Here is a 69,855-nt window from a genome sequence, read left to right as displayed (position 1 = left end):
CTAGTGTTGGACTAATTAGCCTATACATTAACTTTCTCTGCTCCTTTAAAATTATCCACAAGGGTAATTTGGTTTCTAAATCCACTGTAATTAAACACTGTACTTTACTTTCACCTTTTTTTAAAAAAAAAAAATTAAAAAAAGTGTATTTTACTTAAAAAGTTCTTTATATTGGCTTTATTATTATTATTTGGTAAATATTGGTATATCATTATTTTAAGAGAATGTTATCATTATTATAATTTTTTCATTCAAAATGTTTTTAATTTTTCAAATATAAATAAAATGATAACATTATGTTTCTTTTTCTTTCAAATTATTTAGTATAATAATTAGTATATGATAATGGATTTTTTTCCAATTGATCCGAGTCTATATATATTTATTCAATTTTAATGGATTTTTTTTTATCTCATATGAAAGACGATGAGAATACAATTTAGTTTAGAAAAGAAAAATATGGAAGAAGGAAAGAGGAAGAAGTGGTCGGGAGAGAGAGAATTTCTCAATTTTTACTATTCAGTAATGGAAAAAACAGTACATAAATAGTAGGGTAAAGAGAAATCCTAAGTGTCACCAATGGTAAAAAAAGTAAAAAAAGTAAAAAAAAGAAAAAAACAAAATAATAAGGAAGATTAAAGTAGTAAAATAACTTAAAAAAGAAAAGAAAATTATAAATCATTAAAAAGGTTTTGAAGTAGTTCTCATTTGGAGCATCATGTGAACAAATCAAATAATTGCATCATATGCATGCAACCTAAAAAGAAAACCTACAATGAAAGTGTTTTGGAGCATGGAATTAAGTTGGTTTGGATTTGGATTTTATCAAGCCTGAATGGTTGTTTAGTCATCGAATTCACAATGTAAAGAACTATAAGTTATAAAATCAAACGTGACTTTCATTGATTCTTTAACGCTCAAATCAAGTGGTAAAACTAACTTCTTTCTCAAGTATTCTTATCCTTCTTTGTCAAACATGTATAGCAACATTTTTAAAAAATAAAATGCAAATATAGCAAAATATATCAAAAGTTTATCTTTAATAGACCATGTTTTGACAGATCATGAGAGTTTATTAACAATAGAAATTTATCATAGGCAGATTTTGCTATATTTACAATTTTTTTAAAAATGTTATTGCAGCCGTATACTTTTAATTATTATTTCTAAGATTGCTATATGTTGTAATTATTCAAGTACAAAAAAAAAAAGGCAAAATAATAAAATAACAAAATATCAAAACTATTTACACAATGTTGTTGTACTTCGGTCTTCATTGCAAAAAATTGTCCAAGTCTGGCAAATAATGATGAAAAAAAATGAGGCAGCAACTGAACGGATTGTTAAAGGAACAAATACTGCAAAACAGAAACTGGATTAGTGAAAGGCTGAGTCGCGGAACACGCTCTCTTTAAGACGTTTCGCGTCTCTACTCTGAATCGTGCAAACAGAATTATGTCTCGTCGTCCCCAAGATAAAACAGTCATTTTTCGTCAATTAGTTTTGCACATAAACTAATTGGAACCGAAACACTAAAAAAAGAACAGCTCGAAAAACTTTTAAGAGAATGAGAAATTGAGAGAAGATTGTTTTGTTGTGTGTTGTGAGAATGAGAGAGAGGGATCTCTTTATAGTGGTGGAGGATTAGTAGCGGTCAAATGAATTTAATTGTGAAACATTACAAATTTATTATAATAGAACTTTTAACGGTCAAAAAATTAATTTTGTAACGTTTAACGGTTAAAAAATTAATTTTGTAACGTTTAACGGTTAAAAAATTAATTTTGTAACGTTTAACGGTCAAAAAATTAATTTGTAATAAACGTTTCATAATTCTTTATAATTTTTCATCCAATAATACCCCACTTGAAAAGTTTTTACTATCAGTCCCCCACTTGAAAATTTTTTAAAAACATTTTCATCGAACAATGTCTGTCTCTATAATGTTGTGCTTAAGTAAAGGTGTCTAGTTAACTTGAACCTTTACGTAGTGACAATAGTTTAGAGTATTGTAAAGTAACTCGTAGTTTTGAACTTTACTTCTAACGCTATTGCACACACAACATTATTTGAGTGAAGTTCTAAAATAGCCCATGTTTTATGGCCTTGCACGTATATCCCAGTTTAGTGAATGCTCTAGGAATCTGCCCAAAATTCCATAAGAAGCGGCCCTCACTTCCACATTCACAAAGGCGAATCTATCCAGAGTACTTCTATAGCTAGGTACCCTACTTGATATCAAGTATAGATTTCATTAAGAACAAAGTTCAGCCTCATCATACGTTTCAGGATGTCATGCTAATCATTAAACCATAAGAATGAGACTTTTAAATATTTAGTATGATTCTTATCATATTACTTGTGATTAGTTATTACCCATTGAACTTGTTTCTTGGGATCTCCAGTCTTTCAAGTTGGGTTTACCTCACAGTAATTCAAGTTTAAATAGGCTTGAGTCTCATTTTTTCTGAGGTTTTAAAAACCTTTTCTCTAGCAAGTCCTTTCGTCAAAAGATCAGCCAAGTTATCATCAGACCGTACATAATCCACTATCACTGCACCAATAGTGAGCAATTCTCTAATGGTACTGTGCATACGACGTATCTGCCGTCTCTTACCATTATAGTAACGATTTTGAAATTTTGCGATAGCTGCAGTACTATCACAATGGATTAGTATGGCTGGTATTGGTCTTTCTCATGTGGGAATCTCTGATAACAAGCTTCGAAGCCAGCTTGCTTCTTCACTAGCAACAGCTAGTGCTATCATTTCTGACTCCATCGTTGACTGGGCTAAGATTGTCAGTTTCTTGGATTTCCAAGCCACAACTCCTCCTGTTATATTAAAAATATAGCTACTTGTAGCCTTTGAGTCATCTGAGAAGGAGTTCCAATCAGCATCGTTGTAACCTTCGAGTACAGCGGGAAACTTGTTATAATGTAATCCTAGGTTTTGGGTTTTCTTAAGGTATCTCGTTACTCTCTCTATCACATTCCAATGTTCTCGACTGGGTCTACTGGTAAACCTACATAGTAATCCTACGGCGTAAGCTATGTCTGGTCTAGTGCAATCAACAACATACCTCAAACTACCCATGATACTAGCGTACTCGGTTTGGTTAACACTGTCACCAGTGTTCTTGAACAATTTCACACTAGAGTCATAAGGTGTACAAGCCGGTTTACTATCGAAGTAGTTGTACTTCTTTAGAATCTTTTATATGTAATGAGATTGATCTAAGAAAATTCCATTTTCAGTTCTTGTAATTTTGATGCCTAAGATTACATCAGCTTCACCTAGGTCTTTCATGTCAAAATTTGCATTCAACATCGATTTTACATCATTTATGACGTGCAAGTTTGATCCAAAGATTAACATGTCATCTACGTATAGGCATATGATAACACATAGCCTATCTTCAGTCTTATAGTAGATACATTTGTCACTTTCACTTACTTTGAATCCTTTTGACATGAGTAAGTTGTCAAACTTTTCGTGCCATTGCTTGGGAGCTTGTTTTAGGCCATAGAGGGATTTATCTAGTTTGCAAACTTTGGATTCTTGGTCGTGAACTATGAAACCTTCAGGTTGTTCCATGTAAATCTCTTCTTCTAAATCACCATTTAGGAAAGTTGTTGTAACATCCATCTGATGGATTAAGAGATTGTTTAGGGCAACTATAGATATTAACACTCTATAGAGGTGATTCTAGTGACCGGGAAAAAAGTATCAAAGAAGTCTATGTTTTCTCTCTGCCTAAATCCTTTTGCTACTAATCTAGTCTTATACTTATCTTACTGATCCATCAAGTTTGAGTTTCTTCCTTAAAACCCATTTGCAGCCTATAGCTTTACATCCAGGGGGTAAGTCAACAAATTTAATTGTGAAACGTTACAAATTTATTATAATAAAACTTTTAACGGTCAAAAAATTAATTTTGTAACGTTTAACGGTTAAAAAAATTAATTTTATAACGTTTATCGATCAAAAAATTAATTTGTAATAAACTTTTCATAATTCCTTATAATTTTTCATCCAATACACAATATAGCAAAATTCATAGAATTCTCTATAATATAATTGGAAATTTTGCATACAATTTTCCTTTATTTAAGTAATAATGAAAATGATGTATTTTTGAGTTTTATCCATAAACTCTCTTTTTATAAAGTTTTGATGATTTGTAAGTTGAATTGGATTATGCGGTTTTTGTATTATGTATTGTGATCAGCCCTTTTGAAGTGCTCTCCTATCACCCCCACGAAGTCTCCCTTCTAATTTCCTTCTATAATTCCATCCTTCTAATTCTTTGTTCTTCTCTTTAATTTAAAAACACAGACACACACACACATATATATATACACATTATAGAATAGCAAATGAAACTATATCTTAAACTATAATATTCCATTTGACTATGTTTTATATACTCGATACCTTTTCTTTGAGTAGGATTTGTGATTGAGAAAGAGCGGAATTTGCGTGGGCAAAGAAGAAGAGGAAGAAGCTGCGCATGAGAATAAAAGGAAGGTGCAGTGCACGTCCAAAGCAAAGATGCCCCAAAATCGAATGATGCCTAATGGACAACCACTCCTTTCCCATCTTTCTCAACTTTAATCAATTACTTCTTTTTTCTATACAAAAACATTTCTTTTATTAACTTATTTCTACCTAATTCAACAATAGTTGACATTTATTAACTTTTTTTTCCTTTTTTTTTCTTGAATAAGAAGCTGTCAAGTCCTTAATAAATTCGACATTAAATTTCTCAGGGATCATTTGTTTTTATTTATTTTTTAAATATAGTTAAACTATAACTTTTATATGCTTCAAATAATATATAATACTCAAAGATTATTATATTTATATCCTTCAAGAAATATTTTATAAGAATGTCAATTAATTAATATGTTGACAATTGTATTTGTTTTGCATGATTTTTGTACAATAATATTGCACAAATTTTCATAAATATAACACGTTATTAAAATATTTACGGTCAATGTAACAAAGTTTATAAAGTTAGTTATTTTTTAAATATTTTAAGTTTACCCTTATGTCCTTCTTCTCTTCCTTCATTGCGATTTTTTTTAAAAAAATCGTTTAACCAAATCTAAACGATTATATAGCAAACAATCTTAAAAAAAAAATAAACGATAAAAAAAAGTTGTTTAGATTTGGGATAGCCAAATCTAAACGACCAAATTGAAAAAAAATAAATCGTTTAGATTTGACTATCCAAATCTAAACTACCAAATCTAAATGATCATGTACCAAACAATAGTCAAATCTAAACGATCGTGCACCAAATATATTACACACGTTGATGGGGTATTTTTGATATTTTTCAGACATTTTTTGTATTTTCTATTATGGACCTATAGGCTTTTTTCTGTTTTCAAAATTGTTAAATATTTTACCGTTTTGTTATATTTTTTAAAAGACGCTGTAACATTATGATTTAATATACTAATAATTCCCTTACTAATTTTTAGGTGATTTTTCATATTTATTTTAATCTTATTTAAATTTTATGATATTTTGGTATTTATTATTTGGACATTATATTTTTAAATATATTTAGTTTATCTATAGAGAGTTAACCAAAAAAGGAAAGAACTTGCTAAATGCATAAGATTAGGAAGCTATTAATATTAATTAAAAAGTTTAAAATAAATCAAGATATTATTCAAAGTGGATGAGATTATTGTTTATTATTAGTGCATGAATGCATAATTGATTATATACTAGAAATTAAAATGCATTATTTTATTCTAAGTTATAAAGTAACAATGTGAAATAAAGAAAATTGATGAAATGCAAAAGCAGAAAATATGAAAGTGTGTGAAGGACAAATATATAAAATACACAAATAAAATACATGACCATTTTACAAATCCATTGCAATAGAGGATAAATATAAATTAGACAAATGTTCGGCTCAACGGTGGATAGGTCGTTTACCCCATTTTTCAATTTATTTTTACTAAATTATAAAGTCAAGCTCTTGTCAACAAAATTTTTGCATCCACTACTGCACCTCAATGTTTAACATTTTCACAAAACAAATGACTTCATTTGTTAATCGATTTCTATTCATTCAACAAGTGATTCATCAGTGTTTAAAATTTATTATGTTGGTTTTTTTTTTTTTTTTTTTTTTTGCAATCTGTTCATCAACTTTAGAAACATTACCAAATAAATCCATAACATGTTATATATAACATTGAAAACCTTAGAGATTTGTTGTACATCTTTCTTTTATTTCAGTATCTTATTTTAATTTTATAAACTAGAAAGGGGGAGGGAAGATTATTTGAACTACAAACGTCATGGTTATAGGTTTAGTTTTCTCTTTAATAATAAATAATAGTTATCATTTTTGTCCACAAATGTTTGAATCAGATGTCAAATGCTTTATATCAATTGCTTTAGTAATAAATGGAAGATAATAACAACGCTCTAAATTTCTTTGTTATAGATGTTGAAAATACTTGATGGATGAGATTGAATTGGAAACGATGACTTTATTCATGTGTTGGTTTTTTTATATATGCTTTTTCAATAATTATTCGATAACATATGTTGTCAATTTGAACATTAATCAACTAGTTAAAAGATGTATCATCAATAAAGAAATAATTGAATCTCACATATTCAAGTAATTTTTTCAACTTAGTCTATATTGCTTATAAAAGTTTATCACATGTTGGTGAATGTCACAATCGACTAATGTGATATGTTTAATTACCATGTGAGTATGTATGTTTTCATAAATATAGATGAAAAATTAGGTCATTGAGAGAAAGAAGAAAACATATTTGAGTGTCAAACTTTTTGTTAAATATGAAATAGCAACTTTTCAATCACCTTATATTTTAAAATTCCAAATTCAATTTCTAAATTTTTAACAACTCCCTAACAATGGATTTGAGATACATTCTTATTCAAATTATTAGAAAATAACTTTTTTTTCTAAAAGTATTTAATTAATTTCTTTTTGTGTGGTTTTAATGCATGTTGTTTAGTTAGTGTACCTAAAAGTGATTCTACAAATTCTAGGTTATAAAGTGATTACAAAGCAATTGTTTATGGATCACTTTCAAATAATCAACTTGAACTATTTTTTTTTTTAAAAAAAATTCTTCACCAATTAATATGTCAAAATTGAATTTTGATTGTTTTCAAAGACTTTAGATTGTCTATTTATTTATTTATAATTAGGTCTAGTAAACCACCTAAAAAAATATTTGGATTGTCTCTCGTTAAAAGGGTCTGATTAAATTTTTGTATATTTAGATAGTTTAAAATTACTGTTTATTTGGTGCATTATCTCTAACAATGTGTTTGGCAATTTGAGTAATTTGAGAGAGTTTGATTGAATGGGTAAAAAAAAATTACTGTTTGGTTCACCAATAATTAAAGAGATTTATTTGATTCGTTATTCGCATCAACTCATATTTCTTACTTCGTTAGTCGTGTCAATTCCTCCAATGACTTAATTTCCCATAGTTATTACTAACTCAACTCAATTCTTTGTTTTCATTGCTAATGGTCAAATGCCTTTTAAAAGTGTGTATAGAGTAGAGTGATTATTATGTGATGACATATACGGATCAATTTATATATGTTTCTTTAAGAAAAAAAATTCTATACTTATTCTATTATTTGAAGATTTTTTTTTTGACAAAGGAGAACGTAAATATTATTAAGGAATGAGAAAACTCATGTTCGAATTATAAGAGTGAGCATCATGCTTGATTTCAAAATAAAGTCGTAATGGAGGATTTACATTCCAACGACCACATTTTCTATTTTTTGACACCCATTTGGCTAAACAATTGGACTACACTATTACACGCGCTAGAAAAAATTGCAATGCTCAGAGTGTTGGTCCGAGACATCCAACTTTTAATTTCATCTAAAATAGTGTCAGTTGGAGAGTTTTACTTACAATTATTATTTATGGCCTTCACTAAAATTTGAAAATCATATTCAAGCTCAAATACTAAGGTCGGGTCACGTAGTAAAGCCAAAGCTTCACTAGATAATTGTTATTTATACTATGAAGAAATAGTTATAAACTCTACAAAATCAATTAGGAAGTTAATCAAACACACATCCAAATATATATTAAGAATGTTTATCATTGGTAATTTTTACTTTCACATTACATTTAGCTTGAAATTAAATAAGCATAATTATTTAAATTAATGAACTGAATTTTGTATCTTAAACCTATTTTAAAAATCATATCTATTATTGTTTATAAAAGTGGTTTTGTATTTGTTTGCGAATGATTTTAATAAAAATATTCAAATCACTTCGAAACACGTTTTTAATAACTTAAAATTAATTTAATATTTACTTTTACGTCCAATTTTCATATTGTCAAGGTTAGTTTCAAATGATTGAAAATATGTATGTTTTACAATAATTTTAATCATTTCGTTATCTCTCAAATATGTTTGATCGCCTCAATATATGTAGAATGAACATATAACTTTATTGATTCATTGTTTCAGTGATCGAGTTGAATGCTAAAATTGAAAGACCTCCCTCCTTTAAATAGATTTATGGGTGGTTGGGGAAGTATGACTTTCATGGTTCGAACAATTTTTAGTTGAAATTAGGGCTACTAACTGAACAGAATGCAAAAGTCAAAACTTCCATAGTTAGATTCGAAATTTGCACGAGATCATATCCTACAAACTACAAAATTGCACAAGATTATCTCTTACCAGCATCATTTTAGCTCTAAGTAACATGAAAACAGCATATGGACAAAAATTAAGAGCCCACCCATTTGATAAAATAATGACCTAAAATCATGCATTTCATGCCATTGAATCACACCCTCAAAATTTAAACTTTTGTTGTCCTCAAGAAAATATTATGTTAAACACCAAAAACCCACATAATGCAGCCCAAAAAAAATTAGAAAAATAGAGAAATTTCAAAATCATTTTAAGTTTTTGTATTGGATGGTTCTTCAAAACTTGTCCTATTGATTTTTACAAATGAAATGTCATGTTTTGAAGTCACCACTTTTATGTGATTATTTTGGTTTTTTCTACTAATATTAATTTAAATCACTATTTTTAAAAAACCAATTATATTCTAAATTATTCTAACAACAAATACACACATTACATAAAGTTTAATCTTTAATATATCATTTTTTAAAAATTAATTATTTAAACTATGGTTTTATTTTTATAAAAATTTAATAAATATTCCAAATTTATTATTTTTTTTATTGATTCGAAACTTTATAGTTTTGTAATAAATAATATTAAATATAAGTATCATGACAGTATATTTTATATTTATATCGAGGGAAACTTTCGTAAATATAACCGAATACCAAACTATTTACGACCCGTGTAACAAAGTTCATGAAATTAGTCATTTTTTAAATATTTCAAGTTTGTGTTTCCATCTTTCTTCTCTTCCTCCTACGATTTCTTTCATCGTCTTTCTTCTTTCCTCTACTTTTTTTTGTGTCATTTTTTTCCATCATCTTTCTTATTTTTTAATTCTTTATTTACATCCTTTAATCTGTCTTCCTTATTTTTCTTATTTTCGATTTCTTTCCATCGTCTTTCTATTTTTCTTCTTCTTTTTTTTCGCTACGATTACTTTCCATTGTCTTTCATTCTTTCTTTTTTTACGTCATTTACATTTGGTTGACTGTGTACAAAAAAATAGCAAAATCTAAAAGATCGTGTATAAAGAAGAAAAAAATTATTTAGATTGGAGTAGCCAAATGTAAACAATCATGTAAAAAAATAAACAATCGTGTAAAAAAATTGTGTATAAAGAATCTTGAAAAAAAATTATTTAGATTAGAGTAGCAAAATGTAAACAATCGTAAAAAAAAATAAACGATCTTTAAAAAAAATAAAAGATCGTGATCTTGAAAAAATCATTTGAATTGGAGTAGCCAAATATAAACGATTGCGATCGTGTAACAAAAGAATTAAAAAGTTGTTTACCAAAATTTAAAAAAAAAAATAGATTTTGGTTTCAAAACTAAACGATCATGTGTAATCAAATTTAAACGTAAAAAAATAAAAGAATCGTGTATACAGAATTTTAAAAAAAATCATTTGGATTGGAGTAGCTAAATGTAAATGAAAAAATTCATTTGTATTTCTATCGTTTACCAAAAGAATTTAAAAAATGGTGTACCAAATTTTTTTTTTTAAAAATCATTTAGATTTGGGTCCCCAAATCTTAATGATAACCAAATTAACAAAATTAAACGATGGAATTGAAAACATAAATTGTAGCAATATCTAAACGATCGAGTACCAAACAATAACCAAATCTAAATGATCGCAAATATATTACGCGCGTTGTTGACGGCGTGGTTGACATACATTTTTTGTATTTTAGGCCTCTGGGTTTTTTCTGTTTTCGTAATTATTTTATAGATCGTAAATAATTTACCGCTTTTTTATATTTTTGAAAAGATTCCTTATATCAATGTTAAATTATAGGTTTTATCTCTAAAATTTTAAAATTGTGACAAACGAGACTGTAAAATTTAAATTTTGTGTCTATGAGTAAAAATGTCTAAGAAATCCATAAACTTTATATTTGGTTGACAAATAGGTTTCAATCATAGTAAAAAAAATTAAATTAAATATTTTATTGGACAAAAAATTAAGTTTGCATCTAATTTAGATTAAATTTCAATTTAATAAGTAACAATATAGTTTAGATTCTATCGATGATAGATACTAACATGAAACAAATTTTTAAAGCTTATATAAAACAAATTTTAGATATGTTATTGTTTGTATCTTAGTCCTTAGGCTTGTTTTAGCGATATTATGACTTGATATTATGAATTTATATAAACTTACCCCAAATGAAATCACGTGAATTCGCCACTGATGAGTTGTGCTCGCTTTGGTTCAAGAGCATACATTTCTACTAATAATGGGTGGATATGATTTTCCTACCATTATTAGCCAATCCACATGATCAGGCGGGTCGATATTCTTGGGTGGGTGGAGCATTACAAAAATTTAATAAACAATTTGTTCAATTTTTGTAATAACGGTCCAGACATATGGCAAATTATCAACCATCTCCTAAGTTTATTTTTCATAAGTGAGTGGATTATTCTGATAGAGGATAAAATAGTCTGATTTTAAACAAAATATCCCATCAGAATGCAATACTAAGTCACCCCGGCATAGCATTGACGATAAATATAGATTATTCAGGCAAGGCCACACATTTGGTAGTACAATGGTAATCTCTTAGAAGATTTATTGCGATGGGATCTTCAATTCAGCAATTCGATACGAACGTAAGTTAAGAATAAATCAACTGGTATAATAATATTACATCACTCGACCAGGGGAGTTGTGAGTCATCTGGTACGTATTTAAATATCTTATAATTACTTTAAATTATATACTACATTAAATATTTTCTATTTTTTTTAATTTACAGAGATTGAACAACAGTCAACTTCGTGATGTTGCATATGATCCACAACAGGTTCTTGATATATCCAATAATAATTAGAGGTACATGGAAGGAGTTACATTATATGTATGATGTTGAAAAGTACCCATTATACCTCCACTAGTTCATGGTGACACACTCGAGTGGAAGAAGTTGAGCTCAAGGTTTACCATAATTTGGATGAAGTGCCTCTTATGACAGAGACAAAGAGTCAGACTGGTTATGGTTATGATAGTCCGATGACAATAACATTTGGCCTAGGGTATTGTGATTCAAGGGTCGATATAAGATATTTTGATTCAGGAGTCACTACAAGAGACAGGGGTACTCTCGACGCACAAATACGTCGGCGAAAATGCAAAGTACGTCGGAAAAGGATATCCCGACGTACAAAACGGCGTCGGGAAGAACGTCGGGAGAAATGCGTCGCGAGAGGCTTTCCCGACGCCGAGTTGGTACAGCGTTGGGAAAGGTTTTCCCGACGCCGGGAGATGCGTCGGCATCGACGGCGTCGGGAAAACCTGAATTCCGACGTTTTTTTCCCGACGTTCATCACGTCGGGAAATCTTTTTTATATATTTTTTTAAATATTTTATTTTTACTTTTTTCCTTATAATATTTTGCTCAAACATTCACAATGATGTTTGGATTGCTCAAAAAAATTTCGCGACGTTTTGGATTAAATTAAAATAAATTAATAAATATACAAACACAAATTAAAAAAATAGAATTAAAATTAATAATACGAATAAGTTGACTACAACAAAATATAGTTCTCAATATAGAAAAAACATAAACATAATGAAAAATCTCCCAACGAGGTGCGTATGCACGTCATTCTACACCTTTGGTCCTAAAAATGGTATAAAAATAACTAAGTTTAATACATAATCATATATTGGAAAAACTTAAAAATAATAGAGACATATACGACCGCAGAGCTAGGGATCATGTGGTGGTCCCTGTTGGTCAATCCTTTTCATATAGGGAAGCAAGTCCATCAATTTCATACATGTATAGACACATACGGGTCATAGAGAACATAAATAATCCACAAGAGTACCAACAATAATCAGAGAATCAAGAAGAGCCAGAGTAACATAGAGTTCAAAATTGACGATGAAAATTAGCTTTACATTGACAACGTCCAAATTATGTAACACAACAAATTTCTTTCAATTTTTAAATTGATATAAAATATTGATAACACACATTTTAATTTGGATTTAATTTTTCCAATTACCAATCATTTAAAAGAAATGGTTCAAAAATAGTGTTTTTTTTAATTATTAAAAATTATAATCATAAATTTTTCATAAAATTTAAAAACAAAGGGAATGAGAAACTTCGCTAAGAATTTATAAATTACAAATTAAAAAATAGAAAATAAAAAAGATATAGTAAAAAATATGTACGTCGGGTTTTCAACCCATGATAGTTGTTGAAAATTACACTCCTTGAAAAAAAAATGGTGTGTAGCTCGGGTTTTCGACTCATGACATAGGAGAGAGTATAGGCCGTAATCTCTAAATATTTTTTTAATCTATCTTATTTCTCTTATTTTTTTTTTCAAAAATCTCGATATTCATCCAATTTTCTGGTTAATATTATATATATATATATTATTATTATTAAGAAAAAGTCCTAAATTTGAAAGTAGAATAAATTCATAATTAAAAAAAAAAGTTAAAATTTTAGTTTTTTCATAATATATAAAAGAAAAGAAAGAAAAAGAAAGAAGAAGGTGCTATCAGTATTTATTATGAATTTGTCAGGTTTGGGATACTTCTCTTTCTTTTCCGCTTCAACAATTGGTTCCTCCCAGATCTAACGGTCACCAACACCAACATCGGAAACACCGCTCCCACGTGGCGCCATATCTGCCCACCTCAACCTATTAATTTTTTGTTTATCCAACTCTTTTCCTATTCTTTTTCTTTTTATTCTTTTCCATCACGTGACCTTCTCAGCTTTTTAATCCCGAACAAAGAAAAAGACAAAAGTTAAATTACAATTTTGGTCAATAAACAAATCCCCCCATCTTCTAACTTTCAAAATCATTTTAATATTTAATTTGTACATTTTTAAACTATTAATTATTTAGTTTTACTCACTATACTTATAAACCTTTAATTTTGCTTTTAATAATAATTTTTTTAACTTATACGTCATTTTCTTTATTCATGAATCTTATCAACATCAAATATAATGTTTTATTGAAATCAAGCGTTGAAAAACTAAAAATAGAATAGATAATAACTATTGTTGTTATTTTACAATTTAGGTCCTAATTCAAATGTTTAGTAATGAAAATGAAAGTAATAAGAAAAATTATGTTTATCGTAAGAAAAAAATTATGAAGGATGAACAAACTGGTAAAAAATATACACTTTTTTAGAGCATAAAAGAAAGTTAGTTATCAACCAATAACTTATTCATTAAATTAGGGACTTGTATAAAATTTGTATAATGTAATAACTATCAATTTAGTTTGATTTTTCAATCTACACGCTGTAAAATGATTAAAAAAGAAAATAAGGAAAGCCAAAGTGATAAATTTTATTCCTACCGAGAAAACAAAAAAAGAAAACAAAAGTTAAAATACTATTTTGGTCTCTATATTTTAAAATATGTTTCATTTTAGTTAATCATTTTATTTATCAAATCTTGATGTTTGTAGATTAAGAAATTGGAGTAATGAATAAGAGGAGCAGACCAAACTTGTAATCTCGAGGTATATTATTATAATTATTATGATTTATATTATTATTATGTAAATTGAGGTAGACTCGTTTTAACATAATAATTAAAATCTAACTATTTAAACCAACAAAATATCATGTTTAAGAAATATATAGGGAGGGCATTATAGCCATTTCACTGCACTATATATATTTTTTTCTTTTTTCTCAGTGAGGTGCGGTTGGAGGAGAAATTTCAACATTGTTGACGCTCCATCATCGGGTTCTCATTTGCTTCCACCGGCCATTGCTTCATCTCAAAATTCTCTCCTCCCTAAGACTAACACGCATAGCGACGCCTCCCCCGTGAGTTACCGGAATCTTGGCCGCTACGGCCACCCGCATTCTCCTTCTGCTTCACGATTTACGGTCGCCGACCGCTGCTTCTTCGCCGTTGTCGTACGTCTTACTGTTTCATCTACGTCCGTTCTTCGGCATTCATTTCCATCTTTCTACGTTCGGTACGTTTACTTTCACATACTTGCTTTTTTTCTTTTTTGATAATTCTTTCCTCTCCCTCTTTAATCGTCACTTGGATGCTTTATTCCACTCGTAAAGCTCCATCATCTTCTCCAATTTATTCTGAACCTACGCCTTGTAAGTTGTATCCTTCTCTCTGTCATTGCGGTTTTAGATTGAAGTTCATGTAATCATGTTTGCGCAGCTGATTTTATCATCTCTGTGATCTTTCCTCTCGGAGGAATCTCGTAGAGTACCGTTTCAATCTCAATGATTTAATTGTCCAGTGAGGTTTTCGTTGGAAATTGTTGCATTTGAAGTTTGCTTTGAGTCGAAGTGAAACAACGAGTTCCAGTGAACAATTATTTTCGAGATGGGATTTTAATAATCTTTGCTTAACTGAGGATTTGATGGAGCTCAGCTAACCGTTAGAATTGTATATTAGTGCCGTTGCGTAGAACTTCTAACCGCGCAATATTTCGCGTCCATTTTGATACGCACATTGTGAATGGTATACATTTCGGGTTTTTTCTTTTCAGTTTTGGAACATTATTTAATATATTGTGGTCGTTTCCTTAAAGTGCACGAGGCTTGAAGACGACGAAAAGCGCAGCTGAGTAGCAGAGGCTTCGGATCAGACCGAACGGCAGAGAAAAGAAGAAGAAAGGGGAAAAGGGAAATTTTAGAAACGACGGCGTCTGGAGGACCGCATCAATTTCTCAAACAAGTAAGCCATTGCAATCGATATCTGGACCGCATCGCTCTACCGAATGGATGCCTTGTTTTCAGAAACGGGTTTCTGAAAGGACGGACGATTCGACAGTACGTTTTTTTCTTATTTCTTTCGTTCCTCGTCTTCTTTATTTTAATTTCAAAATTCACAGTACCAATAACGTCTGACCACAAATCTTATCGTGTAGAACGATAATGAGAATACATAGAAAACAATGTTCTGATGGTTGGATGACAATGCTTACCCTTTTGAAATTCCTGGAATTTGTCTGTAAGCTTTGTGGGTCTCCACTATGGGGAAGGTTGCTGTCTTACATGACATTTGTGATTTTTTTTTGGGAGGGGAAATAGCCCCCTCAAAAAGAGTGGGTTTAAAAGTGATGCTTAGAACTGAAGGTTAGGCTAAATTGTTAAAGGCTTAACCATGATATGGCAATTATCATTAATATGCTTTCTAACTTTTATCATTTTGCTGGTGGCGGGTAAATAGCCATGATTAGCTTGTAGTTGCGGTTATTAGTATTCTTTCTACTGTTGGTTGGGTGAGGGGGTTGGTCAGATCAGAAGACAGTCATGGCTTGCTGCATGGTTACGACATCAATTAGGATTTGTTTAGTATATTGTATTATTTAGTGATTAGTTGTATTTTATGCAGGCAATTCCAGTCATTAAGGGCTTATGAGCTTTCCTCTTCATGTTCAAGGAACTATTTCTTTTTTTTTTTTTTTTTTTTGTAAATCTCATCAGTGTCCTGTAAATGTGCGAAAAGCATGAGCACAATGACTTGTTCATCTTCGAGAGTACGCAGTTATGGATTGATATAGACTAAATCGAGGTGGGCTGTTGGGCTGGGAGAAGGTTTGGCATCATTGAGAAATGGGGGCGGTTGGAGAAGAGTTGATGAAGTTGGAGAAAATGCAGGGGATAAATGCTCGCGAAGAGAAAATTCTTGTTTTAGTAAGGTTGAGGCCCTTGAACGAGAAGGAGATTATGATGAATGAAGCAGCAGATTGGGAGTGCATCAATGACACTAGTATCTTGTATCGGAATACCTTACGGGAGGGGTCCACATTTCCAAGTGCCTATACTTTTGGTGAGCAGCTAATATCTCTTGGTTCTTAAAATCCTCTGTAAAATGTTTGTAAACATGTAACTTTTCGGGTTACTGTTGATGAGGATTGGACATTATCTTCCTTTCATACATTTTTTTTTTGAATGTTTTCATAGTTTCTTTTAATGATTATACCATTTAACCTGACAATGGGTTTGTATATTAAGTCCATGTTTCCAAATACCCCATGGAAGGATGTCATTGATATGAATGTAACTATTGACTTTGATGGTATTGTATAAGAGGTTTATTTAAATTTTTGCTCTCTTTTTTTTCGGCGATAGATAGAGTATTTCGAGGTGATTGCTCTACAAGGCAGGTGTACGAGGAAGGAGCCCGAGAAATTGCATTTTCTGTAGTCAGTGGAATCAACTGTAAGCACACAATTCTATTCCACTTTGATATGTAAGATGCAAGGTGCTAATGAACAAGTAAAAACCTTACTCCTATATATATGCTTCCATATTTCCAGCAAGTATTTTTGCATATGGTCAGACAAGCAGTGGAAAGACATACACCATGAATGGAATTCTTGAATATTCAGTAGCAGATATATTTGATTACATTAGAAGGGTGAGATGATTGTGGATATTGCACTACACTTTTTACCTTCACCGGAAGCAAGCTCTATTCTTATTGTCTTTGTTTGTTTTATTTTCCTTGAAACAAATTTCAGCATGAAGAAAGAGCATTCATTGTGAAGTTTTCAGCTATTGAGATATACAATGAAGCTGTTAGAGACCTCCTGAGCACAGATACTAGTCCTCTGAGGCTGCTAGATGACCAGGAGGTTGATATGTTGTTTTTTACGTGTAGGAAAAAGAACGTTGTCCTATTTTTAGTTTTTTTATACAGTTTTTGGTTGTCAACAGCGAGGGACTATTGTGGAGAAAGTCACTGAGGAAACTTTGAGGGACTGGAACCATTTAAGGGAGCTCATTTCAATTTGTGAAGGTGAAGCGTTTTGAAAAATCTTGCCAGTCCTTGATTATTTCATATTTTAATGAAATCTGGTTATACTGTGCAGCTCAACGACGGATTGGAGAGACCTCACTGAATGAGAAAAGCTCTAGATCTCATCAAATTATTAAACTAGTGTGGTTCACTTCTCTTTTTAATTAATCCCATCATCGATCGAATTTAAGGGTTCAATTTTAATTTGATCGATAAATTTTTCAACAACTTCCTTGTTGATTCATGCAGACAATTGAAAGTTCTGCTCGCGAGTTTTTAGGAAAAGACAATTCAACCACACTTGCTGCTAGTGTGGTAATGACCATCTAACTGTATGCATAACCATACAGCTAATATACTGATTACGTTTCCTCCTACTTTTAAGAGACTTCCATACTAACAGCACTTCAATGTGTATGTGTGGGAAACAAATTGTCTTCACTCCTCAATCTCCCGTCATTTCTGGCAGAGTTTTATTGATTTAGCTGGGAGTGAACGTGCAGCTCAAGCATTGTCAGCAGGGGCAAGACTGAAAGAAGGATGTCACATAAATCGCAGTTTACTGACTCTGGGTACTGTCATTCGAAAACTGAGGTACTTATAGTCCTCTTTCCTTCCTTTATGTTTTTGACATTTTTGTTATTCAAAGTTTTGTTGTATTTTACTTATACGATAATAAGATCTATCTTTCTGGTTTACTGTGTTGGGTGACGTGTCTGCCGATAGTTCAATTATGCTTCGCACCAGTTTTTGCATATTAAGTGTTTCGATGTTTCACTAATTTATATAACATCCTCCTCATAAAATTTTAGCTTGATGTTCAATGGACTTGCATCTTGGGAAAACTCATTTTTGGAAAATTTCACTTTAGCCATTGGATGCATTTGTGAATGGAAAAGAACAAAATATTCTACGATAACAAATTTTTTTAATTAACTTCTGTTACAATGACGTATTTTTGGTGTAAAAAGATCAGATTGGTTGACGACTAGATTTTATGCCCTCTCCCTCTCGCTCTTTTTAAGTTTCTTTTTGTAAATTTTGCACAGTAAGTGAGGCTCTTTGTATTTTTAAATCTCTTGGTTTTGTTATGTGGTGCAGCAAAGGAAGAAATGGTCATATCAACTACAGAGATTCTAAGCTGACACGAATATTGCAGCCCTGCTTAGGTGGCAATGCTAGAACAGCCATCATCTGCACATTGAGCCCTGCAAGAAGTCATGTTGAACAAACTAGAAACACTCTCTTGTTCGCTTGTTGTGCAAAAGAGGTGACAACAAAAGCACAAGTCAATGTGGTCATGTCTGATAAGGCTTTGGTTAAGCATTTGCAGAAAGAGTTAGCGAGATTGGAGAGTGAGTTGAGAACTCCTGCCCCTGTTTCGTCCAGTTCCGAATATGCAGCCCTACTTAAAAAGAAAGATCTTCAAATTGAGAAGGTTGTATATTCTACCGAAATTCATGCTCTTGTGACATGCTTAAATTAATTTGACGTTCTAAATTTTATTTTTCTGCTGCGGTTTGCCTTGATCTGAAATTCATTTGTGTCATAATAAGGAGAGGTAGCCATTTTGCGGAGCCTTTTCTTTCCTTCTTAAAATTCAAGAAAAATGTACATCTGGTCAGTTACATATTCATTTGATGTAGTTATTGTTCGGAAAATTCTGCTCATCATTTGTATGTTTGTGATTCTAATTTCTAAGAATATAATCATGTATGTTCTAATTTAAGTTCAGTGTTGAGAAAACTGCATAAGAGAAGTCCTTCCAATAGTTTTCTGTCTGTTATATATGGCCATAGACGTCCTGTGTTACGCATGATCAAAGGAAACCACAACCTAAAGTGGTCTGGTTGTCCCACACATCAATTGGTAGCCATGAGGAGGCAGAAAGATTGGATGATAAATGCTTTACATTGTGTTGCGTTGCAGATGGCGAAGGAGATTAGAGAACTCACTAAGCAGAGGGATCTTGCTCAATCCCGGGTTGAAGATTTACTTCGTATGGTTGGAAATGATGATGTCTCAGGAAAGGTAAAAATTTACTGATTGATGTTAACGTGATTTACTTGCATGCATATATAGTCAGTTTCCTTTGTATTCTTCATATTACTTTGTATTCTTCATATTACTTGCTTGCCATCTTTCCAGGATATCAAAACTAGTTATTCTAAATTGCAAGCAAGGGATGGTTTAGAGTATGAAGGTTCACCATCAGAAACTTCAAGTGTGGCTGATTTTCGTGGTAGAGATATTGGTGGAAAATCTTTTAACAATCCTCAGTATTATGACGGAGACAGTGATGATGGAAAGAGGTTCCTTGACTCTCAGTCGGGTCAAAGTGGAACAACAACCGCTCTTGCAATGGCAGAAGACTCCGATGACTGCAAGGAAGTTCAATGTATTGAAATGGGGGAGTCAGTCAGGGACAATGGCTTGTCACCGCTTGCTATTAATAATGGTGAATTTAGAGGAATCCCCTTTACCGTGTCAAACGATGGAAATATTGGTCATGGATTGATATCAACGCCTGTGTCTGGCAACAGAGAAGCACATCAGATTCAAAATAATTCAACAAATGGTCAACCAGAGCAAGGACTCCATGAAGTAAGGAGGACGAATGTTCATTCTACGAGTAGTCCTTACAGCAATGATGCATGTTCAAAGGTTACTGCAGACGTGTCCAGCTCCAGAAGCTTGCAGCTGCCCAGAAGCTGGAGTTGTAGAACTAATTTCCCGACTGAGTTATCACCTGATAGAGGAGAGGCAACCCCTCCTCATGCATTTGACAAAAGCTTTCCTGGAAGACCTGAAGGTCTTGGACGGAAACTCCCACAATTAGACTTCACAGGCGGCCTCGTGAGACTTGATTCTCAATCCTCTATAGGGAGTGCTCGGAGCACCAAGACCTCTGCAGATGAAGACATTACTCGCTTGGATGCCTTTGTTGCTGGATTGAAGAAAATGACAAACTCAGAGTATGGGAAAGAACTTCCCGAGGGTCAGGTGATGCCCTTTCTTTACTTTCTTGAAATAGATTGCATAGTTTCCTAGATAATCTAATTTCCTATAATTTCTTGTGGAGGGGCAATCCTGTGGTTCGTGGTTCAGAACTTGGAGTGAATTTATATCTTGGCATACATAATGTTTGCTATGATTGCTTTGTGAGTCTGACATGAAAAACAACTTGGTCTCTTTTTCTTAGCTTGAATAATGAATCTCCCTTGAAGTCTATTTTGTTATCAAGGGAAAGTCTGAGCACTTCTTTGGTTTGTGCAAAAAAATTAAATTATGCTCACTGCAAGTTTGCAACTAAATCAAATATCATACTCCGCAGCTTTTTAGATCAATGCTTTTTTGGCCAATGCCTATGGCCTTAATACCACAATTTGCTTGATGACATGATAGCAAATGATCAACTGACGATTTACTGTTCAGGTCTAAATATTTTCATTTTTCCTTATAACAAGAAGCATGTTCTTACTAGGTTCTGGAGGATGGACAAGGATTGGATTTCTTAAAGAACACAAATTATGTTGGAGGTGAGGCATTGCAGAATGGGTTAGTCACATCGGATTGGAAGGAAGAATTTCAGAGGCAGCAGAGGATGATAATTGAGCTTTGGCAAACTTGCAACGTCTCAATTGTCCACAGAACTTACTTTTTCTTGCTCTTCCAAGGTGATCCTGCTGATTCCATTTACATGGAAGTAGAACTTAGGAGACTGACTTTTCTAAAGCAAACATTTTATTACGGCAATTCAGCTATGGATGATGGCCGGAAAGTCTCCTTTTCTTCAAGGTCAGTCCTCGTTCTACCATGTTTTATCTTTGATTTCTAGCTTCATGCAATTTGTTCAGAAAAATAAGGTAGACTGCAACTGACTACCTAATTATAAAAATGCCTTTTCAACTAGTACAAATATTGCACAACTATGCCCACATAATTTACGCCAGTGAGAGCTACAAAATGGAGATTATCTCAAGAGGTCTTGCTGTCTTTGAAACTTCTTGAATTACCGATTTGACCCAAAAGTTTAAACTAATAAGTGAAGCAAATATAATATTATTTTATTTAACATTCTCCTTCACTTGGAAGATTCAACAAGTGGAAATTAATATAATCGGAGAGGAAATAACATTGTAGGGGTTTGAACATAGGACTTCTTGGACCACCTACTCTGATGCCATCTTAAATCACTCATTAACCTAAAAACTTCCGCTTACGGGTGAAATGGTCTCATCTAACAAAAAAATGGGTTGGGAAAAAGAAAAAGGAAAGAAAGTATTCTTTCTCTGGTGAGGACCTTTGAAATACGATTAGGGATAATTTCTCTCTGTGGACATCTATTGATTCGTTTTTGCCCTTTATCTAATTAATTTATTTTATTATGATTGAGGTGCTGGTTCTTCCGATACCCTTTGCATATCATTTCATCATAGTTCAAGAGTCTAGAATACCGTTGTCACTGGTCTTTCAAGATGCATAAAATAGGTTAGATTGATATTTTAGGATATCATCAATTCCATCGATTGATTAAAAATGACCGATTAATCCAAAAGCTTAAGTTAATAAGTGAAGGTAAATTTAATATTACGTCCACCTTAATAACTACTAGTATACGTCTCTTGGAAGCCTTTGGTTGAAAGAGTTACAAACCTTTTCAAACGTTTGTTCTAAGTTTGTCTCATCTCAACGTTTCTCGTTTCTTTATATTTGATGTACGATGAGGTTTGCTCATTTTCTTCCTGCCTGGGAGACAGTACAAGGGATCTTCGTCGGGAGAGAGAAACATTGAGCAAGCTAATGCAGAAGCGATTCTCAGAAGATGAAAGAAAGAGATTGTTTCAGAAATGGGGAATTTCATTGAATTCAAAACGCCGAAGGCTGCAGCTGATCAGTCAGTTGTGGAGTGATCCGAAGAACATGAATCATGTAACTGAGAGTGCAGCCATTGTTGCAAAGATTGTGAAATTTGCTGAGCAAGGACAAGCCCTCAAGGGGAATTTTGGTCTCAGCTTCATTACACCTCCACAGAAAAGTAGATCATTTAGCTGGAGAAACAATAGGACTTCTCTTCTCTGACTTCAGGTGACATTTTCCAGTGCTTAAATTACCACACCATTTGTTTGTTTGTTTGTTTGTTTTTGGTGTTACCACCAGTAATTAATATATAGTTATGAAACTAAAGCATCATTAATTGTAATAGAGCTGTATATTTGTCTTGTAAAACTTGCTTGATCTAGGAAGTTAAGTTAGATTAGGCTGATCATGACTGATTTGGTTCTTTTTTCTTTTTTTTTTTGTTATTTTTTGTGTGTATTTTGTGAAACCAAACGCATTAATTCCCAGATACATTGTCTTCAAAGACGAGATGACCATTGTTGTCTTGTTTTCCATTTCTTTTGCTCTTCGAATTGGATTGCTGTTGAAGATAATTCTAATATTAGGCATTTATTACATAATTATTCACACGATAAAAATATTAATGTAATTTTATACAGTGTAAGGATATTGTTTTAAAAATAAGTGTAATAATTTGTGTTTACATACGTACTCTTTAAAACTAATATACTTTTATAGATGACCTAAGAAAGTATATGTTTTTTTTCCAAAGTGTTCTAGAAAAACCTACTGTATTGAAAAACAAGTCTTCAGTTAGGAGTAGGGTGGGATGGTTCGTGGAGGACCTCGGTTCAAACATGTTGAAAATGCATGTTGACGGTGTGTGATGCTGGTTGGATCAAAATGGTGTGGTCTTTCGTGACGTTATGATGGAGTTTTGACTAGACAACATCTTAGATTTAAGGGTGTACTAGTCGCCACATTTATGAGTTGAATTTGATTCTCAAATTTTGGTTAAAGCTATTCATAAGATATCAAAAAATTATGAGTTTGAATTTAATTCTCAAATTTTGGTTAAAACTGTTCATAAGAAATTCCGTGGAATCGATTTCACATAGGATTACTTTGAAAGAAAGTAGTAAATTAATGATTCAAACACATATCTTATTTCTTGTTTTCGTAATCAAGTGGCTTGTGGAATAGTTGGGTGGTCATTTCGACGAACGCTAGAGTTTGAAGCAAAAAAATGAAAAAAAAACGTTTATTTTTTAATTTTTTTAATTTATAAAATGTATTATTTTTATTTTACACTAGATAGACTACTTGGCAAAATTACAAGTTGACATGTTTCGAAATCTCCTCTAACTTTTGATTGTGTTTAGGGTTTGGAACATCAACATTGGTACCCCCATCAAAGCAACAAAGTGAGGGCCTAACAAATTAGGATAAATTCTAACCATATTTTAGGGAAAAAAAAAAAAAAAGACATTAAGGTCAGTGTTTTATAGTGAATATTATTATTATTATTATAACTCCAACAATATATATGCCCATAGATACCTACCGAATACACAATTGCGATAAGAAAATGGATGTTTATTTGCATGTCAAAAATAAAAAAAAAAATTGACTTCTTTTTTCTACATTTTGAAAATTTTAAAATAAAATATAATCTAGAAAATGTAATATAATTATTAATTTCCAACTCAAATAAATTTGCTAATTCTAAAAAAAAATGATCGAAATCTGTTAACCTTCTATACCTCAGCCGGGAAATACATTCATTCTCAAATCAAGTGGTTCAATTGGAAGAAAAAGTTAGAATTTAGAAGATTCTATCAAACCATCTAAGCATCAATTTGTAATTCAAGCTTCTCAAACTCAATCCCAAACTTGCAGGCAATTGAACCCTAATTTGGAGATTCAGTATGATAAGATCGGATCCAATTCACGGAATCAGTAAACTATTTCCAGATACGATTCGAAGGAAAATGGGTCAAATATGAAATCGAAAACGCCAGCAAGACGATTAATCACTGTCGAACAATTCCAATTTCGCTTAAATCCATCTTTACTTGACATAAACCCAAACCTCGAGAAACCCTTGATTTGTTTTTTCAAAATTACAAATCATGAACGTAAAGTTTTATGCAATCAGAAGGAACACAAAAGCGATTGAAATCAGATGAGCTTGAAAGGAAGAGGCCAAGGAGTGGAACGAGGAACCTCGATTTTATCCTTGATTCGCTCTATCTTCTTCTCCTTCTTCGGCCTAGCGTTTCCGTAGGAGCCTTTGAATCTTTTCCCTCTCTTCGTCTTCTTGTCACCTCGTCCACAAAGGATGGGGACCAGTCCTTCGACCGCCATGGACGACGTTAGAGAAGGAGAGCGTCTCTCCGCCGCAATAACTCCCCTAGCTACTGCGCCGCACCACTGCGCCATCGCCATTTTTTTTTTCTCTTTTCCTGGATTTGGTTCAGTCCAATTGCAAAGGAAGGAAGCAAAAGAGAGGGCTGACTATTGAAGTGTAGTGGGAAAAGATGGGCTGTGGGCTACTTAAAGCCCAAAAGTCAAGCCCATTCCCATATTTTCTTTTATTTTTTCCTTTTCTTTTAAATTTTTATTGTATTGTTGCCAAAATTTCTGGTGAGATTTTATTTAGTTTTGCTCCATTTTTATTAAGGAAAAAATGAAAAAAGAAATCCAAAGAAATAGTGAAAGATTTAAAAGAGTAATATGGTAGGTTATAATAATTAGCAACACTAATTTGAACCTTCTACAAATTGTAATAATTTATTTTCACCCACCTAACGTTACAACTTAACTTAAACACTAATAATAGCTTTTAGCTTTTCATAAGTTTAAAAGTATTTTTATATCTTTTAAAATCCAAGAGTATTTTTTGACTTAACAATAACAATTTCTTTCTAAAACTTTAGTAAAGTTGTTTTTTAATCTCTTTTTCAAAATGACTTTGTTGTATAAAATGTAAATAATTTGTCAATATTTTTCATTTTTAAAAAAATCTCATAAAATATCCTAGAATCTCATGTTTATTATTATTATTATTAGTTGGGTAAAATGGTCGGCTGTGAATTACCAAATTGCATGTGAATAAAATCTTTTAACGTCAAAGTGAGCATATGTAAACTAATATATATCGTATAACATGTATTGAATCTCCTACTATATAATTTACTCTCTCTGTTTTTTTTTTTTTTAATTTTTAGATGAACATTTCCCATCATTTGTAAATTTAATTTTTTAATTGAAAACATCAAATGTTACTTAGAATTGCGAAAAAGACACTTACTAGGCAGGTTCAAAATATTTGTTGACTTGAGATTTATATCATTACTTAAACAACTCAATCAAAGAAGCAAAGGAGTTCATAATGTTTATTTAACATCCATAACTTATTCAAAAAATTAATAAAATAATTATAAAATAAAGAAACTAAAACAATAATAATAATTCAAGAAATAAATGTAAAAAAAGTAATTGAATAATGGAAATCAAATATATACAAATACAATAACAACTTGAAAGGACAAAGAAAAAAATAATCTCATAAACTAGAAGAAGAGGTGGAAGAATGAGTGAATAAGAAATTGAAAAACCTAAAGAATTATGAAAGTTTAACTTTTTTGTACAAATTTATTAACTAAAATGCAAAAGGTTGAAAACGTAGTATAAAATGATATATAAAGGGTTAGTATGAGGACAAAAGCAACACGGGGTGGTGGCGCAGTTGGCTAGCGCGTAGGTCTCATAGCTTAACGAGTTATCCTGAGGTCGAGAGTTCGAGCCTCTCTCACCCCAATTAACACATTTTTGATGTTCCATTCCCCTCAACTCCCAGTCGACCTTTTTCTTCGAACCATTTGTTTGATTTTGAGCTTTAATTTTGTGATGGAAATGATTCCATGGCGTCCTCTTCATTTCCAGTACTTGTAGATCAACATTGTCCATCAAATCCTCCATATCTTAATCATCATTTCTCCCTCTTCCCTTCTCTACTTCTTACTCTCTCCGCCGACGCATCTCCGACCCCATTAATGGACCTCCCTCCTGCCATTTCCTTCTCATGGAGCCGTACTGTCTCCCATTCTCTTCGCATTCCTCAACACCTGACAGTAAGTCTTCCGTTCACATTATCGCATTTATTTGGTTCTGTTGGCTATTGAGGGATGAATATGGTCTAATCAATGCTTCCCCTGCCTTCTCTCCCTCTCTTTCTCTCTCTCTGTTTTTTTCTTCGTTTAAATTCTCGTTTCTTTTCTTTTTTGAAGATATGTGGCAACAGGTTTCGGGTGTTCTGTGCCATTGATGCTACAAAGATGGTATGTACTTTGAATTTCTATGTTTTTGTATTTCGTTGTGGAATTGAGAATTGTAATGTGTTTTTAATTTGTAGTCAGTTTGTTTTATATGTTTGATAATTGTCTCCGCTGTGAAATTATCTTTTTGGTATTGATCTTGCAAAGTTATTGATCCTTGACTTCAAGGGTGAATTTGGGGGGTTTGGACTAAGTAATTTGTGTTAGGTTTTGTCCAAATATCAGAATAGCAGTTGTCATACATTTGAAAGATTTAAGGAAGTTATGGGTCTCTAAGTACTATAAAACAAGATTATGCCTTTGGTTTCCAATCATCCCAAGATTATGCCTTTGGTTTCCAATCATCCCATTTTGAAGTACTTTATGCATGATATACTAACTCAATTGTGCGAATGGTATTAGAAGTGTTGAAAGAGATTTCTGTTTGATCGTTATCATTTTCCGCTTGGTAAAAATTTTTTGGTCCGTGGTTTTTTCTGTGTTTTGGAGTTTTTCCATGCTAACTTTTGTGTTTTAATTTTTTTTTTAAAATTTGAGCTTATTCATGTGGTAGTAGCAGAAGGTTTTTTCCAACAATTTGAGAATTCTTAGTGAGGCTTTTGTTGGCTAAATGGCTATGGTGTTTTTTAATAGAGTCAAAAGCTGTATGGCATAGGGTCACTGTGTGCAAATATAGTCCCTACCCTTTCAAGTGGTCATCCGTTTGTGAGCTTGACACTTACAAGAATTCTTGGGAGGCAATCTCTTTGGGTTTTTCCACCTTTTTCAATCCTCTAGAGTCAGTTGAAAATAGTTCAAACACTTCTTTTTGGCAGTATCATGGACTGGGAGAACTGATAATCCCTTCTGTACTTGTTTCCTTGCTTGTATCACTTGTCTTTCTCGAGGTTGTGTCCTATGGCTTTCTCTCTTGATGTTGGTTACTGCTGTCCTCTTTCAGATAGTGAATTGTTTGACATGTCTTCTCTTCTTTCTTTATTGGGAGATGGCCATCTTCATTTGAGGAGTAGGAGTAGTAGTTTTTGTTCCCCTATGGCTCTAAGGGTCTCTCTGGTTCATTTTCCTTCATATTCAGTAGCCCTTGCACTTCTAGGAACTTAAGGAAGGTTAAAGTTTCCAAGAAGGTCAATGTTTTTGCTTGGCACGCCTTACATGGGAGAGTGAATGGAATGGCTTGTATTCAAACACACTCTTCCTTCTTGTTGGGGCTGCAGTGGTGCTTTCTTTGTAGCAAGTTATCTGAAAATCTGGATCACATTTTCGGGAGATGCCAGTTTGCTCTTTTGATACGAAAATGCTTTTTGGAGATTTTTGGTGTTTGCTTAGCTCGTAATAGAGGTCGTCTACTTATGTGGGGGAGGGTTTTGTTTCATCTGCCTTTTGTGATTGGGGACATGTTTGTTGGCAATTGGCTGAAAGCGTTTTTTCTACTATTATTTTTTTGTCTTGTTAGAACTTGGTTGGTTAGATCCTTTTATTAGATGTTTCTACAAACCCTTTTCTGCTCTTTCATTTTTGTCAGCTCGGTTTTTTTGATTAAAAAGCAATTTGTTGCAGAAAAATCAGCTCACAGTATCAATAACTGGAGCTACAGGCTTTATTGGCCGAAGGCTTGTGCAAAGGCTACATGCAGGTTATGTTCAATACATCCCACTAGACATCTGGAAAAACCAAAGACAAGCTTGCCGATTTTTCCTTACTTTCTTTTTCTATTTCTAATTTGCTACCAAAAAATTTCAAAAAATATTGCTTGCGTAATATCATATCTTTAGCCTTTTAGCTCCAATCTGCTTCTCACAATATAGTGGACGAACGACTGATTGAGAATTCTTTGTTGTGTTGATGATTATAGATAAACACAACATTCGAGTTTTAACATGCTCTAAATCTAAGGCCAAGTTGATATTTCCGGGTAAGAAGGTAATACATGTCATAGTCTTTCATGTTTTACTGTACCTTCTGACTTTTTTTCTGTCTAACTTTTAAACTGCATCCCACATTTTGTAGCTAAGGAGTTTCCAGGAATCATGATTGCAGAGGAGCTGGGGTGGAAAGACTGCATCCAAGGCTCAGATGGAGTTGTTAACTTGGCTGGCATGCCTATAAGTACCAGGTGGTTTTCTGAGGTTAGTACATACTTCCAATGGATTTTGACCTCCTACGACATGACTAATGGTCCCATTTACTACACAAAGAGCTAGGAATAAGGTCTTGGAATGGAGCTTAACATTTGCAATGTCTATGGTGGCACTAGATTTGTATGTTTATCCATTACTAGAAACCACCATATCCGTTTTAGACGAACTGTCTCCATTGAATTTGATTCAATTCGACACTTTATGGTACTATGATTAAACAACTTTCAGTATCTCTTACTCTCTTTGTTTCAATTTGACGATCTGAGGACTTGTCATGTAAGTTATTTTTCCAAGATTAATAAATATACGTTGTACCCATTTCAATCCAGATCAAGAAAGAGATCAAGCAAAGCAGGATCAGAGTCACCTGAAAGGTAAAAATTTATCCAACATAACTATAGAGTACGTACTGCAAACAGTTTAAGGACTTTTTCCTTTTCTAGCTTACAGAAGCAAAAAGCTGATATGTCGCAATATTTAATACCTTGTCTACTTAGTTACTTAACTAATGTGAAGGTTGTAAGCTTAATTAGTGACGCACCGGATGCAGCTCGCCCTACGGTTTTGGTTAGCGCAACAGCTGTTGGTTACTATTTGGTATGTGCTTCTTCTAGTCTTACTCAACTCTCTCTCTCTCTATCTGTCTCTCTTCCTTACTATGTATCGGAAAGACTTGACTGTCCATCTGAAAGAACAGATGCCAATGCTTAGTTTAGTTTAAATTTTTTGGAATATTCAAAGCAACTTGATCAAAGAACAAGAAACAGATTGTAATAAATGGAAAGAGTACTCTTTGTTGTAAAGTTGTCAACAATTCAAATTTTCTTTCTTTTCTTTTCATTTCCTTTTCTTTTAGAAACTTTTTATTAAGAGAATGAAGGGAGACTAATGCTTAAGATACAAGGAAACAAAATAAATAAATAAATAAATAAAGACAAACACATAACAAGATGAAGAGAGCTATTGTGGAATTATTATTATCATATGCATCCTTTTCCTATTATTAGGACTGCATATCTTCTCAGTTTTGCAGTGAAAATTAAGAAACTCAAATTTATAATAAAAAATATATTTGAACTATTTTATTCCTCAGGTACTAGTGAAACAGCAACTTTCGATGAACGAAGTCCATCCGGAAATGACTACTTAGCAGAGGTAAGGAGAGTTGTTAGTGCTTATTGAAGAGGACTAGTTGAATTTTGTTTTTCTTTTCTCCGTAATTAAAGAGAAAAATAGTTAACAGCAATTTCTGTTAATAATAATAATAAATAAATAAATAAGTAAATAAATAAATTGCAACTGTTTCCCTCTGTTGCAACCAGATAAATTGCAATTGTTTCCCTCTGTTGCAACCAAATTTCCATGAACGATAGAACATAGCGGTAGTTCTATGGTTTTTTTTCTTCTCACACTTTCTAGTTCATGTTTGTGATAGAAACTTGTTTGTCACAGTATTTTAGATGTAGCTATTAAAAGTAGAGTTGGTTTAGAATGACTTTCTAAATGCTTTAAAAGAATTATTTTCTTATAAAATCATTCCAAACAAGTTCTTATATACTATATGAAAATGGACTCAAGAAATTATACATCCTTCTCTAGACTCTTGATGGTTGTATAGTCTGAAGGCCTTTTATTTATTTATTTTACTTATATATTTTAAAATTTTGGACAAAAGACGATACCGATGGAATGAAATATCCAAGGATAGCCATAGTTACAACTTACAAAAGAGCCAACCTTAAAGGAAGTACAAAAGATGTTTCCACTTTCCAATTTGTAGCGAGGAAAGAAAAACTATAGCTTTTCTAAAGCAGGTATATTGAGGACAGTCATTAAGATTTCTTTGTCATGAAATTGTTTGCTGAGGAGTATTATTAAGATTTCTTTCTATTTGTCATATACTGAAAACTTTCATACCACATCTTCTGATTTCTGGTGTTTGTGTTTACTTAAGATAAAGATATTGATTTCCCAGGTCTCTAGGGAATGGGAAGCAACAGCCCTGGAGTAAACAAGAACGTCAGAGTGGCTATTATCCGTATAGGTGTTGTTCTTGGTAAAGAAGGTGGTGCTTTAAGTATGAGAGTTTGCCCTTATTGTTTTCTTTTCTTTTTGTTCTTATTTATTACGTTTAAATCTTAGTTTGGTTAGTTTACTTTCAACTTATATGGAAAATTGCCAAAAATAGGTTAAAAAAAGAGGTTTAAATGACTTTTGGAACAAGTTTTCAAAAGAAAGACTTTTAGGACAATTTGGGTGTGAATGGAAAAAAAATGCCCTTCATTAAATTTCTATCCCTCTTTATTGAATTTTTCGCCTACCCACGTTCGCTTTCCCTTCTCTTTCGCGTAGAACACCTGAAGTAAAAAAAAAAAAAACATGGGAAATTGCCAAAAATGGGTTAGAAAAAGAGGTTTAAATGAATTTTGGGACAAGTTTTCAAAAGAAAGACTTTTGGGACAATTTTGGGTGTGAATGGACAAAAATGCCCTTCTTTTCCTTTCCCTCTTCCATGTTTGCTTTCCCTTCTCTCCACGATCGATTCCTTCTCTTTCGCGTATAGTTCCCTTTCCCTTCTCTTTTCTTTCGCAAAGAACACCTAAACCTACTCCGCCCATTGTCGCTTGCCCTTCGTCGGTCGTTGTCCAGTGCATTTCGTCGCTCCTCTTCGAACCATTCAATCAACTTTGAGCGTTTTCTCTTATTTGGGTGAGTTTCATGTCTAACCGATTTTCAATTTATCTGCTGTAAGTAAATGTTTGGTTGGGGTATTTGGTGCTATTTTCATCCGTAATTGTCTGGTTTTTGGAATTAGACTTATTTGCCGTAAATTAGTTTGGTCAAAGTTTGGTTTTAGGTCTTTAGAAAGTTCAATGGGTAGTGAAAAATGAATTGAACTAGAGGATGAGGATTTAGTTGGATCAAATAGAGGAGGAGTAAGCAATAGGAATAGAAGGAATGAAGGTTTTTTTTTTTATCTCGCACGTATTTTTTTTTATCTCGCACGTATCTTGCACGTTCCAAACTTTCAATATTTATTTCAAAATCAACTTGGTACACCTCCTAATCCATTTAGAGCTATTCTTTGCATGTTTAGTAACTCTCTTAGGCCCTCATGCTTTATCTCGCACGTTCCAAACTTTCACTATTTATTTGAAAATCAAATTGGTACTTCTCCTAATCCATTTAGAGCTATTCTTTGCATGTTTAACTCTCTTAGGCCCGCACACATCTTGCAGTTATTTTTGTTATTTCTTTACATCTTGCACGCATCTTGTAGGTTCTTAAGTTCAAATCAATTTTTGAAGATACAAAACTACTTAAGGTAGTTTAAGAATGACACATGTTCAAATTTTAGTGCGTCACGGTGGTGCATAGGATGAGGGACGAAGAAAATATGAAGGAGGAGTGTTAAAAGGCATTGTTGTCAGTAAAGAAATAACGCACAAAGATTTACAGTATGAATTATATGACCTTGCAGAAGTTGACCCTACAAAGTTCGACATAAAGATAAGATGTATATATGAGATCAAAGGGAAAAAGGAAGCTCCTCCATTTGAGTTAAGCAATGACCGTGATTTGAAGTTTTATATTCTTAGTGAAAATCCATTGGAGGTCCTCCTATACCTATCATTTGAGCCTACAAGCAACCGAAGCATGAAAGTGTTAAACAAAGATTACAATTCAGTATCTGTGAGCAACCAAGTTCAAAATTTAAACCCTTATCCTCCAATTGAAATGTATACATTAGATGAGAATGAAGTTGATATTGGTGAAGTTCAGGTTGACTTGTGTGATAACATGATAGGGACCAATTCAGCTATATGGAAATCATATGAGTGATATCATTCAAAAGATGATACTTTTACATGGCAGTCAGTTGAGATGTACAATGAATTGTTTGACATCCCAGAACAAAGAGATGCTCCTACAAAAGATTGCAAAAGAAAAGGTAAAGTTGACTACAGCTCCTCTAGTCGGAAGTTGAAGACAAAAGGAAGTGGTTGGTCTGAAGAAAGCTCTACAAGTGAAGAGTTGGATGTAGGACAAATCTTTTTTTGCAAGAGAGATTTGTCAATGAGATTAAATGTGTTGGCAATGAAAAAAAAATTCAGTTAGTAGTAAAAAAGTCTACAAAAGAGGTTCTTTTCGTTAGTTGCATCGACAACAAGTGTGGTTGGAGATTGCGAGCGGTTAGACTGAATGATTCAAATATATTCAAGATTAAAAAGTATGTGAAAGTTCATTCATGTTCTCTTGAGTTTTTGAATCGTGACCATAGGCAAGCAAAATCTTGGGTTGTTGGAGAATTAATAAAGTCCAAATTCAAGGGATCCGGTCGCATATACAAACCACGTGATATCATAGAAGACATAAGACAAGACTATGACATAAATATGAGTTATGAGAAAGCATGGTGTGCTAGAGAAAATGCATATGAACGAGTGCGAGGGTCTCCTGAAGAGTCATATAATCTTTTGCGTAGATATGGTGAAGCACTCAAATTTACAAATCCAATTTCACATGGAACTCGAAGATGATCGTTTCTTTAAATATCTTTTTATGGTTGTTGGTCCATGTGTTAGAGGATTCTTAAATTGCATTAGACCGGTCATAGTCATGGACGGAACATTTCTTAAGAACAAATATTGGGGTCAGTTGATAGTGGCCGTCTGCTTAGATGGTAACAATCAGATCTATCATCTAGCCTTTGGAGTAGTTGATAGAGAAACAGATGACTCAATACAGTGGTTCTTAGAAAAATTGAAATGTGCAATAGGGGAGGTGCCTAGTCTAGGCTTCGTGACAGATCGGAAAACATGCTTCTCTAAGGGTATTTCATCAGTTTTCCCCTCTGCATTCCACGACCTTTGTGTCCAACATTTGAGTCAAAATTTGCATGATAAATATAAGAATGACACGGTTGCTACTTTGTTTTATAATGCATCGAGAACATATCGTGAATCAACGTTTGTAGAAGCGTGTAGACATCTTCTTGCATTTCCTAATGGTTCAGGGAAATATTTAAATGATGTTGGAATAGCACGGTGATCTCGTGTTCACTGTCCAGGAAGACGATATAACATGATGACAACAAATATAGCAGAGTCCATGAATTCTATACTGAAAGAACCTAGAGATTTGCCTATTGCTTCATTCCTTAAAAATGTTCGAGCTTTGCTACAATGTTGGTTTTGGGAGCGTCGAAAAGAAGACATTAAAGTGACGTCTACATTGACCAAATGGAGAGTAAGTTATTCAAAAGAAACAAGAAGGAGTTTTGACAATGAAGGTCAACCCAATTGACTGTTACCAATTTCATGTCAAAGATTTAGATAAGGAGGAGGTCGTAAATCGTCAGACTAAAGAATGCACTTGCAAGGAGTTTCAAGCTAAGCAACTACCATGCTCACATGCCATTACTGCAGCACGGGATCGTAATATAAATGTTTATAGTTTATGTGCTAATTATTACACTAATGAATGTTTGTTGGCTACATATGCGGATGTCGTCTATCCAGTTGGGAATCAGTCAGATTGGAAGACAAGCGAAGACTATGTACATATGACTGTTTTACCTCCGATAGTAGTCAAAAGAGTTGGTCGACCGAAGAAAAAGAGGATTCAAAGTGTTGGTGAAGCTCCGAAATTGCATAAGTGTGGTCGGTGTAAACAAATAGGTCACAACAAATTAACGTGTACCAATCCAATTTCATATACTGACAAGTCGAGCATACAAGATTAGAAATTTCTCTACCAATGTACTAATTATTACACTAATTAATGAATGTTTGTTAATGATGTGTTTTCTTAATGATTTGTCCCAACTAAACGATCGGTTGAACAAAACTAAACGATCGGTTGAACAAAACTAAACGATCGGTTGAACAAAATTAAACGATCATTTAAAAAGAACCAAAACATCGTGTAAAAACAACCAAACGATCGTTTGAAAATAACTAAACGATCGTTTGAAAACAACTAAACGATCAATTAAACAAAACTAAACGATCGGTCAAACAAAACTAAACGATCGTTTAAAACAACCAATCGGTCGTTTGAAATTAACTAAACGATCGATTATAAACAACTTAACGATCGTTTTAGTTTTAAACGATCTTTTAAAACAACGAAACACACCCGCGAATTGTTTACAACCGCGATTCAACATTTCAAAAAAAAGTACGCGAATTTACAATATTGCCGCTTTGGTAAAAGCAACCGATATATACGTTCCGCCTTCTTCGTTCGTTTTTCGTCACTTCGCAATACACAACCGCACTGATCACTCACCTTCGTTTTCTCTCAGTCCATTGTTCTCTCAGACCATGTTTGTCTCAATCCATATTTTTCGTCAACGTTAAGAGGTATTTTTCCGAACTTTTCCTACTATAACGTTACACTTTTCCTTTATTTATATTTCAAACGTTTCGACTTTTCCTACGATAGCAAGCGCCTACAAAGTCTTCTATTCGGATCAGAAAATAAGAAACTAATAACATGCTTGGAAATTGAGGAAATTTTCAAGAATTTTGAGTTTACAAATGATGACGATGCTGTGAAGGTTGCCTTGGTTGTCTTTATAGAAACTGTGATGGTCGGGAAGGATAAGAAAACACAGTATGACATGGATATTTTGGGAAGAGTTGATGATGAAGAAGCATTTAAAAGCTTCGATTGGTCAACTTTCTTCTACACTCGTCTGCTCAACAGTTTAAAGACAAGTCTCTAAGGGAAAAAAGAAGGATACGAGCTGAAGAAAACAACAAGTTCCAAAGCAGTGTCATACTACAACATCAAAGGCTACGTGCTTGCTTTTCAGGTGATTTTTATTTGTTCATACACTTTAAGTAAATGCCAATTGAACATCAAAGTTTAACATATTTGTTTAAATGGTGTAGGTGTGGGCTTATGAAGTACTCTCAACTGCAAATGAACACCTGGCCACAAGAAACATTAAGGGATTGATCCCTAGGATATTGAGATGGAATTGTACGCAAGCTCCATCTTACAAAATGCTGCAGAAGAACATATTCGACAACAAAAATGTAAGTAAAACTTGTCAACGATCGTTTAATACAATTACACGATCGTTTAATACAATTACATTGTAGACTGTTGTTCAACCTAAACTGAAGATGTCAACCCAAGAGAAGGCTTTCATGGAGAGTCGAATTCGAAGGGATGATAACATGCAAATGGAGGACGATGAATCCATTGGAGCAATGAACAACAAATCATTGGAGCAATCAGACTCATCTCTACAAAGAGAACAACTGTCACCCCAAAGAGAACAAAGTCAGACAGTGGCTGACCAGTCTGAAATGCATCCAATCACCAAGAAGAAACATTGCAGATCAAAGAAGTCCAATGACAAAGAAGAACAAAGTCATTCAAAATCCTACAAAAAACTGAAGAAGGAAATAAAAGAAGTTCGTAAGGATTTATCCACACTGACTTCTATAGTCTGGATGGATGACACAATCACAAAACAGTCATTGGAGCTGTATGAAATGAAGCAGATGCTCGAGAGATTGGTTCAGGTAAAATTTGTTTTCATAATACATTAGTTACACGATCGTTTAACTTTGATAGACGATCGTTTATCAAATTTACGCGATCGTTTAACTTTGATAGATGATCGTTTATCAAAGTTACGCGATCGTTTATTTTTATATACACGATCGTTTAACAATACATTATTTTTTTAATTTTATGTTCGTTTTTATTTGTTTATTAGAATGAAACTGAAAATCAAGGGAATGATCATACTCATCAGAATGACAATGAGTATGTTGTTCAAGAACAACATACTGAACATCAAGAGGAAATTCAAAGATTAACATTTCATTCATTGTTTACTAGTTTATAAATACCTAACAATTTAGAAAGAAACATACCTGCCACAAATGATTACTACCCTTTCACTTGTGAGCCAACCTCTTGCACTTTGTGAATTGACTCCATTAGATCAAACTGTACAAATTGTAAATGAAGAATCTCAACTGGTATGTATACACAACAAATTTGTAGTCGTTTGAATTAATAGTTTGTTACTTGTTTAATACGATTACATTGTAGGAAACAAGAAAAAAGCAGGTTGAGATTAAAAAAAAATGATGAAACAGTTACTTTGGTTGAAAAAGAACTAGTAACTGTGCCTGATAAAGATGAACAAGAAAAACCAATAAAGAGAAGAAAATTATGTAAAATAGAAAATAAAAAGGTGCAAGATGAAGATGAACAAGGTAATCCACCCACAACATCTACTAAGATCATATCAGAATCTACAATACCTGTCCCAGATGTGGAAATCAGAGAAGTAGATAGATATAATCCGATGTGGCAAGTGGATCCAAAATTATGGAAGGAATACTTACAATGGAAAAGATCAAGAAAAACAACCCATGAACAAAGGAAAGTAGTCTCCACAACCAGAAAGAAAGACTTTTTCAGACAGCTTGAAGAAAACACATGGGTACATGAAGACGTAAGTACTCTTCCCAAACGATCGATTCTATTAACTAAACGATCGCTTATATTAACTAAACGATTGCTTCTATTAACTAAACGATCGCTTCTATTAACTAAACCATCGTTAAGTTAATATTACACGATTGCTTAGTAAGTAAACGATCACATGTACATTTCTTAAGCGATCGCTTATACTCTCCTTTCATTCACTAAACGATCGTTCATTTTTTCTTTGTAGACATTGGATTTGCTATTATCCCACTTGCAGAATAAAATGTTGCATCTCAAGCACCTTTGCAAGCGTTCTTTTAGAATATTACATTCCTCGTTTCTAGTAAGTTGTTATTCTTTAATTTTTTTTGTATAGAAGTTAAACTGCATCATTATATTCCAACTAAATATTTTTACTTGTTCTTCAAGCTTGGAATCAATAAACTAGACTGCATTGTTTGGAACCATATTTTCGATACTCATCTGGTGACACCAGATAATAACAAAGCTGAATGGACAGACCCAACAGCACACCTAACTATATGGACAGAAAAAGATGTGGAATACTATTTCAACACAGCTGTTGGTGATTACGACCAAATACCAGGGTGGGGAGATGTCAACTACGTGATTAGCTGCATCAACATAAAAGAACACTGGTTGACTATTGCAGCTGATATGAGAAAATGCAAGATCTACGTGTTCGACTCAATGTCAAATTATGTTGAGCAGAAACTTGTTGATGAAGCTCTTCAAATGCCTGCACGATGCATCGCCTCACTCGCAATTGCAATTGAAGTCAACCTCCATTCAGATCATTTCACATATGCCCCTTGGTCAATACGCAGATCAAACGCCACATTACAGAAAGGGCGTTCATTGGATTGAGGAATTTTCTGTTCTAAATTTGTTGAATGCCTTGTAACTGGTAGTGACCTTGGTTGTCTAACTGTGCCAAACATGAAACTGTTTAGACAACAATATGTCTTGGAACTTTGGGCGAATAAATACTTTTGGTAAATAAAAAAATATATATTTGGTTCTTGTACTTTTGAGTTAATATTTGTATTCGTTTAGATACATATCACAAAACATTCGTGTAGAGAAATACTCATCGCACACATATGTTTAAGCGATCGTTTAGTAAAGTCTAAACGATCGTTTAGTAAAGTCTAAAGATCTTCTTAATAAACGATGTTTAAGCGATTTCCTAAACGTTCAAGTGAAGAGTATTAAGTGATCGTTTATATGTATGACACTAATGTAAAAGATCGTGCACATATCTTTACACGATTTACACGATCGTTTAGTAAAGTTTTAACGATGTTCTTAAAATCATAAAAAATATTAAGCGATCGTTTAGCTATAAGTAGTTTTGCAACATAGAGAATAATCGATACTACTAATTGAAATGCCAATTGATACTAATTGAAATGCAACATAGAGAATGATTGAAAAGCCAATTGATACTTATGATTTATGTAAATATTTCAATACATAGGAGTGTTGGTCCATAATTGAAATGCTAATTGTTTTCTAAAGTAGGACATGTTTTCTTGACATAATGTATCTAAACCAACACCAGCAGCTATGTACTCAAAATACTTAATTGTGAATACGTCACAATCACTATTATTTCGTTGAAGTGGAATTGAGTCAACAATGACAACTGGCCAAGGTTCCTTGTATGTCGATGATCTATCTCTCCTATCAAAGAAGCCACTACTATCTAACAACTTTAGCACCAACTCTCGAATGGGCAGTAATATGTTTGTCATCTTTTCGACAGTTGTAAATGACGGAAGCGAATCCCATACCTTCACTTGATAACTTACCAAATCCAAGCATAATAGAACCCAATGGTTGCCATTGACATTGAATGGAGAGTAAACGTAATCAACCCTTACCCAAGGATCTTGGAAGTCCTCTTTTGACCCGACAACATAGTCAACCAACCTATACTCTTCCTTCCAGTCAAACGGGCGATTCTCTTTAATACATTTTTTGTATAGGGGCGACTTCCTAACTAAAATGCGCTGCAAAGAAAAACATACAAACGCAAATATCAGACCGAAAGACAAATATCAAACGCAAATACATACATAAAGTAATGTGACGATTCCAAACCATAAAAATTGTGTCTGTAGTTGTGAAGTTCTGAGAAAAAGGTATCCCGGCTGCCTTAATCTTCAAGCGAATGAAAAGAAAAAGTGCATCTGAATGCTAATAGAAACAAAAGTAAGCAGTAAATGTATAGAACCATAACAATGAAAAAATTATAATGACATAAATGATAAGATAATCCCTTACCTCATCCACCAACAACGGGCGACACATAAACAAGTCTCTGAAAAAAACTTTCGATTTTTTCCCATGAAAGATTTCACGCACCTCATTGTCTGTACGCTTGTCTGTAATCCAAGCTCGACGTCTATCTAAATGGACGTCAAGTATTTTGTGCATAGGATCATAAACAATTGGTTCAGACTGAGAGGTGCTGGTGGTTGATGTCACAGACCGTTTAGGTAGAGTTGTGAATAGGGTTGATAGGTAAACACTTGCACGCTTCCTACGGGCGGGCCAAATGTGTGGTCGTTGAGTGAGAAATGGTTTTATCTCTGTGACGTCTTCATCAAAATGAGTACAAAGTTTTTTCCCACTGTCCTCAATTTAAACCTCATCGTCAACGACATCTATTGGTTCCTCTAAACCAATATCAACCTTCTTCTCCAACACATCGATTGGCTTCTCTAACTCAATATTAAACCTCAACCAAGGAGGTGTACCGACGGTGTGAACATCTTCGTCGCCCTATGGAAGCTCATAATGCATTAGTGTGGATAATGATAGAAATTAAACATCAATATTAGCAAGAACATGAAACCAAACCTACTTTTTAAGTTCAATGTGTTCATCCTCCTTTGGCATCCTCAACCAATTAGGGGTACCGCCTGTGTCAACATCTTCGGTCGTAGCATTATCCACTTCTTTACTTTCTAATGTATGATCTACTAAGCCTTTAGACACCTTGCGGTCTCCTTCGTCACCCTATGGAACCTCAAAATGAATTAGCGAGAACATGCAACTTAACGTATGAGTAATTACCAAATATGAAACACTAACGTCAATACACTTAACAGTTTCATTCCTAACCTTTCTTTGAAGTCGAATGTGCTTCAATATGGTTGACATCATGCCCTCCAATTCGTCAATATCTGATTTTATACTAGTAAGTTGCCCTTCAACAACCGCTACTCGATCTTGGAGATTTCGAATAGCCTTTGTCATCTTAGTCTTGGACTTCTGTTTCTTACTCTTTTTGAAGTCATCTTCATCATTAACAACTTCTCTTACTCTTTTTGAACCACCATTCTTCGACTGAATAATGGTATATGAGCGGAAGTTTTCAAAAAGTTCACCTGAAGCAATTTTCAACTGCTCCTCTTCAGGTGTCATCTCAATGACCGCCTTAATTATAAACTGCAAATAGAAAAAGGCAAATGTATTTAGGACAAAGAAATAAGCACAAAATCATGCGATCTTTAAGTAAGTTACTATTGCTTGCTATTTACCATTGGCGAGTCAAGCACCTAGCTTATAGTTTGGGACTTTGGTGATTGTTGGCACACCCACCTCAACATTCGTGGTATGGCGTGATCGTTTACTTTATCTACACCACATCCAATGATGGTTGGTATAGACTCATTTCCCAAAACCTATTCGACATTTGACAAACAAGTTTAGGAAGTGCCACAAGATATATGTAGATATATAAACAAGTGGTTTCACAATCGTTTGAAAACAACTAAATGATTGTTAAAAAACAACTAAACGATCGTTAAAAAACAACTAAACGATCGTTTAAAACAACTAAACGATCGTTTAAAACAACTAAACGGTCGTTTAAAAAAACTAAACGGTCGTTTAAAACAACTAAACGATCGTTTAATTTTAAATGTATGCATAAGTTTTAAAGTAAGAAGTCAAATACCTGTAATGAATGCGGAAATCCATTGATAGTATATTTTTTTGTCTATGTTGATTTCTTCTTTCCCTTGGCATATTGCTTGTTCAAGGCTCTTTTCAAGGCACTTAGCGTGTGTACAAAAACAATCTGACCCCAATCATAATTATTAAATGCATTCCAATCATCAGTAATCTTGAAAAAACCAATGTCGACTTTGGTTTGCCTATCTTTTCCCAACAAAGATATCTCTATAAAGTAGACTAAAGCTAATTTCACAATATCATCGTCATCACCCTCGTATTCCAAAAATATATCCTCTAAGTCGCTAACATAAATACACTCCTTGTCTTTGAAAAACTTCTCCAACAGTCGACTATTCCCAACCAACTGAATATAGTTCTCTTTAGGACCCTATAGTCCAGTTATGATGTTAAACTCTCTTCTACCGAAAGTACAAACAACGCCCCCTAGTAAGAAACTTATAGAATCATTTCCTTCATCTTCCACCTCCCTTAACAGTAAGTAGTGGATGAGTGGCCCATTAAAGACAATATTTAGGTCCAAAAAGTGCCCAAACTTTGTTTTCTTAAATATGGCTAATTGATCGGGTTTGAGTTTGGCCTTAATATTATATGTTGTCTTTTCTAAATGAGACAAACAACTTACTAGGGAATAAAAATGATGGGAATGATTAATCTTGTACAAGGGTCCGTCGGTCGATGTCGATGTCATGATTGAAGCCTGAAGAAAAAGGAACAAATTCCAGCAAATAAGTCGATTCCAAAACCAAACATTTACAGCAAATATATTAAAAATGGGTTACAGATAAAACTCACTGAAATAAGAGAAAACGCTCAAAGTTGATTCTTAGGTTCGAAAAGGAGAAGCGACGAAATGCACTGGAGGATCGACGACCGACGAACAATCGGAGTATCTTCAAAAGAGCAGAGCGAAAAATTTCAAAAGCCAACGAAAGGAGATGTTTTTTGGGAAATTGCCAAAAATAGGTTAAAAAAAGAGGTTTAAATGACTTTTGGGATAGGTTTTCAAAAGAAAGACTTTTAGGACAATTTGGGTGTGAATGGATAAAATGCCCTTCATTAAATTTCTATCCCTCTTTATTGAATTTTTCGCCTACCCACGTTCGCTTTTCCTTCTCTTTCGCGTAGAACACTTGAAGTAAAAAAAAAACATCTCCTTTTGTTGGCTTTTGAAATTTTTCACTATGCTCTTCGAAGATACTCCTACTATTCGTCGGTCGTCAGTCCTTCAGTGCATTTAGTCGCTTCTCCTTTTCGAACCTAAGAATCAACTTTGAGCGTTTTCTCTTATTTCAGTGAGTTTTATCTATAACCCATTTTCAATATATTTGCTGTAAATGTTTGGTTTTGGAATCAACTTATTTATTGGAATTTGTTCCTTTTTCTTCAGGCTTCAATCATGACATCGACATCGACTGACGGACCCTTGTACAAGATTAATCCTTCCCATCATTTTTATTCTCTAGTAAGTTGTTTGTCTAATTTAGAAAAGACAACACATAATATTAAGGTCAAACTCAAACCCGATCAATTAGCCTTATTTAGGAAAACAAAGTTTGGGCACTTTTTGGATCTAAATATTGTCTTTAATGGGCCACTCTTCCACTACTTACTGTTAAGGGAGGTGGAAGATGAAGGAAAGGATTCTATAAGTTTCTTACTAGGGGGCGTTGTTTGTACTTTCGGTAGTAGAGAGTTTAACATCATAATTGGACTATGGGGTCCTAAAGAGGACTATATTCAGTTGGTTGAGAATAGTCGACTGTTGGAGAAGTTTTTCAAAGATAAAGAAAGTATTTATGTTAGCGACTTGGAGGATATATTTTTGGAATACGAGGGTGATGACGATGATATTGGGAAATTAGCTTTAGTCTACTTTATATAGATATCTTTGTTGGGAAAAGATAGGCGAACCAAAGTCGACAATGGTTTTTTCAAGATTGCTGATGATTGGAATACATTTAATAATTATGATTGGGTCGGATTGTTTTTGTACGCACGCTAAGTGCCTTGAAAAGAGCCTTGGACAAGCAATATGCCAAGGAAAAGAAGAAATCAACACAGACAAAAAAATATACTATCAATGGATTTCCGCATGGTCTACAGGTATGTGACTTCTTACTTCTTATTTCAAAACTTATGCATACATTTAAAATTAAACGATCGTTTAAAATAGTTTTTTTAAACGATCGTTTAGTTGTTTTTTAACGATCGTTTAGTTATGTTAAACGATTGTTTAGTTGTTTTCAAACGATTGTGAAACCACTTGTTTATATATCTATATATATCTTGTGGCACTTCCTAAACTTGTTTGTCAAATGTCGAATAGGTTTGGGCATATGAGTCTATACCAATCATCATTGGATGTGATGTAGATAAAGTAAACGATCATGCCATACCACGAATGTTGAGGTGGGTGTGCCAACAATCACCAAAGTCCCAAACTATAAACCAGGTGTTTGACTCGCCAATGGTAAGTAGCAAACAATAGTAACTTACTTAAGGATCGCATGATTTTGTGCTTATTTCTTTGTCCTAAATACATTTGCCTTTTTCTATTTGCAGTTTATAATTAAGGCGGTCATTGAGATGACACCTGAAGAGGAGCAGTTGAAAATTGCTTCAGGTGAACTTTTTGAAAACTTCCGCTCATATACCATTATTCAGTCGAAGAATGGTGGTTCAAAAAGAGTAAGAGAAGTTGTTAATGATGAAGATGACTTCAAAAAGAGTAAGAAACAGAAGTCCAAGACTAAGATGACAAAGGCTATTCGAAATCTCCAAGATCGAGTAGCGGTTGTTGAAGGGCAACTTACTAGTATAAAATCAGATATTGACGAATTGGAGGGCATGATGTCAACCATATTGAAGCACATTCGACTTCAAAGAAAGGTTAAGAATGAAACTGTTAAGTGTATTGACGTTAGTGTTTCATATTTGGTAATTACTCATACGTTAAGTTGCATGTTCTCGCTAATTCATTTTGAGGTTCCATAGGGTGACGAAGGAGACCGCAAGGTGTCTGAAGGCTTAGTAGATCATATATTAGAAAGTAAGGAAGTGGATAATACTAAGATCGAAGATGTTGACACAGGCGGTACCCCTAATTGGTTGAGGATGCCAAAGGAGGATGAACACATTGAATTTAAAAAGAAGGTTTGGTTCAATGTTCTTGCTAATAATGATGTTTAATTTCTATCATTATCCACACTAATGCATTATGAGCTTCCATAGAGCGACGAAGATGTTCACACCGTCGGTACACCTCCTTGGTTGAGGTTTAATATTGAGTTAGAGAAGTCAATCGATGTGTTGGAGAAGAAGGTTGATATTGGTTTAGAGGAACCAATAGATGTCGTTGACGATGAGGTTCAAATTGAGGACAGTGGGAAAAAACTTTGTACTCATTTTGATGAAGACGTCACAGAGATAAAACCATTTGTCACTCAACGACCACACGTTCGGCCTGCCCGTAGGAAGCGTGCAAGTGTTTACCTATCAACCCTATTCACAACTCTACATAAACGGTCTGTGACATCAACCACCAGCACCTCTCAGTCTGAACCAATTGTTTATGATCCTATGCACAAAATACTTGACGTCCATTTAGATAGACGTCGAGCTTGGATTACAGACAAGCGTACAGACGATGAGGTATGTGAAACCTTTCATGCGAAAAAATCGAAGGTTTTTTTAGAGACTTGTTTATGTGTCGCCGGTGGTTGGCGGATGAGGTAAGGGATTATCTTATCATTTATGCCATTATAATTTTGTCATTGTTATGGTTCTATACATTTACTGCTTACTTTTGTTTCTATTAGCATTTGGATGCACTTTTTCTTTTCATTCGCTTGAAGATTAAGGCAGCCGGGATACCTTCTTCTCAGAACTTCACAACCACAGATACAATTTTTATGGTTTGGAATCGTCACGTTATTTTATGTATGTATTTGCGTTTGATATTTGTCTTTCGGTCTGATATTTGCGTTTGTATGTTTTTCTTTGCAGCGCATTTTAGTTGCGAAGTGGCCCTTATACAAAGAATGTATTAAAGAAAATCGCCCGTTTGATTGAGAGGAAGAGTATAGGTTGGTTGACTATGTTGTCGGGTCAAAAGAGGACTTCCAAGATCCTTGGGCAAGTGTTGATTACGTTTACTCTCCATTGAATGTCCATGACAACTATTGAGTTTTATTATGCTTGGATTTGGTAAGTTGTCAAGTGAAGGTATGGGATTCGCTTCCGTCACTTACAACTGTCGAAAAGATGACAAACATATTACTGCCCATTCGAGAGTTGGTGTCAAAGTTGTTAGATAGTACTGGCTTCTTTGATAGGAGAGATAGATCATCGACATACAAGGAACCTTGGTCAGTTGTCATTGTTGACTCAATTCCACTTCAACGAAATAATAGTGATTATGACGTATTCACAATTAAGTATTTTGAGTACATAGCTGCTGGTGTTGGTTTAGATACATTATGTCAAGAAAACATGTCATACTTTAGAAAACAATTAGCATTTCAATTATGGACCAACACTCCTATGTATTGAAATATTTACATAAATCATAAGTATCAATTGGCTTTTCGATGATTCTCTATGTTGCATTTCAATTAGTATCAATTGGCATTTCAATTAGTAGTATCGATTATTCTCTATGTTGCAAAACTACTTGTAGCTAAACGATCGCTTAATATTTTTTATGATTTTAAGAAGATCGTTAAGATTTTACTAAACGATCGTGTAAAGATATGTGCACGATCTTTTACATTAGTGTCATATAAACGATCGCTTAATACTCTTCACTTGAACGTTTAGGAAATCGCTTAAACATCGTTTATTAAGAAGATCTTTAGACTTTACTAAACGATCGTTTAGACTTTACTAAACGATCGCTTAAACATATGTGCGCGATAAGTATTTCTCTACACGAATGTTTTGTGATATGTATCTAAACGAATACAAATATTAACTCAAAAGTACAAGAACCAAATATATATTTTTTTATTTACCAAAAGTATTTATTCGCCCAAAGTTCCAAGACATATTGTTGTCTAAACAGTTTCATGTTTGGCACAGTTAGACAACCAAGGTCACTACCAGTTACAAGGCATTCAACAAATTTAGAACAGAAAATTCCTCAATCCAATGAACGCCCTTTCTGTAATGTGGCGTTTGATCTGCGTATTGACCAAGGGGCATATGTGAAATGATCTGAATGGAGGTTGACTTCAATTGCAATTGCGAGTGAGGCGATGCATCGTGCAGGCATTTGAAGAGCTTCATCAACAAGTTTCTGCTCAACATAATTTGACATTGAGTCGAACACGTAGATCTTGCATTTTCTCATATCAGCTGCAATAGTCAACCAGTGTTCTTTTATGTTGATGCAGCTAATCACGTAGTTGACATCTCCCCACCCTGGTATTTGGTCGTAATCACCAACAGCTGTGTTGAAATAGTATTCCACATCTTTTTCTGTCCATATAGTTAGGTGTGCTGTTGGGTCTGTCCATTCAGCTTTGTTATTATCTGGTGTCACCAGATGAGTATCGAAAATATGGTTCCAAACAATGCAGTCTAGTTTATTGATTCCAAGCTTGAAGAATAAGTAAAAATATTTAGTTGGAATATAATGATGCAGTTTAACTTCTATACAAAAAAAATTAAAGAATAACAACTTACTAGAAACGAGGAATGTAATATTCTAAAAGAACGCTTGCAAAGGTGCTTGAGATGCAACATTTTATTCTGCAAGTGGGATAATAGCAAATCCAATGTCTACAAAGAAAAAATGAACGATCGTTTAGTGAATGAAAGGAGAGTATAAGCGATCGCTTAAGAAATGTACATGTGATCGTTTACTTACTAAGCAATCGTGTAATATTAACTTAACGATGGTTTAGTTAATAGAAGCGATCGTTTAGTTAATAGAAGCAATCGTTTAGTTAATATAAGCGATCGTTTAGTTAATAGAATCGATCGTTTGGGAAGAGTACTTACGTCTTCATGTACCCATGTGTTTTCTTCAAGCTGTCTGAAAAAGTCTTTCTTTCTGGTTGTGGAGACTACTTTCCTTTGTTCATGGGTTGTTTTTCTTGATCTTTTCCATTGTAAGTATTCCTTCCATAATTTTGGATCCACTTGCCACATCGGATTATATCTATCTACTTCTCTGATTTCCACATCTGGGACAGGTATTGTAGATTCTGATATGATCTTAGTAGATGTTGTGGGTGGATTACCTTGTTCATCTTCATCTTGCACCTTTTTATTTTCTATTTTACATAATTTTCTTCTCTTTATTGGTTTTTCTTGTTCATCTTTATCAGGCACAGTTACTAGTTCTTTTTCAACCAAAGTAACTGTTTCATCATTTTTTTTTAATCTCAACCTGCTTTTTTCTTGTTTCCTACAATGTAATCGTATTAAACAAGTAACAAACTATTAATTCAAACGACTACAAATTTGTTGTGTATACATACCAGTTGAGATTCTTCATTTACAATTTGTACAGTTTGATCTAATGGAGTCAATTCACAAAGTGCAAGAGGTTGGCTCACAAGTGAAAGGGTAGTAATCATTTGTGGCAGGTATGTTTCTTTCTAAATTGTTAGGTATTTATAAACTAGTAAACAATGAATGAAATGTTAACCTTTGAATTTCCTCTTGATGTTCAGTATGTTGTTCTTGAACAACATACTCATTGTCATTCTGATGAATATGATCATTCCCTTGATTTTCAGTTTCATTCTAATAAACAAATAAAAACGAACATAAAATTAAAAAAATAATGTATTGTTAAACGATCGTGTATATAAAAATAAACGATCGCGTAACTTTGATAAACGATCATCTATCAAAGTTAAACGATCGCGTAAATTTGATAAACGATCGTCTATCAAAGTTAAACGATCGTGTAACTAATGTATTATGAAAACAAATTTTACCTGAACCAATCTCTCGAGCATCTGCTTCATTTCATACAGCTCCAATGACTGTTTTGTGATTGTGTCATCCATCCAGACTATAGAAGTCAGTGTGGATAAATCCTTACGAACTTCTTTTATTTCCTTCTTCAGTTTTTTGTAGGATTTTGAATGACTTTGTTCTTCTTTGTCATTGGACTTCTTTGATCTGCAATGTTTCTTCTTGGTGATTGGATGCATTTCAGACTGGTCAGCCACTGTCTGACTTTGTTCTCTTTGGGGTGACAGTTGTTCTCTTTGTAGAGATGAGTCTGATTGCTCCAATGATTTGTTGTTCATTGCTCCAATGGATTCATCGTCCTCCATTTGCATGTTATCATCCCTTCGAATTCGACTCTCCATGAAAGCCTTCTCTTGGGTTGACATCTTCAGTTTAGGTTGAACAACAGTCTACAATGTAATTGTATTAAACGATCGTGTAATTGTATTAAACGATCGTTGACAAGTTTTACTTACATTTTTGTTGTCGAATATGTTCTTCTGTAGCATTTTGTAAGATGGAGCTTGCGTACAATTCCATCTCAATATCCTAGGGATCAATCCCTTAATGTTTCTTGTGGCCAGGTGCTCATTTGCAGTTGAGAGTACTTCATAAGCCCACATCTACACCATTTAAACAAATATGTTAAACTTTGATGTTCAATTGGCATTTACTTAAAGTGTATGAACAAATAAAAATCACCTGAAAAGCAAGCACGTAGCCTTTGATGTTGTAGTATGACACTGCTTTGGAACTTGTTGTTTTCTTCAGCTCGTATCCTTCTTTTTTCCCTTAGAGACTTGTCTTTAAACTGTTGAGCAGACGAGTGTAGAAGAAAGTTGACCAATCGAAGCTTTTAAATGCTTCTTCATCATCAACTCTTCCCAAAATATCCATGTCATACTGTGTTTTCTTATCCTTCCCGACCATCACAGTTTCTATAAAGACAACCAAGGCAACCTTCACAGCATCGTCATCATTTGTAAACTCAAAATTCTTGAAAATTTCCTCAATTTCCAAGCATGTTATTAGTTTCTTATTTTCTGATCCGAATAGAAGACTTTGTAGGCGCTTGCTATCGCAATCTTTCTCCAATAGATTGTTTGTTGGCCACAATCCAGTTATGATGTTGAATTCCTTTTGGGTAAAACGGACGTTCTTCCCCAAAACTGAGAAACAGATTTCATCTGCGTTACCGTCTTCAGGTATCTGCCTCAGCAAGAAATGATAGATCAACTCGTCGTTGAAGACCATGTTCACATTCAGCAATGGACCAAAAATTGTTTTGTCGAACATTTGCAGCTGTTCCTTGGTCAGTTTATCCTTAATAAGACTGCCGATCTTGTGCACTTGGCATGACATAGTGGCAGGGAAATATTTGTCGCTAGGTACAACCATCCTGAAAATATAATTAATCGAAAAGTAATAAATTTAACAATCTAGAGAACTATATTGAAGACAGAAGTCGAATCCGAAACCCTAAACGCTTCACAATAATAATTTAAGAACATAATGATAGTTTTTCAAGACAGAAGTTGAAACGTTTGAAATATAAAGAAAGGAAAAGTGTAACGTTATAGTAGGAAAAGTTCGGAAAAATACCTTTTGACGTTGACGAAAAATATGGTCTGAGAGAACAATGGACTGAGAGAAAACGAAGGTGAGTGATCAGTGCGATTGTATATTGAAAAACCTAAAACCTCATCCTCTAGTTCAATTCATTTTTCACTACCCATTGAACTTTCTAAGAACCTAAAACCAAACTTTAACTAAACTAATTTACGGCAAATAAGTCCAATTCCAAAAACCAGACAATTACGAATGAAAATAGCACCAAATACCCCAACCAAACATTTACTTACAGCAGATAAATTGAAAATCGGTTAGACATGAAACTCACCCAAATAAGAGAAAAGCTCGAAGTTGATTGAATGGTTCGAAGAGGAGCGACGAAATGCACTGGATAATGACCGACGAAAGCCAAGCGACGATGGGCGGAGTAGGTTCAGGTGTTCTACGCGAAAAAAAGAGAAGGGAAAGGGAACTATACGCGAAAGAGAAGGAATCGATCGTGGAGAGAAGGGAAAGCAAACGTGGAAGAGGGAAAGGAAAAGAAGGGCATTTTTGTCCATTCACACCCAAATTGTCCTAAAAGTATTTCTTTTGAAAACTTGTCCCAAAATTCATTTAAACCTCTTTTTTTAACCCATTTTTGTTAATTTCTCAACTTATATCTATTTTTTTTTTGACAATGTTTGGGAGTTCTAAAATATTTAAAACTACTTTTGTCATTTTCCAAATCATTTATAATTTTTTTTTAATCATCCGAAGCTAATTCTAATTGTTTGTAAAATGTCTTTTAAAATGGAAAATTGAATGTTGGATTGATTTTGAGCAATCAAAATTGTGTTTTTGAATGATTTTAAACTTTTGTTAGTTTAGTCTTCAAACTTTCAAAACAGTCATGTTCTTAAAAATAAATTGTCTGGTCTAGTCATGTGTTTCAAAACGTTTGTTTTGTGTATTTTTTACGATTTACCTATCATACCGATATCAAGCCTATGAAACGTGTAAATGTCAATACGTTGGACGTAAAATTAATACTATGATGTTGGTTGTATATAGTAGGTACTGTGGATATCTTTTCCATGCTAAAATTTTAAATAATATTTATATATGTGCATTTGCAGCCAAAATGATACCCTTCTTCATGATGTTCGCTGGAGGTCCTCTGGGATCTGGAAAACAATGGTAACACTCTATCTAGAACATGATTAACGCATATTTCATTTCAATTGAGCTAAGCACACTTTCAGTTATGAACCGAATAACTGTAGCCGGAAATCGAGTATCTTTCTTTCCAGTTTTTAAAATCTAATTTCAAAATTCCAAAATCTCAAAATTCCAAAATCTCAAAATCTTTATTATTATTATTATCATTACCATTATTGTTATTATTATTTTAAGTTTTTAACAATGAGAGTGAAAAGGTAATTGGAGAGTTGGAAGAGGAAAAAAAAATGTCAAAGGGATATTCGTATTTTCAACCTCTTCTCAAAATAAAAGAGTAGAAAAAGAAAAATAAACTTTTGTGTTTTTTCCCCCAAAAGAAAACATTTCTAGCCTTGACAATCCAATTTTAGGTTTTTCTTTTTGTGATAATTAATTAGCCCTGCTGAAGGTTCATTGGACCCTTTTTCTTCTTCTTAAAAGTAGTATTATAAAAATTGGTAACGCAGGTTTTCGTGGATTCATTTGGATGACATTGTGAACTTAATATATGAAGCTCTGATCAATCCATCTTATCATGGTTATACTTTCATTCTAACACACTCGCAGAATAAATACATTATAAACATAAACAACTAAAATACAATTTCAAGTACTGGCAAAATAATAACTAAGTTTAGGTTAATATTAGTTTTCATTAATTAGTTATTTTGACTATCAATCAGTACATAGTTTTGTAATGACCCTTTTGGTTTCGTTTTTGCATTTCTAGTATTGTTTTAAATCTAAGAAGCTGGTATAGGGTAATTTGTTAATTAAATTAAATAAAGGGCTCTTTGAAAAAAAAAAGCAAAAAGGCAAAGAAAAAAAAAACAAATATATATAATGAATTTCACTATTATTTGTAGGGACAATTTTATTGTATTTTATTATATTTGTAAATAATTTTGTCATTTAAAATAATTTTTATAATAATAATAATAATAATAGAAAACAGGGGTTATAAATGGAACAGCACCGAAGCCAGTTACGTTGGGTGAATTATGTAAAGGATTGGGAGCTGAGATGGGAAGACCTTCATGGCTCCCCCAGTACCTGACTTTGCTCTCAAAGCCATACTTGGATAAGGAGCTTCTGTGGTTCGTCACAATCCCACTCCTTACCCTTTCTTTTTCTTTTCTTTTTAAATACAAAATTCTATTTTTCCAAAGTTCGTCATTTTCCATTCTAAATTCATGTCCAATAGGGTTTTGGCAGGGCAAAGGGTGGTTCCTACCAGAGCCAAGGAATTGGGTTTTTCGTATAAGTACCCCTCTGTGAAGGACGCACTCAAGTCCATTCTTTCCTAAGCTCAATTATGAACAAAATTGGCCACAGCAATTGTTTCTTAATTGTTTCTTTCTTTCTTTCTTTCTTTTTTTTTTTTTTTTTTGATGAAATTTTTTATTTAGTTGTGTTGTAAATTCGATTTTGGTATGAAATGGAATGATGCAAAGATTAAAATTGTAGTGTAGTGGAGAAGGAGAACAAATAATTGCTCATGATTTATAAATTTATGGACACAAAGCGAGGTGTAAGGCATGGCATGACTTCAACTACACTGAGTTCGTTCTATGAAGAGATGTAGACAATGAAGGGTTCCTATATATATCCACTGAAGTAAATGTTAGATAAACAATCAACCTCTCAATGAGTACCTTTTCCCAGTAAAAGGTTGGAATTTGGGATCTTCCTTTTCAGCCTCATCTTTTTTACTCTCTTTTGAAGTCTCCTATAAAATGTCATAACAGACTCCCTTACTTCTTTTTGAAACAATAAATAAATAAATGGGGTTTTTAAAATATAGAAAAATGAATCAAATTTACAGAATTTTCTTACCTATGTTGATAGAAATCTATCAGTGTTTACCAAACGACAAACTTGTATCAATTCTCGTCAATTTAATTTAAACGCTGTTAAAGTCTAGAAAGTATTAATGCCTTCCAACTATGATGAGTTCTTTCTACCTCTCTTTTTTGATTAAAAAAAAACATTCATGTATGAAATATCCAAAGAATGTACAGAGATCCTTATGATAAGGAATACAAAATATGGGTCCAATTTGCAACAAGAAAATCTAACCTATGATCTACCAAAAAATAGGTTGTTTAGTTCTTAAATTATAAATTTTAAAATTTATGTCTAACTAATTTAAAATTCACAGATTTAACCAAACACAAAATTGGGAAGGCATGGGACTATATTAGATTCTATTAGACTTAAAATATAAGAGATGTCAAAGTCCCGTAAGACACAAAATTGAAAATAACCAACTAGATTTTTTAAAGATAAAGTATATATTGAACACAAATTTAAAATTTCAAATAAGATGATGATTATGAGCAGAGTGAGTGTACCTTTGGAGTCTCTTTAGGATTCCGATTGGCATTTTGTCCAAATACTAACTTTCCCTGAGACTGATGAGCTCCGTTCACAGAGCTAGATCCAGCAGACTGTTGAGAATGGCCATATCTACTTCTACCACCCAATTGCTTCGCATCACCTGACCTAGAAGATGAAATTGGCTGAGGCTGGTGATTTGAAGATTTACCATCCAAACGTCTTCCTGTTCCTGTGAATGCACTAAATTTGGGTTCAGCTTCGGCATCTGGAGCTTCTGCAACTGCAAGAGAGTTCATTTAGAATATGAAAGATTACCCACACCCAGCTTCTAAGTGCATCTCTTCCACATTCATTAGTACCTAGAACTAGTAAACGGTGGCCTTCTGATTCTCTTTGGCTCAAGATTGCTAAATCCTATGACATTAGATAACTAGAAACTCTCTATAGAATCAGGTCACAAAGCTGATTAAGAAAAAAAATTAACTTCATATGCATAAATAAAACAAAATCAAGCATTATATTTAACTGATTTACACACACCAGCAAACGAACAACATCAGCAAATTGCAGTAAGAATTGAGCAAAAAGGAGTAGAAAATAACACCTTGTTCCTTCCCTTTTGTTGGTGCAACAGGCTTCTCCGGTTCTTTGTAATCCAGGGGAGGTGCAAAATCAACCTCACAATCTGTCTCAATGATACTTATTGCATTGGATGGCTTCGTTTCGACTATGTCAATGTAATATTTCTTGTTGTTATAGGCCACCATAATACTGTCTCCAGTGGTGAGGCAGGAGAAATTCCTAAGTGTTGTCTCTAAGCTGTATGACAAAGATAAATACTCTGACATGTGAAACAAACTTCATCACACCAACCACGTGATTTATGACAAGGGCATATCACCCAGAAAGAAAATACCATAGCATGTGTTTGAGAGCAATGTTCTAACATTTAACACTTCCTTAACTACCATGCACAGAAATACTTCTCCATTTCTTTAATAACAAAATCAGCCTCCAAATTTATCTTATCACTTATGAAGTCAAGCATGTACAATTTGAAAACACCAATTAGATATTGACCATAATTTTTTTTCAATATAACTTTCATCAAGCAACAAATGCTGGGATGTATATAGATATGTAAAAGAAAAAAATTTTCTTTTGTTTCCTCTTCTTTTTTATTTTGTTCATACTCTGTCTCTTGGCTTTCGTAAGATCCAAAAGTTCTTCCATGCAGGCTATGTATATATATCTAAAAGCTTCCCATAATACTAAATATATCAAGTAACTACAGAGCTTTGAATCCATAACTTCAAAGACATTGGATTAGAGCAGCCTATTTTTACCATTAGGTCAACACCAATACATGGTAGCAATTTGACTTTCGAGCATTTTATGTACCTTTTACGCCTATAGGTGGTAGCGGCTAAATTAACCTTGGCTAAAGAGCTCGTCTTCAAATTAAATAAGAAAACGGTCCAGGATTTCAAATTTAGAACTCCTTCCTGTGACCTAAGCTGTAAATACAAATAAGTGGAGAAAGTAAAAGAATATCTTACATTGCTTTGGGATTTGAGATATCCAAAAAGTCCTTTGTGTGAGGTTGTAATTTAACATAGGTTCCCTTTGGAAGGGGGACATTTTTCACTCGCACTAGGTCTCCTTCTTGTAAAAGCATGTTCTCCATCATCTGAAAGAACAATTTAAACCGAAGTGTTCTAGTACAAAACATAAAACAGAGCTACGAACACCTGGGACATGTATCGCACAAGAGAAATATGGAAATCTACCCAATAAGGCATGTAAATCATGCCTTCTTCTGCAACAAACTCCAAAACCCCACAATGAGAGACTCGCTCAACAGCATCATTTCGTAGCTCAAATAACATTGGATAATCAATTTGTAATGAGGCTGCAGGGTGTTAAGTTTAAATCAGTCACCCATGATGAAAAGAACAGAGGAAAAACTAGGAGAACAAAAATGACTTTTACGAGTATGCCAACAAACCTAGGCGATCAAGGGCTGATGGAGGCATTATAACTGAAAATCAAAATTAAAATAAACAACATGAGAAACTATGAATATGAAGTTGTAAAATACGTTAAAAAAGGAACAGAAACCTCAAACATAAAAAAGGTGAAGACTGAACGTCTTACTTCTATCTCCAGTTTCAAGGTGTGGCTGCAGTATGAAAAAATTTACTGGGATTAGAAGAAATAACTATTTTGGGAATAAGAAAACAATTAGATTTTATGTGTGCAAACACGGATGCTTTAAAGTTCTCTATAACAAAGAGCAACATTCCAATATATATTTCCTTTTGCGTACAAATTAGAGACATGCACAGCAGTTGCTTGATATTACATGAAATTCCAAGAGCGCACACACAAAAAGAAAATGACAAATAATAATGCAAGAGCAATGTTGATCCAAGCTGAAACTTCAAACAAAGACAAGTATCACAAGGCCGCCTACATTTAATTATCTAGCATGAAGAAGGCCTTTGTTATGCATGCAAAATAAAACAAGAAACACACCAAACGCTAATCAACATTTGAGCACACTTCAAACAACAAATAAATATAGAAGGAAATCAAACCTTATCAATAAACGACGTAGAGAAACATTGATAACTTTGCTCAAATGATGTTCCACGATATCCATACCCATCAAAATACTGCAGATGCAGAAACATAGAGATATCGTGAATTGTAATAACTACAAAAACTAACCAATTTCTTTTCAGAAGAATGTACATAACTTTTCACATTAAGAACCCTCCTAAATCGAGGAATTGGAGGCCTATGTATTGAAAAAACAGTAACAACTTGTACATGACCAGACGAATCTACAACAAAAGTAAAATCCTCTCCCAAGGTTTGAATTGATTGGGAACATCCAAAACATTACGTTCTCAAATTTAGTTTATCATATAAGTGACGAACTGCTTTGACCAAGTGAGATGTACAAAAAGAAAATATATTCTTTATTTTTCTTTTTTAAAAAAGATGTTCCCCCATCGCTCACATATTATATAAGGTATTAATTAAAAGGTTTTAGGCGGGAGAAGTAAATATGCAACACAGAATAAATCCTCTGCAAATATTTGTTCAGCAGGTTTCGTGTTCCATAGCCAGAAGAAGCACAAGATCTTAAGGTCAAGGATTAACAAAAGAGCAGTAATGTAACTGACAAAAAAATAAGAAATCAGTAATTTATTAAATTGAGGGACAGTAGAACCTTCTGTAAGATAAATCAATTCAACTCCACGTCACGTCTAAAACACATACTACATGCCTTTTCTTCATTTTCTCATCACACGGACAATGCAAGAATCGAATGCAGTTTCTCAAAAACATCAAAGGTTCTCATTAGAACAAGCTGAGAAAAGAATTCATACCATTTTGTACAGCGTGTATAGAGTGCCTCAACGGATTATCAACCTCTTAAAGGCTCCACCGAGTGGTGAGGAACTGCATGCTGTACAATATGTAAGAAAACCAAATGCTTGAAAGCTACGGCATCATAATCTTAAACCTTAAATTCAAGCAATAAATCGCTAATGCACTATTTCATTTATACAGCGTAGTGACTAAAGGACACTAAGCGCATCAAACTGATTCATCACCAAAAGAACAGAAAAAAGTACATAAATAGATAGCAAATCCTCACTCCCCTTATATCAAACATGAAATAACAGCTAGACCGAAATACATAAAACAAGGCAAACAATAAGAATATGAAGAAGAAGAAAAATCAGAACTCACACCAAAGATAATCAATCAATCAAGTTGCTACGTTTATCTTTCATTGGCCGCAGGTAACCAACATCTTCCGATCAACGGAACAGTAAAAAAGTTAACTAACAAATGAATGCACATATCCAGACGAGAAGAATGGAAAGATAATGACAATTCAAAGTTCAGGTCAGTCAGCTTAGTGAGCAAGCAAAACAATCAGAGTAACATCTCAAGAGGATCAACCAAGATAGAATTCGAATAAAAAAACCACAAGCCAGAATGCGAATGCAAACGTACCAGAGATGAGATGAACGGAGCGATGAGTCGCCGATGAAACGATCGACGGTGGTAGGAAGAACGAAGGGGAGAGAGTTTTGATTGGTTTCGATGATGAGCGTCCGATTTTGCGGATTTGGAAACCCGAATATGATCATAAGCAAAGCAGATGCTCGAATTCGTAATGTTCACGCCATGTATATTGAGTAGTCTTTGAGCCTGGGCTTTCTCACAGCCCACTTTAACAACTTGGAATGAGTAGGGATAGCCACGGTCTCGAAATTTGGTTTGCTATGATTTTGGGAATTCCTGGAAATGGCAAATATAATAATAGAAATTTGAAAAATATTTTATTTTGATTTATGTCAAAATTAATTGCTTGAAATAGTTTCTCATTTTTTGGTCCGAAATTGTCCTTCAACGGATGAAAACTATCCAATCACAAATACAGTGTATTTAATGAGGTCAAAAAGTTAAATAAAATATCACATATCCGATTACAGTGTATTTGTAAACACACATCTATGATAATTATTAACTAAATCAAAAAATTAAATATATTCAATTGGTTTCAATATCCCCTAATTATTTCGATTTTTACCTTCAAATTAATGAATCATAACCCCAAGTATTTTATTTTTTTAATGCAATAATTATATATTCGAACTATTATAGATCCAAAACTATATAATGCAATAATAGTTTATTATCATAAAAAAAATAAGAAATTAACGAAGGAATAATTCAAATCTTCATTGTTGAAATTTTGGATTGTATCATTGGAAAGTGAATACGTCCTAAAATAATGGCAAAGATAATGCAATAATTAACTATTAACAAAAACATTAAAAAAGTAACTGAAAATCATTAAAAGGATTCAAATTTCAAATACCAATCATTCCCTAAAATTATGGCAAATATAATGCAAATAGTTAAGTGTAGATTCAAATCTCATCCCTCCCTAAAATCATGCCTAATACAATGTGGTCTATCTTTAATTTTGTCAATCAACCGGAAACAGAAATAGAAGATTCACCGGAAGACAATCAACCGAAACGTTCATGGCCGTAAAAACGTAAACTTCAACGAAGAACGGAGCAAAGGATATTCTTTTTGAAATTTTAACATCTTTATTGTCTAAATTACTTTAGAAAAATAACTAATCTTGCCTTCCTAACATTAGATTAATAAGATTATGCCATATACATTTTATTTCTTCGTCCTAGTCTATCATATTTTCGTAATAATCGACCAGTACATCAAATTAAAACATGATCGCTACACATGAAACAGATACCCGTATAATATATGAAACAATAATTTAATTTAATATTCATCCCACCTATATACAATCTATTAGTGAAGACTGTATTCGATATGAGTATTTCCTTTGAATTTTTTCTGTGGCTTTACAACAAGTGAAGACCGTATTCGATGGTAGATGGATTAAGTCCTCCCGATATATTGACTATCGCCTCCTTGATGTATATGTTCCAGTTTCATCCTCGTTTCAAGAATTTGCAAATTGCATCCAACGTAGACTTTTTCCAAATTCAGAAGTTGTTGTCTCTAGGTTGACCGTTTACTGGAAAGATTGCAACAATTTGAACCTCATTCGGATTGTTGATGATAAGGATGTGTGTCCTGGATTATGTTACTCATATCGAAATTTCCCGACAATGATATACTTGTTTTCGTTGACACTGTACATGCTACTGATATTGAAAATACCCCGTATTTGAGTAATGAATTGCCTAGAACCGAAGACTTGCGTAGTGAAAGTGTAATTATTGACCTTAATGCATTTGAATCATCTCATACTGGTATATCCATCAGAGTTGGATCAATGTTTAGACAATTTTCATGTTTAATAACTTAAAGTTCTAATTAGTTTATACTTCCTTTCTAATTGTCTATATTCATAGTTGTATTTTGTTATCAAGTGGGTTGAATGATTCGTTCAAATAAGATTGGTCTTTTGTTCATTTAAATACAAAGTATTTCTTAGAATGTTGACGACTTAGGTAGGTGACTAAATACATTACATTGTATTGACCTGTCTTAAATTCATTTATAGTTATGTTTAAAATCCAATGTATTTCAACTTACTTAATAATTATCAAATAAGCATAAATTGATAAGTTTTGTATATCTAAAAACAAATATTGTAGTTCAACAAAAAATTTATAGATTTAATGTAAGTAATCCAATAAAACAATGAATATTCCAATATATTATAGACCCCTAACAAAAAAGCTTAAAATGAATATATCAAGCTTGACTTAAATACAGATCAAACGATGACCATTCTGAGGATGAATTCTCTTTATACTTCCTTGGTGGAACTACTTTCCTCTTAAAGCATCTATCCATATTCTCGTTGAAACTGGTGTAACCTCTCTATACTCTTTAGCATTTGATCTTTTCATTCTCAATCCTTTCTTTGTGGTGTTCAGCTAAAAAAAAAAAGGAAGTCCATTAATAGGATATCAAGTTATAAATTATGTATAAATTATGACATATGCTTACATGTTTTAGAATAACCCTCGCTGCTGGTCTATTTTCCTTCATATTTGAAAGCCTACCATTACTCGGCATTTTTCCTATAATCTACAAGTTATTGGCAAACAAGATTCTATATTAAGTATGTTATTACCATTTTCGAAATGTTGAACCCAGATTCATACTAGATATGTTATCACATTGGCCATCTGTGGTCTATCTTTAATTTTGCCAAATGCTAGTTACACATTCTTTAACATTCTTGGGGTTAAATTCAATGAACATTGACCCTGTGCATTCTTTAATATTTCTCAGGTATTAGTTAAAGATACCATTCATATACAACAATTCACATCTTTCTAAGGAATAGGTAGTCAAACCACACTTATAGCCATTCACATCCTTATAGGCCACATTTCGGATACAGTCTAATTTATCTGAATTGTTTAAATACAATAGCCATACATTCATTCAATATTATACTTGTCCATTCATTAACTGATATTCATAATGATAAATATCTCACAGCAACCCATTCAATTATATTCATAATGATAAATGATATTCAATGATAAATGTCTTACAACAACCCATTCAATGATTTTCATAATGACAATCACCCAGAATAACACTGTAATCAACATATACTATGTAACTACCATAATTCATTACAAAAAACAGTAGCAACTTGTAGATAACCCAAAAAAACTTTCATATCATTGATTGCCACAAACTTCCTAATATGGTCAGCCTACTACCACAGTTAAAAGTACAAATTCAATATAGTTTATATTATAGTCATTAAACTAATAGTCACTTAGTATAATAAACATACACATATCCACAACTATGCCATTCTTCTCCTGTGTTCTTTCTTCTTGATCTCGTCATATATAACACTTTCATCGATTGACCGTATCAGCCTGTTTATCTCCTCATCTGTTTCCTCCGTGGTCTATTACAAGTATGTAAATATATTAGTCTATAATATGTATTATACATATCTTCAACATTTTCATTTTTTCTTTACCTTATACAGCGAAGAATCTTTATCTCCGGTTGTTGGTGGTGTCTCTAATTTTGCCACTTTAGATTGACCACCATCTTGTCCTCTCGAACTTTCTGCTCGACTTTCATCCGTAAGCCCTTTTTCGTCTTTGTCTTCATCGTCATCCCTTTTTCCAAGCACCGTTGGATTGCTTGAATTCAAGTTCAAATGTTTAACATCATCTTCTTCTTGGTCCTCCTCCACCTTCTCAAGGTGCTCTTCAAACGCCCTTGCTCCCTGCGCAACAAATACAAACCAGATACACTGTATTTGTTAAGATTTAAATTCATGCACACAGATTATTAAAGTCTACACAATATGCTTACCATAAATTTATGAGTGTATTGGCCACCCGAAGAACTACGTTGTTGGCTCTTTATTGCTTCTATTATTCCATTCATCTTCTGCCTTAGTTCTTCAAATCGGTTATTCATTTTCAATTCTACAGATTTAAGAAACTCAAGAATACCTTCCACACTTGTCTCCATCCTTTTTTGGCTATTCTCAATCTTCTCTACCATTTTCATCAGGACATCAATCCCACTTGTAGAGGGCATGCCTCTATTCAGCGAAACATGGGCTATGTGGTCAGAATTCTTGGTCTTTCGAAGCTCATCTTCTGCTTCTTTGAGTATATCTTTTTCTGTCTCGATGAATGGTGCAAAGTATGGCATTCCCACTTTAATTGGGGTTGCGAGCATGGGGGACACTTCAAGCTATTTCAAAAAGGAAAAAAATACTTTATAAACAAAACTATTATGAATATATAAACTACTATAAATTACCAGATTTACATACCGTTGGCGAATCAAAGACTTTCTGTTTTAAATCCTTCCATTTGGGTTGTGTGTCAGCTACCCAATTTATAATCCTAGGGACTTCATTGGAGATCTTTGTTGCAAATAAGTTGGGTGGAGTACTTAATGTTGGGATTACCTCGTAAGCCCAAGCAAGAATGGGAAAAATAAACCCCCTATCGAAATCCCCGTTTGCCCTTTGCTACAAACGACCCTATTCATGAAGTCCATTAAGATTTCAAAAGCAACTCTACCCCACGGGTATCCATCAAATACTTCATCATCATCTACCATAATGATATGATCCCACTCTACACTTAGACATTTTGGGTTAGGGATCAAAAAACTCTCAAGAAAGTATAATTTGGCCATTTTTATCCTATCATCATCGGTTCCAGCAGTACTTATATTGAACATAACGTTCAAGTACTGCCTCGTCACAATTTTAAGATTTTCAAAATATACCCATTTTAGCCGTCCACCACCCTTCATATCCTCATGGTTAATATCAGGAATCTCATGGCATTTTAGGCCGGTTATAAGCGCAAATTCTCTCAATCCAAACCTCATAACTCTTCCTTCTATTAGAAATTGAAGTTGACTAGTCGATTTAGGTTTGCACATTCGTTGAATAAGGTGCAACAACAATTGGGAGGATTGGTTTGTTATGGAGAAGTTTAGAAATTGCCCAAATATGCCCTCCCTAAACCTATTAATCAACCTATCTCCAAGATTTTTCTTAATTTTGTCTACTACTGTGCTCTTAATGTGTAGATTTTTAATGGCTCGTTTCTCCTTTCAGAACACATTAAGTAGACTGAGTCCTAACATTGATTTGAAAAAATTATCAGTAATCACATATATATCTATCACATTTAATTAATTAACACTAAAGATATACTGTAATTAGAACAAATTAATCTCAGACCGTGAATACATTCAATGTAACAGAACACCTTAATAAAAAATACTGTTTAATTGGATGCACCATATACACATATCTCATAATGAAATTCATATACACTCAACCGATAAATACACTGTCAACATAAAACACAGGCAACATATATAATTGAATACACTGTTAACATAAAATAACATACAACACATTCACACTCTTCATTCTCAATTTATACATACAGTGTAATTAACTACATCGCATACAACCAAATACCTTAAACATACCAAATACAGAAGCCACAAATTCAAAACACATACAACAGAAGCACCATACAATACATTTGCAACACTACAAATACAGAGTTGTGGCTACAGAAATACATACCTCAGATTTTTTCGGCTTCATTGGGGCTTTTCCCTTCCTCCTTTTATCTTTTCTTGCCTTTTCTTCTATTTTAATAGCCTTCACCTAGATTATAAAACCAAAATTTGAGGTATGTACGTAAAATAACATACACCAAATGCAAATTATTTGCTTACTTTCTTTCCCTTTTTTGCAGCCTTCTTTCTTTTCCTAGTATCCGTTGGTATTTCACTCGTTGATGAATTCGAATCTTCACCTACGGCAGTCTCCCCTTCCTCTTCTTCATCTTGTTCTTCTTCATCTTGTTTTTCTTCATCTTCATTATCTTCATCTTGTTCATCTTCTTCTACTTCTTCATCTTCCTGTACTTTTTCCTCCTTTTCGCTTTCGCTTTCAGTATCTTCCTATTTGTCAAAGTTATAATGAATTTATATACTACATAATTCATCCATAACAAAGGTTGGACTGTTATACATTTCCTTCAACCTCTTTTTGTTTTTTTCCTTCACCTTTCCCTCTAAGAAATACTCGCCTCCTCAAAACCTAAACACGGAACAATATAAATAAAAGCTTTTTTTTAAACCTAACAAACCACAAGTCATTGGAGAATAAATCTACACTTTACCAAACTTTTAATCCTTTGTTTCTTCTGGACATTGACCTCATCTTTTTTTATTTCAGTCCCCACCCTATTTTTTGAAGTTCCTGGACTCTCCCGCTTGCTCCCGGAGCCTTCTCCCATTATATTTTTTGTTCTCTGTATGCATAGAAAAACCTATAAACATCTAGAACTTGTGTATAATTTCACAAAACATGCATTTGTACCTCCTCAGAAGAACTCGACAGATTTTGAATTCCAATTGCCAATGATTTTCTAGAACCAGTGATCCCCACGGTTCTTAACCAATCACTTGTTCTTGTTTTGACATCTCCCTTCCCCTTTTTCATCTTTATATTCTATACAATTTTAAAAAATTGATAAGGCAATATATATTTATATATAGCCACACAACAAATCCCAAGTAATATTCCTAAAATAAAGGGCGTATTTGTTCACATTAATACGCCCTTTATTTTAGGAAATAAAATATAAACATGACTTTCTATGCCCGTGGAAAGTGATTTGAAAATTTGTACTAATAGAAGAACACCAGTAAAGAACAAACAAATGCGGGTGGAGAGCCATTTGAAAATTTGAAGAATGTTAGAACCGTAGAAAATTTGAAGAAAATTTTGAGAACCCGACATTTTTTACCGATACATGCAGAAAACAGAGAAAAAATCCAAAGGTTGAAGAAGGAACAGAAGCGTGAAAATGAAACAACTCATCGATACTTTGGATGGTGCAAACCGGTTAAAAAAGGAAGGGTGTGCAGAGCGACAGTGTGATGGTGGAAAAACAACGATGGAAAAACGGAAGAGAAAGCCTTTAAAAACGGAAGAGAAAGCGACGAAAGAGAAGGCGACCTTGGAAAAGCGACAGAAGAGAAAGCCTTTAAAAAACGGAAGAACAAATGCGGGTGGAAAGCCTTTAAGAAGGAAAAGGGAAGGAAAAGGGTTTTCCTGGAGAAGTTGAGTGGTTGCATGTAGAAGATGTGATGTTTTACTGAAGATGCTTTCTTTTTTGGGGGGAAAAATTAGAAAATTGAAGGGAGTGCATAGTATGTATTAATTATAGGGTATTTGTGGTTTTTCTTACTATTGTATTTAGGAATCTATATTGTAAATTAGATAGGGGCATTTAAGGCATAGTTGTCCCATTTATTATGTGGAAATTAACTGTTTTGCTATTTTGACAATTTAAAAATAAATTTGCCATTTATCCAAAGTAAACCTTATATTTTGCTATTCTTCTTGTCGCCCCATTTCAATTTATCTTTAAATGTATTAGCCTATTTTTTAACTTTCATATTAGGTTAGATCCTAACCGAATATGAGATTTATTTGTGGAAGAATATTAAACCCAATCTTTTCTATATTAGTTATTATATCTGAATATTTATGTATTTATTTAATAATATTATATTCTAATTAAACTTTTATCTTTAATAAATATTTATATATTGTAAATATGATGATATATTATAAATGTAGATATCTATAACCTGTTGGAATTTGTGTCTAAAACTTGTACTTTGTTATTTGATTCAATAAAATTTATTATTGAATGCTATAATCTTAAAACTAATAAATTAAGGTCCCAAGGCTATTTTACTGAGTTTGTCAAATACATTTGAACTTTATATAGAGACATAAACATGGATTAAGTTCAAGTTAATAGCCCAAATAGTCTATAGTGTATGAATAAGGTTGGACGCCTTATTCTGAAAAAACACTATGGATGCGACCCGCTCCGTAGTTAGTACAAACGATGTAATCCTGGATCGTTCATGTAGAGACATGGGAGTGGAGGCATCCTATGTAAATGGTTTGCATAAGACTGGAACCACGAAATAGTCACTTTAATTATAACACCGTAACTATAAACTAACTATTTCAATTATGATGGCCTAGGTAACTTAATCTTAATATTGAGCTAACTATGAACTTCTGTTCATTCGGTAGTATCCTTAGATCTGCATAGATGAGAGCAACTCAACATCGTTGGTCTAATAAGCCTCCCATTTCAGGGGTAAGATCGAGTAGATAGCTAGGGACATTGAATGCAATATGGAATTCACTCCTACCCACTTCTGGGATAGTAGATAGGTTGTTCCCTTAAAGACTGAATCCAAGTCTTGAAAAAGGGGCCCCGCCTTCTCATTGGCCCGAGAAGGATTCAGGTTTATAGGTTGAACCTTAAACCAATTGTTCAATAGTGGATCAGTGGGTCTTAAGGAGCAAGATGTAATCTTGGAGGTAAAACGGTATTTTGACCCAGCCAAGATTACGAACAACCTGTGAAGGATCAACTTACCCATCATGGTTATATCAGGTGGACAGAAATATATCTATAGTGAGGGGAGTGTAACTAAGAGTCTTTAGTGGAATGACTCTTTAGTTAACGAATGTTGATTAAGCTTGGTCTAAAAGAGTTTAGCCAGTTAATCTCGAATCGTTGGAACCCATGATCTATAGGTCCATTAGGTTCCCCTACTAGCTCATATAGATTCAACTAAGAACAATATGTTGAAATAACTCGAATTGTTCGAATTAAGAAAAGAGAGAGAAACCGACAAATATATAAGATATAAGTCGGTAGATATAAACTTTAAGGTTTATGTTTGAATATGATTTAAATAAATATGAATATAGATTCATATTTAGTAGCTTGGAAAGTTTTGAAACGGTCAAAGTTGTAAAAGTCAACATGTTAACTTTTAACTTTTAACTTTGACCGGATTTATATTCAAATATGATTTAAATTTTAGAAAAATGAATGCGGATTCATACTCGGGAGGTTAGAATTAGTCAAGACAGGTAAAATAGCAAAAAGTAAAAAAAGTTGATTTTTTGAATAAGAAAAGTCAAAGTTTGACTTTGACTTAATTGGTCAAATGACCAAATTGCCCTTTTGACTAATTACTTAATTAATTAAAAGTTAATGGGCAATGTGGCAACATATTGTGAAATAAAAGCCACTAATTCCATTAAGAGTTAATGGATTAATTATGTGCTGAGATTATATGAAATATTTTGCATGCAATTTGCATGTAAATTTCATATATAAACTTCTCATTATAGAATGAGAAAGGATGATGTTTTTGCTGAAAAAGTCACCTAAATGATACACCTCCTTCCTTTCTCTCTAAGTTTTACTTCACAAAATCGAGTCCCACAACTCCGTTCTTGGTCCTAAGATTAGTAGGTCAACTTAGTGGTTGTCCTTGCTCGTGATTTTCAGGCAAAGAAGAAGCTTTGGATCGAAGAAGAAGTTCAGAACTATAAAAGGTAAGTTCATCGTTTACCTTTTATGCTCTTCGTTTAGGTCCATCGCATAGCACATGCATGTCAACTTCTAAATCGTTTAAATGCATATAGAGTAAAGCATGATCTTAATCTTCCGCTGTGCATGTCATCTCTATTGTTTTCCCTTCATAACCTATATAGATTACAATTTTCATATAACCCTTTCATTCACTTCCATATTATAAAATTCATCCAATTGAATTCCACAATGTAATATATACAATGATATGTCCTATAAATAGAGGAGTGTGGTGCCTTTGTAAGACACACCACAATTGATTTCAATTGTCTTCTCTTCTTCCTCCATTATCTATTATTCTTTTGTTTTCTTGCATTGGTCTTATTTAGTGTTTGGTTTTTTATTTCATAACATGTTATCAGCACGATACTCTATAATTTTATCATTTGTAAAAGGTAGGTTATAATATTAGTTTATTTTTTTGTGTTTTGGTATTCGTGAATATTGCATGAAACAATCCATGTATACGTCATACATAGTTTAAATCACTACTACAAAACTGGACTTACTTGACACTTTTTTAACTGTCAAGTATTGGTTTACTTGACGCTTTTTAATGTGTCAACTAATCCAGTGTCAAGAATAAGGGATGTTTACTTGACAGTTTCTAAGTGTCAAGTATAATTATACTTGACATTGAAAAAACGTCAAGTATATAATTATACTTGACCGTTTTTATGCGTCAACTAATCCAATGTCAAGAATAAGGGAGTTTTATTTTTGACAGGTTTTACACGTCAAGTGAAATTATACTTGACAGTTTATAGGTATCAAGTATATAAGATTTGTTCAAATAAAAAATTATATATTTTAAAATATCCATATATTTTATAATTCACCTGTTTTGAAGTCCAATAATATTAAAATACACATCAATTGAAAAATGGAAATCAACTCAAACTTTCCATCAAAGAAATTGTATATATATATATATCAATGAACGATATACATGTCTAAGCTAAAATATGACCCATTTTCTTGTTTAATATAAACAAAATATACATGTCTAAGCTACAATGTGAACCTTTTCTTGTTTAATATAAACAAAATATGCATGTCTAAGCTACAATATGAACATTTTCTTGTTGCAATATCCTTAATTCTTCTCAAACGATTGAACCCTTGCATTTGCGGTTTCCAACCTCTCCTTTAACTCTTTTATTTCATGCCTCAAAGAAGATACTTCCACATCATAACTCCCAATTTTTGACTTGGCAAGCTGCAGAAGAAACATTTGTTTTATAAGAATGATTTATTTTCATCATTGAGATAGAAATTGATATCCACATGTTGTGATATGACAACACGTAAAAGTTGAAAATGTTGGAAATCACCTTAAAACATGTAGTAATATAACAAAAGATATTTCTCATTATAGAAAATCAAGTATTCGAGTGACGAAATAGAATATGCTTCCAAATGATGTGAGTATGGTGGGTGACGAAGGTTTACCTTCTCAGACAAAATATTTGAAGTATTATTTCCTCAAACCATCTTCTCTAAGCCTTGTTTCCTTATTTGTGCGTTCTTTTGCAAGTGCAACTTTTCAAGAGCAGCTTTAGTATCTCTTAAAGCCATGTCAAATTTCCTCTTCCACTCTTCTGTCTCTTCTTGTGCAGATTGAGATTGTTCCCGAGCAATCACCAACATTGTGCACGGATGTGTAACAATCAAAAGCAAATGGGGAATTCAATTATAAATCAACAAGTACATGTGGGAAGAGACATTAACAAAGAAGATTGAAATTCAATAAATGAATATGGAAGTATGTTCAACTTATTCATTCAGAGAAATCAACTAATAACTATTAAGAATAAGTTGATAATACTACACAAATAAAATCACAGTTTCTATTCTCCAACAACCATAATGAATTTGATGCCTAGAGTTGCTTCTAGACCACCATAAATGAAGTTGATGATTCTGAATCTTCGTTATCCTGCAAGGAAGTATTTGAGGTGACTGCATGAGGTCCTTGTATCTGATATGAAACCCAAAATAATGAAGTTAATACTTTGATTACTTGAATTATATAAAATTGAAGGATTCTTTCTAACGAGCAAAAATTATCAACAACAAATATTTAACATCCAAAAAGGGGCCAAGAGAACTTTAAAATAAATGTCAATTAGTCCATATTAAAGCTTGTATACACTACTACAGATGATCATAGGAAGAACCAAACATAACATTTGAATAAGATTTCTAAGAGGTGGAGAAACCGATCCTTCAATGTACAAACTCAAACTTAAAATCAATCAGATAAGTGTAAAGTTTAAATTCATCTTTGTTTATTATTTTTTTCTTTTTTTCCATCAACCAAATATACAAGAGAGGACAAAGCCCAAGCTGTAAGATTACAGAGAGAAAGAGGTAGATAAGTAAGAACAATGCCTAAGTTAAATCACTCCCAAGACCTAATAGAAAGAAAGTGAGAGAAGTTGAATATTTTGACTCAATTTTCATCCTTGAACGTATAACTACAACTGCTTAACAAAGTGGCTTTTGAAATTTACCAAAAACAGAAAACAAAACAAAAAACAAAGAAACACGAAACCCAATTGACCTTGTCCATATAGGAGACCGAATTACGAGTGACCAAAAACGCTGCTGTGTTCTTCATCGTAATCGACTTTTCCACCTTTCAAATAATAGGACAATTCACGAGCCTTGCAATCCAATTTCAATTATTCAATTTCCATAAACAAAACAAAAATAGAAAAATAAAAAATCACAAAAACTTTAAACAAACATCAAGTTTTTGTTTTTAACCTGTCGTGAATAGTGGTTAAGGACCCCAAATCGGGCACAAGAACCCTTTCATCTTTGTTCTCAGCCCTCGCGAATTACGATAAGCACCCTAATCTCTGAAATCAAATTAAATGACATAAAACAAAAAGTAAAAAAACATAAGGAAAAACTAGAAAAAGTAGAGAAA

At 33.3% G+C, this 69,855-nt stretch overlaps 6 protein-coding genes, 1 long non-coding RNA gene and 1 other non-coding gene across 20 annotated transcripts; 5 read left to right on the top strand and 3 right to left on the bottom strand.

Annotated features, from left to right (window-relative positions):
- Positions 1-14,407: 14,407 nt before the first annotated feature.
- On the top strand, positions 14,408-22,879 carry LOC103490345 (kinesin-like protein KIN-7E). 3 transcript variants are annotated; one of them, XM_008449828.3, is made up of 15 exons: positions 14,408-14,688; positions 15,268-15,508; positions 16,166-16,511; positions 16,814-16,903; positions 17,002-17,102; positions 17,206-17,319; positions 17,402-17,483; positions 17,557-17,624; positions 17,733-17,798; positions 17,953-18,077; positions 18,585-18,921; positions 19,413-19,514; positions 19,632-20,486; positions 20,968-21,281; positions 22,244-22,879. In XM_008449828.3, the coding sequence occupies exons 3-15, from the start codon at positions 16,295-16,297 to the stop codon at positions 22,563-22,565; spliced, it is 2,793 nt and encodes a 930-aa protein (XP_008448050.1). In that variant the 5' UTR covers positions 14,408-14,688; positions 15,268-15,508; positions 16,166-16,294; the 3' UTR covers positions 22,566-22,879. The 3 variants fall into 3 exon arrangements, with proteins under 3 accessions (XP_008448050.1, XP_008448049.1, XP_050946685.1); XM_008449827.3 differs by having other exon boundaries at positions 16,074-16,511; XM_051090728.1 differs by having other exon boundaries at positions 14,412-14,688; positions 15,226-15,508; positions 16,074-16,511.
- Positions 22,880-24,328: 1,449 nt separating this feature from the next.
- On the bottom strand, positions 24,329-24,838 carry LOC103490344 (30S ribosomal protein S31, mitochondrial). Its single transcript, XM_008449825.3, has one exon. It carries the CDS (start codon positions 24,771-24,773, stop codon positions 24,507-24,509), a length of 267 nt encoding a protein of 88 aa, XP_008448047.1. The 5' UTR covers positions 24,774-24,838; the 3' UTR covers positions 24,329-24,506.
- Positions 24,839-26,061: 1,223 nt separating this feature from the next.
- TRNAM-CAU (transfer RNA methionine (anticodon CAU)) lies at positions 26,062-26,147 on the top strand. The gene is given in 2 exon segments: positions 26,062-26,099; positions 26,112-26,147. It is a non-coding gene; the product is annotated as a tRNA-Met (tRNA).
- Positions 26,148-26,160: 13 nt separating this feature from the next.
- Positions 26,161-29,162, top strand: LOC103490343 (epimerase family protein SDR39U1 homolog, chloroplastic-like). Its single transcript, XM_051090720.1, has 6 exons — positions 26,161-26,461; positions 26,618-26,668; positions 28,223-28,298; positions 28,518-28,585; positions 28,673-28,791; positions 29,133-29,162. The coding sequence occupies exons 1-5, from the start codon at positions 26,252-26,254 to the stop codon at positions 28,694-28,696; spliced, it is 429 nt and encodes a 142-aa protein (XP_050946677.1). The 5' UTR covers positions 26,161-26,251; the 3' UTR covers positions 28,697-28,791; positions 29,133-29,162.
- Positions 29,163-29,322: 160 nt separating this feature from the next.
- On the top strand, positions 29,323-45,887 carry LOC127143802 (uncharacterized). The gene is made up of 11 exons (XM_051090683.1): positions 29,323-29,400; positions 29,897-29,958; positions 30,779-35,626; positions 35,706-35,852; positions 35,919-36,347; positions 43,607-43,750; positions 43,843-44,169; positions 44,275-44,433; positions 44,512-44,931; positions 45,099-45,194; positions 45,286-45,887. The coding sequence occupies exons 4-11, from the start codon at positions 35,820-35,822 to the stop codon at positions 45,349-45,351; spliced, it is 1,674 nt and encodes a 557-aa protein (XP_050946640.1). The 5' UTR covers positions 29,323-29,400; positions 29,897-29,958; positions 30,779-35,626; positions 35,706-35,819; the 3' UTR covers positions 45,352-45,887.
- Positions 45,888-46,260: 373 nt separating this feature from the next.
- Positions 46,261-49,724, bottom strand: LOC127151243 (uncharacterized). Of its 5 annotated transcripts, XR_007824044.1 has the most exons (7): positions 48,952-49,703; positions 48,726-48,872; positions 48,231-48,659; positions 47,936-48,033; positions 47,284-47,468; positions 46,966-47,061; positions 46,261-46,879 (listed from the first exon to the last, which is right to left on the bottom strand). XR_007824044.1 is itself a non-coding variant. In XM_051090696.1 (6 exons), exons 2-6 carry the CDS (start codon positions 48,870-48,872, stop codon positions 46,861-46,863), a joined length of 789 nt encoding a protein of 262 aa, XP_050946653.1. In that variant the 5' UTR covers positions 48,952-49,706; the 3' UTR covers positions 46,261-46,860. The 5 variants fall into 5 exon arrangements, 3 of the variants coding, with proteins under 3 accessions (XP_050946653.1, XP_050946641.1, XP_050946647.1); XR_007824046.1 differs by having other exon boundaries at positions 46,261-46,788; positions 47,284-48,033; positions 48,952-49,724; XM_051090696.1 differs by lacking the exon at positions 47,284-47,468 and having other exon boundaries at positions 48,952-49,706.
- Positions 47,741-52,520, top strand: LOC127143792 (uncharacterized). The gene is made up of 3 exons (XR_007824072.1): positions 47,741-47,873; positions 50,940-51,000; positions 51,977-52,520. It is a non-coding gene; the product is annotated as an uncharacterized LOC127143792 (long non-coding RNA).
- LOC103490342 (uncharacterized) lies at positions 52,498-57,636 on the bottom strand. 7 transcript variants are annotated; one of them, XM_017045011.2, is made up of 10 exons: positions 57,400-57,636; positions 56,763-56,842; positions 55,962-56,039; positions 55,519-55,543; positions 55,370-55,402; positions 55,131-55,273; positions 54,921-55,051; positions 53,966-54,180; positions 53,376-53,635; positions 52,498-52,750 (listed from the first exon to the last, which is right to left on the bottom strand). In XM_017045011.2, the coding sequence occupies exons 2-10, from the start codon at positions 56,763-56,765 to the stop codon at positions 52,658-52,660; spliced, it is 981 nt and encodes a 326-aa protein (XP_016900500.1). In that variant the 5' UTR covers positions 56,766-56,842; positions 57,400-57,636; the 3' UTR covers positions 52,498-52,657. The 7 variants fall into 7 exon arrangements, with proteins under 7 accessions (XP_016900500.1, XP_016900501.1, XP_050946666.1 ...); XM_017045012.2 differs by having other exon boundaries at positions 55,152-55,273; positions 57,400-57,632; XM_051090709.1 differs by having other exon boundaries at positions 53,376-53,641; positions 56,763-56,835; positions 57,400-57,630.
- Between the last annotated feature and the right edge of the window lie 12,219 nt (positions 57,637-69,855).

Source organism: Cucumis melo, chromosome 1 (genome assembly GCF_025177605.1).
Source record: "Cucumis melo cultivar AY chromosome 1, USDA_Cmelo_AY_1.0, whole genome shotgun sequence".
NCBI lineage: Eukaryota > Viridiplantae > Streptophyta > Magnoliopsida > Cucurbitales > Cucurbitaceae > Cucumis > Cucumis melo.
This window is presented reverse-complemented; position numbering and strand designations above follow the sequence as displayed.

Bases quoted from the DNA above. Each gene is read 5' to 3' on its own strand.
- LOC103490345 (XM_008449828.3), top strand. From the start codon at position 16,295: ATGGGGGCGGTTGGAGAAGAGTTGATGAAGTTGGAGAAAATGCAGGGG. The intron at 17,103-17,205 runs GTGAGATGATTG...AACAAATTTCAG, and splicing joins TATTTGATTACATTAGAAGG to CATGAAGAAAGAGCATTCAT. The intron at 19,515-19,631 runs GTAAAAATTTAC...CCATCTTTCCAG, and splicing joins ATGATGATGTCTCAGGAAAG to GATATCAAAACTAGTTATTC.
- LOC103490344 (XM_008449825.3), bottom strand. From the start codon at position 24,773: ATGGCGATGGCGCAGTGGTGCGGCGCAGTAGCTAGGGGAGTTATTGCG.
- LOC103490343 (XM_051090720.1), top strand. From the start codon at position 26,252: ATGGCGTCCTCTTCATTTCCAGTACTTGTAGATCAACATTGTCCATCA. The intron at 26,669-28,222 runs GTATGTACTTTG...AATTTGTTGCAG, and splicing joins CCATTGATGCTACAAAGATG to AAAAATCAGCTCACAGTATC. The intron at 28,586-28,672 runs GTAATACATGTC...CACATTTTGTAG, and splicing joins TGATATTTCCGGGTAAGAAG to CTAAGGAGTTTCCAGGAATC.
- LOC127143802 (XM_051090683.1), top strand. From the start codon at position 35,820: ATGCTGCAGAAGAACATATTCGACAACAAAAAT. The intron at 44,170-44,274 runs GTTAAGAATGAA...GAGGTTCCATAG, and splicing joins ACATTCGACTTCAAAGAAAG to GGTGACGAAGGAGACCGCAA. The intron at 44,434-44,511 runs GTTTGGTTCAAT...GAGCTTCCATAG, and splicing joins ACATTGAATTTAAAAAGAAG to AGCGACGAAGATGTTCACAC.
- LOC127151243 (XM_051090690.1), bottom strand. From the start codon at position 48,872: ATGTGGGCTTATGAAGTACTCTCAACTGCAAATGAGCACCTGGCCACA. The intron at 47,062-48,230 runs GTAAAATTTGTT...TTTTCTTTGTAG, and splicing joins TGCTCGAGAGATTGGTTCAG to ACATTGGATTTGCTATTATC. The intron at 46,880-46,965 runs GTAAGTTGTTAT...TTATTCTTCAAG, and splicing joins TATTACATTCCTCGTTTCTA to CTTGGAATCAATAAACTAGA.
- LOC103490342 (XM_051090709.1), bottom strand. The intron at 55,403-55,518 runs GTAAGACGTTCA...TTTGATTTTCAG, and splicing joins CCTTGAAACTGGAGATAGAA to TTATAATGCCTCCATCAGCC. The intron at 53,642-53,965 runs GTGTTATTTTCT...ACTCTCTTGCAG, and splicing joins AACAAAAGGGAAGGAACAAG to TTGCAGAAGCTCCAGATGCC.